Raw genomic sequence first — 72,089 nt, 5'->3', positions numbered from 1 at the left:
TGTCAACAGTGCCTTGTTCACAGTATCTGAAGCAGCTTTTTTTCAGAGGAAGAATGAGATTTTCGAGTGTTTTCTTTGATTGCCCCTCCTTTTTTCATCTCACTTTTGGTACATCCTATCATTTCTGTCTCTCTGCTCTGTCTTTCCTTTCTGTCTGCTCCTCAGTGGACTTGCTAGCAGGCTGACCTGCAGAAAAATCGTAATGAAAAATGGTTCCTTTCTCTGCTTAACAGGACACAGTCCCCCCAGCTGGATTCATTTCACCACAGCAAGATTTGTGTCACAGTCAGGCAAGCAGTACTACTTCAGGAGAAAGAGAGAAGTTTTCAAAACTGGCTTTTCAAAGCACTCTGCTTCACTGACTTGTTGAAAGTCTCCAGGCTTCATAAGAAACCAAACTCTCTAGGTCATTTGTCTCTAACCTAGGTATAAAAACATCCTATTAATTTTCATTCATTCCTCAGATAATGAAATATAAAAATTAGTATCATGCTCCAGAGGTTCTAATGTTTACCGTGTTTGAAGGATTACTTGCTCAAAGGGTGGATGAAGAAGAGCAGACTTCTGCTGCAGGAAGAGTAAGGGATTAAATGTGTCTCACTTCTTCCACTTGGAACTTTTAAAAATCTTTTGGATAAAAGACTGTTTACAGAGCTTCTCCTCATTTTTTTCAGTTCATACACAATTAACAAGTCAGAATGTTTCTCTCCTCCCAGCAAACTGTAAGGAACCAATGTGGGTTAGATGTCCGAGGATCTGACTCTGTTACAGGTGCTTACTGAACGTAGGGGTTAAACTCTAAGGACAACCGCAGTGAGAGAACTGAAGAAATTAAAATGTTCTGAACATTTGACATTACGAAAATTGTTCCTAACAGCAAAACCAATTAGATAGTAGAGCAGATATTCAGGGAAGTTCATGGGAGTGCTAAGTGGAAACAGTAGAAACAATTATGCAAGGTCTGAGGACAGACTAAATGATGATGAGTTTCCTTATAAGTGATGATGACACAACGAGCTTTTGCTGTGGCTCAGCATGTGGCTGGGCATAGCAATGGCTAAGCAGAGGTGGTGTCTCCAACACCCTTGAAGTGACAGCAAGGTGCGTGACTTTGCTGAGCCACAGGCTTCTACAGCAGTGTCATTGTTCCCAAAATTTCTGTGAAGTAGTCTACATATTTAACTGAATAAATACCGATTGAGGGTCTAGTTTTCAACAACACTTTGTTTTAAGTCCAAACTCCATGATTTTATGTTGTTAGCTTTGTATTGGGTTTGCATGGCAAGGGGGGGCGGGGGGGAGCTACAGGGGTGGCTTCTGTGAGAAGCTGCTAGAAGCTTCCCCTGTGTCTGACAGAGCCAATGCCAGCCGGCTCCAAGACAGACCCGCTGCTGGCCAAGGCCAAGCCCATCAGCACCTCTGGGTTAACATATTTAAGAAGGGAAAGAAACAGTTAGAGAGAGCTTTTGCAGCCAGAGGGAGGAGTGAGAAGATGTGAAAAACTCTGCAGACACCAAGGTCAGTGCAGAAGGAGGGGCAGGAGGTGCTCCAGGCGCCGGAGCAGAGGTCCCCCTGCAGCCTGTGGTGAAGACCATGGTGAGGCAGGCTGTCCCCCTGCAGCCCATGGGGGAAGGATGAGGGGGTGTAGAGATTCCACCTGCAGCCCGTGGAGGACTCCACACTGGAGCAGGTGGAGGCACCTGAAGAAGGCTGTGACCCCGTGGGAAGCCCAGGCTGGAGCAAGCTCCTGGCAGGACCTGTGGACCCGTGGAGAGAGGAGCCCATGCCAGGGCAGGTTTGCTGACAGGACTTGTGACCCCGTGGGGGACCCACGCTGGAGCAGTTTGCTCCTGAAGGTCTGCACCCAGTGGGAGAGACCACACTGGAGCAGTTCATGAAGGACTGTCTCCCATGAGAGGGACCCCATGTTGGAGCAGGGGAACGATGAGAGGAGTCCTCCCCCTGAGGATGAAGAAGGGGCAGAAACACCGTGTGATGAACTGACCATAACCCCCACTCCCCGTCCCCCTGTGCCGCTGAGGGGGGAGGAGGTTGAAGCTGGGAGTGAAGTTGAGCCCGGGAAGATGGGAGGGGTGGGGGGAGGTGTTTTAAGATTTGGTTTTATTTCTCATTCCTCTACTCTGTTTTGCTTGGTAATAAATTAGATGAATTCCCGCTCTAAGTTCGGTCTGTTTTGCTCGTGACGATAATTAGTGAGTGATCTCTCCCTGTCCTTATCTCGACCCACAAGCTTTTTGCTAAACCTTTTCTCCCCTGTCTAGAGAAGGAGGGGGAGTGACAGAGCGGCTCTGGTGGGCACCTGGCCCCCAGCCAGGGTCAACCCACCACAGCTTATAGCTAAAAAGAGCTAGGCTCCTTAATAGGACTACAACAGTATTGTGGGTTTTCTGCTCTAAAATTGCATTCCTTTTTTGTTCTCAAAATTAACGGTGTTAAGAAAATTGCAGCATGTGTTAAGAAAACTGCAGCATGAACTGAAAGCACAGACAACAGGAGAATATGAGTTTGGTACTCTAAGTTATCATCTTGATGCAATCATAAGGCAAAATATGATTAAATGATTAAGAGGATAAAATGTCAGTATCTGCCAATGATTTGAATGTCAGGGCACTTGTCCTTTCCAGATGCTTTCTAGGAGCAGCTGGACACAAACATCCACAAACAAAAGCAGACAGTTATAATTTTATGAAGGACTAGCAAGGCTTGCGCTGCTTCTCAAGAGCAGGTTACAAAAGCTGGGGGAGAGGACAACAAAAAAAGCCCAACAAAAAAGCCTTCAGCAGCCAGGATTCGTTGCTTCCAAGTGCTTTCATATTGCTTCATCTTGAAACACAAAGAAGGATGCAACTTGCTACAGATTCTTTCGAATTCTGGGAATCCTTTTTTCCAGCTACTTAATTCTCACCAGCAAAGCAAGCTGGAAAACCTCTTCCCTCCAGAGAAATGTTCAACTTAGATACCACTCCAGAACAGGATATAAGTTATTAAATCCATTGAAGTAACTTAGCTAAATAACTTATGATCAAGGTTTATGTTCTTTTGAGGCTTTTTTTTTTTTTTTTAAATCAGCCTCATCTGTGCACTAAGTTATTTATATTACAGTCTGGCCTGCAAGACTCAAACTGAAACTGTGGACACAATGGACTGAGGGTTTAATGTCTAGTTTCCTTCTAACTTGAAAACTTGTCTTTATCTTGAAAAGAATAAAATAAATCCAAACCTGTAATAAAACAACCAAAATAACATTAAAAGTTTCTTTTCATTTATTTCAGTGAAACAAATCTTGCTTTACCACTACAATAAGCAAGGGGAAAATTAGAATAGCTGTCAAGAGTCTAAGTACCATTTAATTTAAAATAAAAACTTCTCCTTTTCCAGTTTATTTTAAACTAATGCTGTTTCACTGGCACAAAAGAAATAATGTTTCAGATCTTCTACCTGCAAAAGTGGCTGTTCAGCTATCAAAAGAAGCATAAAATACTGTGCAGTTGCACAGCACCATTTACCTGAGCATCTCATGGCACATCTTGGTGATTCACCATTTTACTGAAGCAGAAATCAAGGCACATGGAGAGGAAGGTCTGAATTTTTGAAAGCAGTCTGTACTTGGGAGTGTTTCCATGATAAGGGGGTTATCTTTCAAGAAGGTTAATTTCCCATCTCTGAAAGTTTAGGTTCAACTGGCATAATGTTTGCTGCATTGGACAACATTTGTTTTATTAACCAGCCTCCTCACTCCAAGACTTCCCGAGGTACTCACAAACCTCCTCTTTGAAGAATTATATTTAGGAGCTTAATATTTTAAGATCAAATAAAACTAAGGAAGAAGCATTTCATCTCAAGTGTCTGCTTCATACAGAGTAAATTAGAAAAGCAATATGAAATAGCAGTGCAAAGGGATGAACATCAAACCACACTGACATGTGAACATCTGTCTGTGACACCTACCTCCACGCTGGACCAGTACAGATTTCTGCAACAGGAATGAAATCACAGCTCCTTATCATGTGTACCCTACTGTATAAATTGAGGCTGTTAGAGGTAGAGCATAAAATTACATACTTATACAGAGAGCTTTTGAGGAGCAGCAAGTTCTTTTATTTACTCCTAAAGCTGCCTTAGAAAAGGGTTGCAACAGGCTGGTGGGGCAAATACCAGGCTGTACAAGGGCTGGGGTCGAAGCAAGTGCAGAAGGGTAAGTCATAGAGCTGAAAGGTCTGACTGTCAGCTTCTCAACTGGTTTGCAGTCACTGAATGAGAGAAAAACTGAAAAATTATTTGGCTAACATGGCTGGCAAGCAATTCATTCATTTCAGAATCCAAAAGTCACACTGCAATCTGACAGTCCCTATTCTGCCTGATAAAATCCAGCCAAATCTTACCGACTACTTCTTGTTCTGCTCAGGGCGAAGGCTATGCTGTCAGAGATATGACAGAAATACTGTTCAAGAATAATTGGTTCATCTAAGAGGTACATTTCTAGCAATAAACTCAGTTAAAGTTTTAAAAGTTCAAGCTTCATTTATGGAGCTACTTAACCAGTTGTTTGGATTATAGTTGACACATCTGCTGCCATTTGCATGAAGTTAAAAACAAACCCTGTTTCCTTTGGGGGTGTTTGGGGGGGGGGTGCACATCATATTGCAACAGCAATTTCTGCTTTGTTTACTAGAGATATACAAGAGAAGATTTTGTTAATAAAACGGCATGCATTTGTTTCTACATCAGCACTTCATTTAATAACCCTCCCTTTTCCTGCAGTACATGTAAGCCTGACAATAAGCCCTTTGACACAGGGGCACTATAGCCCCCTCTGGCACTACCTGCCTGTGCCAGCCAAAGGAAATGGAGCAAGTGAAGCTCATAACACAAGGATGTAACTGGTAAAGTAGTCTCTCCCTCTCCCTGCCTGTGGTAAGGAGATTAAAATCCCAGTGACCAAATCTAATTCAGACTAGGAACATAAGGGGTTTGCCTTTAAACACAGGAGGTTCACAATCCCATCACTCAGCCATGTGCTTTGTGACCTCTTACTCAGTAGACCATGCAATCAGCCATTCCACATTTCTAAGATCAGGTCAAATCTAAAGCCCACAGAAGAAGATGGAAAAATTCCAATGCCTTTGAACCAGGCCATCGTTTCTAACTGATGCTGCCCCTTAAATACAGTTATCATCACAGGGCATCTGCTGGATAGTGTGTGTTATAGAATCATAGAATCCTTTAGGTTCAAAAAAGCCTTTTAGATCATCAAGTCCAACCGTTACCTAGCACTGCCAAGTCCATCGCTAAACCATGTCCCTAAGTGACATATCTACAGTCTTTTAAATACCTCCAGGGATGGTGACTTAACCAAAAGTCATCATAGCCAAAAGTAATCCTTGGGCAGAGGGGGAGAGGGGCACCACACTGTGCTGGCACATCTCCTGTCATTACAGAAACAAGGGATGCCTGACAGCTGAAAGAAATCAATGCCAATTTGCTCATAACTGCTTGGCAGAACAGCAATTACTTCACTGATTAAATCGTGAGTTAACTAGCAAAGGTAAAATTCAAAAGTTAAAGGAAACTTCCTAGTGTTGCTATGTAAAATTTTCTCTGTTCCGTTTTCAAGCTGTTATGTGATCTGGTGAAGTCCTGCTTTGTTCTCTCAGAGTCTGTTGCCATGGAAGTGACTGCAATATCACAAGTTAAGCACTATAGCCTCGATTTCCTAAACAAATAAGCATTTTTTTCCCCTCTGCAAAGGGCCACAAGTGGTACCTGTGCCGCTCTCAGATATGCATTGCACTTGCCAAATGCTTTTAAGCACTGAGCTCAGCTCTAAGCAATCGGGTCACCTAACAGGAAGGACCAGCTAGAAGGTGCTGCCTTGTGTGTGGACAGAAGGAGGATGTTCTGGACTTCACAGTATTTCCCAATCAGGTCAGGCCACTCCTCACTTCTGCTGTTTACTAGCAAACAGGCCTATTGAAAACATGAGGAAAAGGGGAAATAGGAGATCTTCAACTCAGGCAAAGCCTAAAGTCAGACGTCCAGCTGGACAACACAGCCCCATGAACAAAAAGGATGAAACAACAGAAGGCTCAATATTCAGCTGCCAAACCGCTTCTGCCTGTTAGGGAGCAGGATGATACCTTGTTTTTTTGGAGAAGGTGGCTAACATCGCTTGATGTGCTTTTCAGAAACACTCTTTGCATTCAGGAGAGCACAGATACTGCTGCTGTGCCTGCTGCTTGCAAGGACAGAGAGGGAGAGGAGGACACCTTGCTTCCCTGCTCCCTAAAACGCAAGACAACGTGAGGCACACCAGCCCACAGTCCGCAAGGGGTAGACCTGAGCGGTGTTTGTTTTCCCAGCCTGATGCGTTCAGAGCAAGTGAACAGAAGAGAGAGCAGCCTCACACTGCAGAGTCTCCCTCAGAGTCTGTTTTCAAAGAGCAAATATAGCGGTGCTCACTTTTTCAGCAGAGGCAGATCCTTTCTCAGAATAAAAGCTTAACTCGGAAAAAAATCTGTTTGCATGTTGTTTTTCACAACATATGCATTGCTACTGAACAAAGTTTATGGTGACAGAAACATTCCTGACATTTTAAAGCAGTTGCTATGTTTTCCCATTTATTTATTTATGTATTATTCCCCACAGGAAGGAAACTGTGAAGAAGAGAGGAATTTCATCTTCTTCCTTATAGGTTTCTTATAAAAACTTCTGCAGCATTTCACAGATTTATACAGAAGTCCTGTACCCTGTGCAGCTCTTCCAATCTCATTCTAGAGCTGCTGCAATTAAGAAGGGATTTTTTTTTCCCCATTCCTCCATTTTCTAATTTCTAATTGGAAGTTATCGAGATGTGAGCAAGTACAGCTCTTTTCACAAGAAGGAGACTTAAGGTTTGCCCCTTGACTGTTGATCCTTCCAGCCTTTTGGCTAAAATATTTTTGAGTAGATATAAGTTCTGGGTTGCTTGTGCTTTTGGTGAGCTTACAAAAATTGAATTTTAAAAAAATTAGGCCACGACTCATGATCTCCAGCCCTAACCACCTTGGCTACAACTGGACAAGCAAAGCAAGGTCAGGTGCAGTCAGTCAGACCAGCAGACCAGGGGGCTGTTGCTGGGAGCTGCACTGGTGAGTGGCACTGGAGCAGCGGTGTTTCTGAAACGTCCTGGGAGCATCACACTGCAGAGGAGGGACACATAAATCTGGATAATCCTCACATTAACCCTTCAGGTTTGAGGGCAAAACGGCTAATTTTAGTGTCTTGGACAAACTGTATGACCTATACAAGCAGTGTCATCTCAGATATAAGCTGTGTTCTTCACTTAACAGGCAATTTCATACCATGCCACAGCACACCAGTAAATAGAGGCTGTGTTCTGTCAAAAAGTTGCAGTTTTCCATACACATGAAGCAATTTCCATCAATACGTTTTGATTTGGAGACCCTTTCTGTGTCAGAGGCTTGTATTAGTATCTGGTATGAAATGACTGCCACCACAGCACCACCAGTAGAGCAAGGTTACTAAGTTCCTCACCAGAAGTATCTAATAGGTAATTCCATAACATTGGACTTAGTGTTTAAAGGGAAAAGATCATCCTCCTTCCAAATACACTAAAACAATAATATGTCATGACAATAATGTTCTAAGTGAAATAATTTCATTAATAACAGACATCATCTCCTCTGTTGCAAGTGCCCTTTAGACTTCCTTTCCTACTAAGCATGCAAAAGGCTGGAGCACAGATTATATTGCAATTGAAGCTCTGTGCTAAGACTTTGAGACAGGAGGCCCAATATATTACAATATCAGAGGAACACGAGCTATTGTTCCGATCACTATGTAATTTCCAGATACATGAACAGCTTTCAGAATCAGAGTCCCACTGCACAGCAGCTGAATCCAGCCCTGGATTTGCAGCAGACACATACACTGCTGATTAAACAAGGTGCAGGTTTTACTTAATGAGTAACATGCAATCTTACTGAATCTTTGAAGTGAAACCTTTGGCTATTCCAGATGAAAACAATGACCCTACCGAAGGAGTCCTTCACCTTTCTGATAAGGTAAGGTGGTAAAAGTACTTAGCTCGTGTGTTAACCAAGAGTTTCATAACAAACAGAAGATAGTCATTCTTAGGCAAAACTCTATGTCTTTCTTAATTCCTAGACACCAATTTTATCCAGGAAAGAGTTTCAGATATTACATTTAAGAAAACTGACCAGTAATCTTTAGCTCATTTATCTGTTGCCAGAAGCGTGCTCAGCCCAGTGATCTATGACCACTAAACCCATTCTGCCCCCTTGAACTTCAGAGTGCTATAAAAGCAATTATAGCAGAAATGGGTTCAAATTATGTCAGAACATGATCAAACTTTAAATTCCTGATATATCCAATAAATATTTTTTGTGCTATTTAAGGCAAAGAAAAAACCCCAAAACACCAACATACACCCCCCCACTATTTTATCTTCATTTAGGTATCTATTAATCACTATTAGACCACACAAATTGCTAGCAGTAAGCCATTACGGTCTAAATTCTGGCCTCAAAACCAACCAGTACACACACAAAAATATCTGTGAAAATTTAAATCAATGAAAACTGATGCAACCACTCCATTCTTGCTGTACAAGTACACGCGCATAAAAGCTCTACATGCAGAACCAGACCATCTATTTTGTAATTATAATACTAGTTAATTAGAAAAAGATAGATGAAGGCTCAGATTTTTCCATTCAGAATTCAGCTGCCTGTTTCAAAAGCCCTGGGATCCAGTTCTGTCGCTTCATGCACGTGGTAAGATAAATGCGATATAGCTGCAGGGTTCCATCCTCCCACTCCCTTGCAGCTACCTCGGAGCTTCTGGAGGGCAGCCAAAGGGGCGGCTCCTGCCTTAGTTCACAGAGAGCCCCAAAGAGTGGTTCTGGGAGAGAAAGCTGAAGACGGGTAACCTTCCAAGACAGCCCAGCATCACAGAGGTGTGCATACCCTCACCAGCAGTGGCAGGGCCCTGTGTTGCCACCCTTGCTTTTCCAGGCAAGGACTCTGGCAACCACTCAGAAGTGCAAGGACTCTAACTGTCTATTGAGGAAAAGAGGATGGTCCATATTGCCCCTCCTCTTCCACATTTCTTTTTCCTGTTTTTCACTAAAGAGAAGGGTTGGGACCATTGGGGGGCCTGGGACATCCCTGTCAATTGCAGTCTGAAGATACAGAGTGAGAGAAGACGGCCACAGCTGGATCTTGGTGCTCTCTAGGTATCTTCTGCTGTGGACAGCCTTTAGGGGTGTTTGTAGCAGGATATGAAACAGAGCACTCCTGAGCGTGCCCTCACACAGGTTATTAGCTGAGCTGTGTTCAGGCATGCAGAGACAGAACACACACTGCCTAAATTGGAGCCAGTCCTGCCTCTCAGGCTATCAGCAGTGTGGTCTTTGACTCTGACAAGGCACATGGCTGCTTGCATGCTTTGGCTTCCCCTTTTGACAGCTATAATAAAAAACCTTCCCCAATATCACTATAATGTGTTAAGACATCAGTGTTTGCAGCTATCTGCTTTGCTCCTCTGCCAGGATTTTATTACTCAGCAGCAGGAATGACAGACCCAGACAAGAACCTGCATCTCAGCTACTCTAGTGCAAAATCTGATCTATTACATCCTTGGTTGTAAAAGAGAGCACAGCAGTGTGAACTTAATGAACAGCTGAGGCACAGGTATATGTGAATGAAAGGCAGGGTAGAGAGGGACAGTAATATCTCAAATCATGCCAGTATGCTTCAGTGAAAGATATCTGTTAAACAGCTAAATTGATCACTCTACTACCCTTACGTATCTGTATTTATCCAGAATAAACAGGATACACAGAATTATAATTCAAACATTCCATCAGAAGATCTTTAACTTATCCACCTTCCAAAAATATTTTTATGAAAAAATTTGTTGGGTTTGTTTATGTTGCAAAGATTATTTTTGCAGTTTTAATTAACTAAAGAAAATTGCATATTTATTTTATGTTACTTCTACAGAACTAGTTAAAAGAGTATTAAGACAGACTCAAAATGGGTTTCCCAGTCTTCCACTGGACACCCACATTGCCATTTGGAAAGAAGAAAATGTATGATCATTCAGTAAACTGTCTTCTATTATGGCTATAATGAAAGCTATATAAAACAGTATAAAACTAAGTTCAGCTATAGTAATTCAAGAACATACCAGGTCCGGGGGTTATACAGAAATCCAGCCAATCTGGAGCAGGGAACCTGTGTTCAAACAAGAGGCATATAAAAAGTTGTTGTGAAGATAAGGAAGCCACTTCATTTGTGGGACATCAACAGCAGATGATTTGCTCTTGGGCTCAATCACTGTCGTAAGTCTCCTTTCCACCCACACAGGTAGGAAGACTAAGAAAGACACTGTCCCACATTGTGGAAGTGAGAGACTACTTACTCAGGGAACCACCCCTTGGCAAGACCTCATTTCTTTTTTGTTTCCCCCCCCCCCCCCCCCCTTCACTTCAATAATTTTTAAGCCTTTAGAAATCTGCGTTCTGAAGAAACAGCTCTTTTCTCCTTGATTTTACATTAAGTTTTGATAGGGAATGGACTAATCTGAGAGCAGAACCTTTATTAGCAAAATGAAGATCAGGTTCCTTTACTAGAAGATATTAGACATCACAAGATTTTTTGGCATTTGAGCAGATTAAAAGCATTATTTTAATTTTTTTTTTTTTTCTCACTAGCCAACCTATTTTAACTGTTGCAATAAATTAATCTTCCATAAGTCTGTTTTGGCCTACAACGGTAAGCAGTGTCCCTGCCTTTATTTTGACCCAAAAGCTTCTCTATCTTATTTTCTCCCCCTGTCTTGTTAAGGAGAAGAAGGAGGAGGAGCGAGAGAGCAGCTGAGTAGGTGTCTGGCAGCTGGTTAAGGTCAACCCACCACAGAATGCAACAGAAAAAACCACCAACAGGAAAAGGAGTTCCTGCCTCCCCTTGCATGGGTTTGCTCATCCTCTTGTTCAATGTAAGGATTAGATTATTGCTACGCTTGCCCCCACAATCATCACCACCTGCTGTGACTTACTGCTATTGTTTTGCCAGCAGTGACCAGTACCCAACATTCAGGCTGCTTCTTGCATCTCTGATTATCTTAGAGTTAGCGTCTCACGGTCATTCCTTGTTTTTAGCATCTCTAGTTTCCCCTGCTTGAGCCCAGTTTACATTGAAATAATTACAGAGCTCTCCAATGCCTGGACACTGCCTAATAATTCAGCTGATTTAGATTTGCATATTAATTATTTATGAGTCACCCAGAAAGAAGGGAGGAGCCAATTACTTCACTAAGTCTTCCCTTGACAGATGGAGTGACTTATCTTCCTTTGCTGCCAACATAAAAATACTACTTTTGGACTACTCCTGTTGTAATTTTGTTTCATTACAAGACATTGCTGGGTTTCTACATGATTTGTGAAATAAGTAATTTTACAAGCAGAGAAACCAACAGACCAGGACACAAAGCAAACCAGTATCCTGTCAGGAGGCTCAGATTCTAGCTCCATCTCAGTTCTCCCCTCCAAGAAATAATCATAGCTGAATTTTGTGAAGATATATCTAAATTTATGTCTTTAGGACTTTTTTGTTTAGGTTTGAGGTTTCTCTGGTTGCAATCTTGATTTTTCACAGTTAAATTGATTTTTTCAAGTTGTGCACATAGTATTTTGATAGTTTCTGATATTCTTTTCTTGATAGTTTAATTTATTTATATATTTGAAAGAAAAAAAACCCCAGCCTTCTACTTTTCTACTTGATGCTCTTTCCTATCATCCCTTCCATATTTATTAATTTTTTTTTCTACTTTGTAGAGAAATGAGCTAGCACTCATGGAAATCAGTACTTCTGATAACTTCAATGAGCTCTGGGGGAAGTCTTAAAGGCTCACACCTTCCAGATAGAGCTCATATTCTGGCTGGAGCAGCTCCCAAAGCAGGCATGCTTTAACAGGTATACCTGTGATTAAGCTGAATTGTGAAATCAGAAGTACAAAGAACTGGAAGGCCCCTGACAGATTTCTAACTTTATTCAGAAAGGTGAACAAACACAGGTAGGTGCAAAATCCTGCTAGAATCCCTCGAGGTCCAGCCCTATTTAAAATGAAGGGAATCCAGCCCTGCTGAAATCAGTGATCAGCTGTCTTTGTCCCCAGCCACAGGGCAGCGTGGTGTGCAGCTGCAGGGGTTCCAGATGGCATGGGGACTCCAGCAGCACACATGGTCCCCTGAGGTGGTGTACCGGATGTCCATGTCCAGGTGTTGGCAGCAGGGGTGGCCTCTGTGAGTGTCTGCCAGCCAGCCAAAGTCAACCCACCACATGTGGACGGAGAGCAGTCGATCCTCTTCTAAGAGGGACTGGCTATTGTCCCCAAAGTCCAGTCCACCTGGTCCCCAGGATAGCTAGGGCTGTAGGCAGTTCCTTTCCTTTTCTACTGTCTTTCCCAGCACAGATCTCACAAGGATAACCCTACCACATCAAGGGCTACAACATGTGGCTTGAATTTTCCATCACAGGGATATCCCAACTCACCATAGAAACAGACTATAGGCCCTCACAGGCCCTACTTGCCGAAGCATTCATGGTATCATTGTTGTGAGAAAAAGTAGACAGAAAAAACTTTTCTCCCTTAAAAAAGACCTTCCCCTTCACCCTGGAATGTGTGCTGTCAAACACAGCAGACAGTTTGGTCTGGCCCTTTTCAGAGGACTTCAGTTTTACTGAATCAGTGAAAAGCTAATCCAACAAACATTTCTTCCAACACCCCTTCCAATTTGAGCTCTTCTGAAACATGCTTATCTCTTCCCCATGGTACAGCCTATATGAGACTGTTTCCTCCTCCTCTTCTCCAGAGTCCAGCCCAGGCAAGGAAGAGAGGGTACAAGTATCCCCCAGTGGGACACTGTGAGCTCTAGGAGAGTCCACAGGCTCAAGAGGAGGCTAGACAAATCCATGGACTACAGCTATACCCAGAGTTACTAAATACAAAGACACCACTTCTGGCTGAGGAAGTCCCTGAGCTTAATGGTGGAGAATGGGAGAACATCTGCAGGAAGTACTCTGCTCACTACACTCATACCACTGCTGGAGACAGGATCCTGAGCTGGGTGGCCTTATAAAGCTCTTATTACATATCATCACTGTTGAACAAAATCTGTTCCAAATTTTTTTGGAATCTAGATAAAATTAAAAAGAAAGCCATCTTCTAAAACACTAAGTCCTTTGTAAAAGCCTTCCTCTCTTCTAGCTATCAGTTTCATGACTATTCTGTCAATTTTCAATTGTCACATTCAGTAACTTGCTTTGAAAGGAGAATAAATAAAACAAGTCCAGTTGTCTCTCCTAGCAACTAATTTTTGCAAAGAAAATGTGCCTTTCTAACATAGGATTTTTGTGTAGATCAAATGCCAGCATTCTTTGATGTTTTGAAAAATATTTGGGGAAAAATATTACAGCAGAGGAGTCACCTCTGCTAGTTACATGCCAGCTTTCTTTTTGTTTTCCAGGTCAGGATTGAATGATTCAGGAGGAATAGCTTCAGACAGCATTTAATTTACCTCTCTGACTGCATAATAAAAATGTGACATCCAGGAATGATGGGTAGAAACTACTGTTGGTCTAGTTAAATAGTTGATTCTGTCTTTCCTCTCTATCATTGTCTTATGACATGGATCAAGATCAGAGAGTTAGAATTTTTCCCATGCGGCAAATGTAATTTTGTCAAAATGATATCCTTCTGTTCTTTAACTACTAATAGAACATGCACAGTCATAACAAAACATTACAGAAGAAAGAATGAAAATGTTATTTTTACCATTTTTTTACCATTTTACCATTGCTCTTTTACTATTTCCTAGTTTTTCATAACATTTAGTAAATTACTTCATAATCAGATTGCCCAATAAGATGTAGTGTCTTTATTAATTGCTGAAGAATTCAGCAGCACACATTGAATGTTTTCAGGCTTCTGGAGTCATTGAGATGACCATAAACATGCTCAGTCCAAAACAGTACATTAGCACAGTGCTTCTAATGACTTCATTTTTTTTTCCCCCCTTTTTTGTACAAACTTCGTAACTACTCCAAAGATACCTGGAAAAGGAGGGATGCTAAGAAAATTACCTTATCTCTGTTAAGATGCTGTCTGCACTGACACATTGAATCATGCTAGGTTATGAGCTTGAAAAGTTGCATTCGTTGCCATGATGCCACAAAGAATTTTGTGATCAGTTTGGACAAGGACCTATCTTGCTTAGTAACTCCATCAGCTGTTCATGGCTAAAATAAACACGTAAGTTAGCGTTACTCAACATAAATCTCACAGACATAAGATAACATTAGAGGGAAGCTAAACCTTAATCCACTCACTCTCACTTGTGATACCACATCTGAACAAAGTGATGTATTTTGAAAAAACTTTTCAAGACCATTTAGTTAATGACTTATACTTTATTAGTTCTGTACATTTCTGGATGGTTTTCTCAAAAGAAAAAATTACAAGACACAGTTCAACCTTCTTAAGATGTAGCATCAACGTGATGTGTACTAAAGAGCCTTTAGAGAGACCAGTAGTTACAATATATATTTTCCTATCAAATAAGTTATTTATCCTCCCCATTTATCTCTGTTGTGATATCCTTTCTTTGCCAATAATAGTTAATCTGAAGGCAGTTAGTAAAGGTCTTTCTAATAGCTAGATAGAGTAATAACCTCTAGAGCCTCACCTTAGACCCTTAACACAGACAGCTGTTAACAAATGAAAGTAATAACAAGTAGAATTATTATTGTTGCCAAGCATAAGGATCCTTTTTATATGTAATCTAATTATCTCTTTCTACCATTATATCTTTTTAGGTTACACATATTATGAAGTAGAAAGGTTATAAAAATCATAAATATCAGACCAGGAAAAGCCATAGCAGCATTAAGTCAATCCATGACTATTCTGTCTGAGGAACTGACAGAGCCGGGCCTTTGGGATCATCAAATCTGCTGTTTGTTGTGAGCTGCATGATCATATGGATTCCATAGGCCAGGATCCAAAGTAAAACTATAGATGTTACCAACCCCATCCAGATTCCAGGTGTGAAGAAACCTGTACAGTCACTTGCGTAGGAAAACTGGTCGTTTTCAATGTTGAAGCCTTGAATCTGAAAATGAAGATAGGTAGAAATATGAGTGCAATTAAGTGTGGAGCATAGGCCCTACTTTCAGGATGTATGTAGTGATTACAAAAACCACACCTGTTAATTACCACTCACACTCTGCCCATTAAAAAAGATGGAGAACCAAATCCTCTGCATAACAATTTTCCAGGTACCCTTTTCACCCAGGAAATTAAAGATGCAGAATTCATTTGTTTGGTAAGAAGTAGGTTTCCCACTTCAGAAATTTATGTTACTCTTAGAAGTGAAGTCACAAAGGGGACGTGTGATCAGTATTGCTCAGTGACCACTTAAAACTCAAAGCACTTGAAAGCATAAGAGTTAAGGCCCATCACCAATCATGAGATTTGTTGAAATACCCTGAGATTGCTAGCTAATAACTCTTTGACAAGCAGAACTCCTGAAACCTACTTTAAAATTCATCTAATGAAGATGACCTTTTTGGCTGAGTTTTAGTGAAAGTTCAAGGAGAAAACAGTTGTGAAACCTTTCTTTCCCCTCCTTAGACATCAGATACTCAAAACAGGAGAGAGGGCTTGATTTATTGAGGTGTGGGATCTGTGATGTCTATTAACATATGAAAGCCATATAAGCTTTTCCAGCAGTTAGAAAAATCTGTAATATCTCTCCTTTGACTGGATTCTTGAGGTCTGTCACTGACCGAGCTCCTACCATACTATTTTCCTTAGAAAAATCAACTAATTTGGGGATCTATTCTCTGCCTAGCCACCAATTTTGCAAAAAGTATCAACAAACTGAATGCCTTTGAGACCACTATCCTTCTAAAAATCTTGTTAAAACCAGTCAAAGGATTAGAAAACTATGAAGAAAGAGAAGACAATCCCCCCTCTACACACATACACATAATGACATAAGCACTGATTCCTTCAGAAGGAAGGGAATCTAACCGGTGAAAGAGAATTAAGGAAGGAAAGAATTAATCTGATCTGTGATTTTGAGTCTTTCTTAAATAATTTTATAAAGAAAAATGAAGACTGGGGTTCTTATGTATTTACAGATTCTTTGAAATGAGTATGTAAGGAAAGCATCAAACATCATAAATCCACCAGTAAAAAATCAAGACTTAAAACTGGCTATTTTCTATAAAATTTTATAGAATAAACTAAAAAAGGAATATTTTATTTAAATCACTTCCCTCACCAGGCAATAACCAAGGAAGCAAAAGGTCGTGGATTTCTACTTTTCTATGTTCCCACTCCATGATTATTCTGTGCTTTACGATAAACTAAACGGAAAGCTTTGTGGTAATAAGAGTTTGAACTTCCTAAGAAAGGTGTCGATACAAACATTGAAGAAATTAGTTTGTGGCTTGCATACCATGCTACACTAGTAAGCACTCTGAGTTCATTCGTGGCTCGGCCACGTAAAGTTAACGTGTACATAATATATGTGTTAAGACCAATGTCTATACCTTCGAGAATGCTGATTAATAAAAATATTATCATACGCAGAACGAAGAGCTATTTAGGTACTATGGAGGTAAAGACAATTTTAGCAATTTCAGCTTTTCTGGGCCTCTTAGAAGAATCTTTCCACATCAGATCATGGCAGCTAAATTGCAAAAACTGCCTGCTTTCACTATAGGCAGTCAGACTTCTGATTAAAGCAGGATTAGTGAAAATAAGCTTACTGTTGGTTGGATAACTGTTTGCACAGTTTTAGAGAACACAGGTGATTACCAAAGCCTTTGCTTGTTAAGCCACTGCTTTGACAACAGATGAGAATGTGAATAGGAGTTATAAAATGTCGTCTGAAAGACTTATTTACAATAAAAACAGAAAGCAGGTGATGATTTATGTCATTTTTGTTAAAAAAAAAAAAGGATTGAAATTTTGGAAAACAATACACCATTCTTACCACATTTACAAGAACTCTCTGAAGCACTTAACAGGTATATTTGGTTTAGAAAGGCTTTACCGCTTCTGATTTAGAGCCGGAAATACTGAATTTTATTATGTCAATCCTATTGTGGCTTTTTTGAAGCAGGATTATGCTTATTGAACCTTCACGGTGAAAGCTTTAATTGTACATTATTAAAATGCTATGTCTACTTTTAGGTGGGAGATGAAGTATATGCAGGGTTCTTTTATTGCTTTTCTGAAGCTTTATCATTTCTGTGGGCGTGTAGGATCCCAGGTGGGAGATAAAATTCTGACTCCTAGCAGCATTTCTACATATAGGAAAGTTAAAAATACTTACATGTGATTCTCTAATTTTTATGAATGTAAAAGTCTTTTGGATACAGGCCTGTGTACTGCAGAAGTTTTAATTTTATTGTTTGGACCAGTGTCATTTGTCTTGGTTATAGTAGTCTGCATTTACTGTTAATTTTAAAAATATTTTTGAATGGAGTTTTCTCATCATTTGACCTTTGACAAACCCTTCAAGTAAAATCTTCTGTTTTCATGGCTAAGTGTACACTGAACATCTAATTTTTGAACTTAGAAATATTTTAGCCACAAAGAATCCTAATAATCTTGATTTTAAAGTTTTTGGCAGTTTTTTCTTAAGAACAAAGGTGCTTCTAAACCATTATGACACATACTAAAGAAAAGCAGTTTTTTTGGTGGCAGCTTCCTCTAACTTCAGACAATTCTGAGATTCTCAAAAGGAAAAAAGATATCATGGTAGAACAACCATTCCTATAACAACGACAACTAAACCAACAAAAAAACCCCACCAAAACCAGAGCAGTTTTGGTGCTGTGTACAGCTATGAGTGTAGGGCACACCTAGACAGCATCCCACAGAGGTTCTTTAGGCGGTAGTGACTGAGCTAGCTCCAGAACCAAAGGAAGAGGCTGTATCAGTTCAGCCTTGCCTGGGAACAAGCTATGCAAGGCTTCACTGTGCAGGTGCCGTGTCCATCTAACCATATCTACAGTGATACAGTTTTCAGGACCCAACACTGCAAAGTGCAATTGTACCAGCTAGATTGGCGTTGGATCCTTGTTTCTGGTTCATTGCATAACATTGACATTGCCCTTTCCCAGGAGGAACTGGAAGTTCTGTTGTCTGAGCAGTGGAAGCACCTGCTGCTCCAAATCAATAAGGAAGGTGGGAAACCTACTACTTCTACTCTTGATCAAGACCCCAGTGAAAGGATGCCTAGTAAGGATGAAGCAAGGCCTCTCTCTAAGCTCTGAGAAGGCAGTAGTATCAATTTACATAGAAACTCAAGGAAAAGATATGTTGTAAGTGGATGCTTCATATTTTCATAGCCTGTGTACTCTCATAGCCTAGTGATGCCAAAGTCTAACTTCAAAGAGTTGACTAGGCAAAGTACAGTTGTGTGGACTCAGGTATTTTCAGGCCTTTCCATAAAAAATACCATCAGGAGGAACTTTCACAGCATTGGTGTGTGTTGCTACGTTCCTTCTCAAAAAACTGTGAGACTTGATCCTGGAATTTGTGGAAAATAAGTCTCAGCACCAACGTTGTTCCTTTGAGATTTCCATCGTTTAAGCATAAATCTCAAATCTGGACTCAGACTATTGAGATTTGGTTTATTACTGAAATCATTAATACATTTATATCAGCATTTGTACCCAGTTATAATGGGGTTAGCTCATCTATGACAAACAGCGTCCAGTTTGGAATTATTGCTATCATTTCCATGATTGCTCTAATCAAAGAGATCCCTTAGTACAATATGGTTTTAAGATATAAATGCTGACGTGTTTCTCCTAAGTCAAGATCATGCTCAATATAATAAAGATGCAGTCCTCTACACCTCACATATGTAGTCTGTACTACTGCACTAAATACACAGAAAATCTATGCCTCATTCAAAAAACCCCAAATGGCTGCTTTCCTTCTGGGCCATGTGGGACCTAGTATTGCTCTGATTGAAGTCCATGGCAAACCTTCCATTAAATCTAATTGCACCCGCCTTTGTTTCTATCTGTAGGAACACAGACGGTCTATGTCACTGAAAACAGTAACCACACTAAGCTGTACTTTCCTAGGTAAACAAAGTGCAAAGAAATCAAATAAAAACAAAGTAAGCAGCATGAAGCCACCCACCTAAGAGGCCCATGTTTCCAATAGCAGCCCAATTCATTAAACAGGCATGGGGACTTAGTCATTCTTTGCCTGATTAAGCGCATTTGGCTTTATTGGTTTTTCTTTTCCATGGACAACTTCATAGTTTTTTTGTTTTTCAAAGCTGTGCTTTCATGTTCTTATTGTTCAGCAACTGCCGTCTTTTTTACCCCTTTATTGAATAGCTCACCTAGGGGGAACAGCTTTTCTTTTACATTTTCCCTCAGGCTGAAATGAAAGTAAGGGCATTATGAATGTGTGTCGTTCAGCACCTACAATAGCAACTAATAGTTCTTGGAATTATCTCTGAAATGGCAATGTGTACTCACTTGCAACCTGGAAATGAAAACATCCCAGTTTTTTGCCTCATTGTTGGATGGAATCAGCCTTGCAGGATAGAGATTGCTTGTTCCCACCAGCTGACAATGAAATGAATACTCTGCAGGAGCAGAGATGACAGAAACATTAAATTTAGCCAACTTTCCTTCATCTTGTACAATCTCAACCGAATCTAAAGTGGACCAATTTCTGGCCGAGCTTCCATAGAACTTGTTGCTCATTAAAAACCTAGAAAGACAAGAGACGGGGAAAAATAGTCAAAATGATGGAAGGAAAAAGTTAATATTCATATGATAAAGTACCAGTGGCAGATAAAAGTTCACTATTGCTAGCTGCAAACGTCACAGTTGGTATCTTAGCTTGGTCTCCCACGTCATTAGGATTGGTCATAAGTGAAGGAACTCTGTGAATATGTTTTTTACTACTTAGAGTTTCATCTCACAAGCACAGCTTTCCGTAGCTGTGGCAGGCAAGGAGCAAATACGATTTCATTCTTCAAGGGCCTCTGCCTGTGCAGTATTTCATCAGTTACCAACAGTTTATAATCAGTGGAGCAGAACCTGAGAGACTGTCAGTCAGCCTGCAGTGGCTCTCAATAAACATTTCTTGGGATTTTTTTAAAATTGCTTTTATGATAGGTATGGGCATGATAACCATTCTGATTTATCATTGCAATTCTTCCTTGGCTCAGATGCCTAAGTGGCAATTTCCTTTGCAAATGTCTGAATTTGCTGTAGAGAGTTTTTTCTCACTTGAGAGTGGGGAGGGTCATCAGCCCTAGCTTCCCAATTTGTAGTGGGTTAGGTACAAATACATACTTTCTCATTTTGAAAAGGTCTGTGTATATGCAGTATTGCAGCAGTTTCCAGTAGTTTATAATCATGGGACTTACATATATGTTACTACCACAGCAGGCTGAACACCTCCCAAATGTTCTGAAACAGAAATAATTGAGAACATCCAGAAGTACATCCTAATTCTTTACAGATCAGGACTATGTCCTAGTCTTTACCACTTTTTACCCAGTTACTTTTAGGTATTCAAGTTATCTCACAAGGAAATGATAAACTTTTCTCCTTATTGTATGTTGCTTAGTACTTTAACCCTACTTGGTCTATGTATGTATTGCTCTATATAGTTTGCTGAAGATTTTTTTTGCTTATTGATAACCACAAAGGATTTAGAAGAAGAATCTTTTTAGCAGTGAGACTTACTACAAAATGAAATATTCTAATATTTCAGTGGGTAACACTCTATGTGGATTTTAAAATTTGGAGTAATACCTATATGCAATTATAATAGGTTTGAAAAAGTAAGCATTCATCTATAAATGTGGCACAATATAGAATATTTTATGTTCTATAGGTGTGATAGGTATATATAGAGAGAATATTTTCTGTTGTAGAATATTGCTTGTTTGTTCAAATCGGTTGCTTTCAGTAGTATGTCATCCACACAACACAGAGTCTAAACTCAATGCAAACAATGTTCCTCAGGAGTAACACACAAAAGTTGACAGGGTAGGTTACTACAGTAATTGAGCCTTTTCCTTTTTTTTTTTTTTTTTTAAATAATCTGTGTCTTTTGATTCATGTAACTTCATAACCCTTAAGAGTTTCGAAATGCTCAGAAAGAATCTCAGAACTCAAAGTATCATTCAAATGAGAAAAGGATGTTTTGTCGTATGGCATTCCTTACATTTTGAGCCTAAACAGCTCTTTCTATACAACATTCAGCTGCAAGCATCAGTGAAAAAGAAAAAAAATATTTGAATTTAATCTAGCACACATTCGCAAATATTTATGGAAAATATTATATTGTTATAGTGATAAAGTTACAAAATTAAAACATGTATTATCCTAGATATTAATTGCTAGAAGAAATGAATCTTTTCCTGATATACAGCACAATCTGAACAGAATTTCCATGGTGTCTCAGTAGCAATGCTATAGTACTAGTTGAAGGCCAGTTATAAGCACAGAGAAGTTTACTTAAACATTTGTGCCAACCACAGATGCTGGGTGTGCTCTGTACTTTTGCTGAGAAGATAAGAAAAGTGATAAACAAGGAAATTCTTTGGAGACTTACCATATGAACAAACAAGTTTTATAAGGCTATGTATGTGAGTACAGTCTAAAGTGACCTCCAAGAGAACACTGTCTCTTCACATTGTACCAAAGACCAATATTTTTTGTTACTTACAGATTTATGAGAATTAAGATTGTTGAGCATGGTTAACTTAATAATACAGGCTTTTATCCTCAGCATTTTTCCAAACAACTGATAGTGAATAACCTCCAACAAGCACTTAACTGATACAACTATAATTCATTAAATTACAAAAAAGACATTCAAACAACAAAAATCAATAGAATTACTTCATTTAGTTTAATATTTTCTCAGATAAGTAGATGGCAAATGGAATGAGCATAATATAGCAAATGAATGACAAGGGGAGGGGAGATAAAGATTTTATCTGCAGAACTGAAAGTACCTTGGGTATATAGGACATGCTGCGTTCGTATTAAGCATTAGAGCAAATACAGGAAGCAAACTTTCACACAGACATTATGTACTTTATGTATTGTGGCACAAACAATTCCTGGTCATAGGCCAGCCTCACTTTGTGCCACATAACCATAAGAACTATAAATGCTACCACCTGTTACTGATCATCTCATGTGGTTATGCATTGCAAGGAGAGACTTCTGAAAAGGAAACTAGCTGGAATTACCACTGTTTCAAAGATTCAAAGAGAAACACAACTGTTAGGTAAAAGTCTTTAAAACGTGTTTTTGGGGTCCGTTCTATTCTGTACACGCTATGAGCAACAACAGTAAAGTACTTATCAATGTAAGTGGGGAAAATACTAATGCTCTGCACTTCCATCCACTTTGGCACCTTTTCCCAGAGGAGATGAGGTGCTTGAACAGCCGGATGTCATCGGCTCCTGAGAGAGCTGAGATAATGCTTCTTCCAGCAAAAACTACTGCCCACTGCTCCTACCCTTGCTGCAGCAATAGTTCACGTTTCTAAAGCTAGCACAACGAGAAACACTCTACAGCCTCTCCCTAACGCCTCATCTCTCGGTGGCAAGTGCAGGAGGGTGAATGGGACTGCTGCTCTTGCTAGGGAGAGGGAGATGGCAGCTGCTTGCATTGGATGAAGCTATTGCAGCTGCTGGTAGGAGGTGGGATATGACTAGCTGCTTACCATGAGGTAGTAGACTAGTGGTGTAAAGGCAGGCTCTGGATCCAGCTCATGCTGCCGAAGTTAGAGCCTCTTTTATTCATGAATAAATTGAGCTATTTGAATGTGGTCCTCTCTGGTGTCACTATCTGTCTTCAAGGGATGCTCTCCCACACTTAAGTAAATGGCCTTACAGCGTAAAAAATGCAGTCATGGCTTTAAGCTCTGTTCCTTCCCACCTCTTTGCCCTGCTTGTGTCCTGTTTGTTGAGGCAGACTGCAATCTTACTGAGGAATCTTGAACAAGAAATGTAATCAGAATGAACCGAACCAGAAGGGGAAAACAGAGGTTGAAATGTATCTCTGTGGGTTTTAGAAGCTCTTGACAATAGACATGCTGAGATAAACAAGGTGAATAAAGTGTTCTTGAATCATGAAAAGATCAATGGATTGTTCTGGTTCTGTTGGGTATATCTTATTATTTGCATTGTATGCCATACAATATTGTATTATGGTAGCTTAAAGAAGCCTAAATTGGCACAATTGTCTCTTAAATCAAGAGATAAACCAATAGAAAACAGCACAAATAACCAGGTGTGTCTTTAGCAGAAAGTTTTCTTTATAAAGGCTTCTGAGGTGTTGTGGGTTGATGCCAGCCTGCAGTCAAGCATCCATGTAGCTGCTTGCTCACACCCCAACCTCAACAGATGTATTGGGTTTGTGTGGGAAGGTTTTGGTAGTGGGGGGGGCTACAGGGGTGGCTTCTGAGAGAAGCTGCTAGAAGCTTCCCCTGTGTCTGATAGAGCCAATGCCAGCCGGCTCCAAGACGGACCCGCTGCTGGCCAAGGCCAAGACAATCAGCGCCTCTGGGATAACATATTTAAGAAGGGAAAGAAACAGTTAGAGAGAGCTTTTGCAGCCAGAGGGAGGAGTGAGAAGATGTGAAAAACTCTGCAGACACCAAGGTCAGTGCAGAAGGAGGGGCAGGAGGTGCTCCAGGCGCCGGAGCAGAGATCCCCCTGCAGCCCGTGGTGAAGACCATGGTGAAGCAGGCTGTCCCCCTGCAGCCCATGGGGGAAGGATGAGGGGGTGTAGAGATTCCACCTGCAGCCCGTGGAGGACCCCACACTGGAGCAGGTGGAGGCACCTGAAGAAGGCTGTGACCCCGTGGGAAGCCCGCGCTGGAGCAAGCTCCTGGCAGGACCTGTGGCCCCGTGGAGAGAGGAGCCCATGCCAGGGCAGGTTTGCTGGCAGAACTGGGGACCCCACACTGGAGCAGTCTGTTCCTGAAGGTCTGCACCCCATGGAAGAGAAGGTCGTGAAGGACTGTCTCCCATGAGAGGGACCCCACGCTGGAGCAGGGGAAGGATGAGAGGAGTCCTCCCCCTGAGGATGAAGAAGCGGCAGAAACACCGTGTGATGAACTGACCGTAACCCCCATTCCCTGTCCCCCTGTGCCACTGAGGGGGGAGGAGGTTGAAGCTGGGAGTGAAGTTGAGCCCAGGAAGATGGGAGGGGTGGGGGGGAGGTGTTTTAAGATTTGATTTTATTTCTCGTTCCTCTACTCTGTTTTCCTTGATAATAAATTAGATGCATTTTCTCTCTAAGTTCGGTCTGTTTTGCTCGTGACGATCATTAGTGAGTGATCTCTCCCTGTCCTTATCTCGACCCACAAGCTTTTTGCTAAACCTTTTCTCCCCTGTCTAGAGAAGGAGGGCAGTAACAGAGCGGCTCTGGTGGGCACCTGGCCCCCAGGCAGGGTCAACCCACCACAGTCTTTTTTGGCGCCCAATGTGGGGCTCGAGAAAATCGAGATAAGGATAGTAATTGGAAGAGGCAACAGGCAAAACATGGCTTGAACATAGGAAGAGAGTGAAATAGTGGTGAAGGGACAAGGGGTGGATTCTGTGTGTAAATTGTCCACTCTTGTTTGGTGTTGTGATGATGTTATTTTGATTTTGGTGTGAGGAATTCTTTTTTCTTTTTCCTTGTTGATGTGATTAGTGTTTGTGAAGTTTTTGTGTTGAATGTGTATTTTAATGATAATTCTTAAGTATGTGATTCACAGAGGCGAAGGGTGGAATGTATTGGGTTTGCATGGCAAGGTTTTGGTGTCGGGGGGGCTACAGGGGTGGCTTCTGTGAGAAGCTTCTGTGGAGCCTGAGTTTCTTATCCCAGCTTCAAGGCCTGTTTATGCATTTTGGTGTTTCGTTATACACCAAAGGAGAAGCATAGGTCAAGAGAAACTTTGAGTATTTTACTACAACAGGCTCAAAGGATGTAAAAAAATATTCTAGAATAAGAGAGAAAACATGAACCATTCACCTTTTGTACTAATGTTCTCCTTTAATTTACAGTCAGTCTGTCTGCAGAGGTGCTTCAAATTTATTCTCTTCAGATGCACCTCAGATTCATAACCACATTAAAGTTTTCTCCGAATAAATAATTAAAATTATAAGATTTTAACAAACAGATGACTAAACATAAATCTGAAAAATCCTCATTAAGTCGATATGCGTGCACTGACATCACATTTGATCTTCTTATGCTGCTGCAGCAATCAAAATCTAAGAGAAATGTTTCAACTCCCAAAGCATTTTGTTTCTATAGTAAGAAAGGTTTGCAATTTACTGTTGTATAGTTGAGCAAAACCTACTTTAAAGAAAACAACCCCTCTAAGATCTATCAGTTAACTCTGTAGCTAGTTTTACAGCACAGTGTCATGTTCCATAGGATTTTCAAGTGCTTTAGGATTCATATTATTTTCTTGGAATTGTAATTTTACTAGAAAACATAGTATTATGTTGAGGATGGTCACATTCAGGACAAATGTAGAAAGCAACAGATTCATTCACACAGAAAGCGATTACAGGACAGCAACTAAGACCTGCAGTAGTATGAGCAAAGACGCAGAATGAGAATCCAGGGCACTGTTTTGGTGGGTCTGTCTGTACGAGAGTGAGACAGGAGCAGTAGACAGAGAAACACCAGGGCAGCACCAGAGAAAGTGATATTTTGTGATTTGGAGTAAAAGACACAACTTGGGCAAAGTCTTAGTTTGAGGACAGTATTTTTGGAGTAGGATCCAAGGAAAATGCTGTGGTGTTCAGGGAAATGTATTCCCCTGTGATAATTTACAGTATTGAAACCAAGAAACGCTTGACTCCATCACGAAGGACAAGTCTCAAGGATCCTATACACAGCTAACTACAATACTCAAAAAAGTAAAAAACCCTATACTAACAGCCATCTCATCTGTACATTATGTTCTTTCACAAAGCTCTAGATGCTTGGGGTGGAGGGGAGATGTTAAATAACAAAGCATGTTTGGTTTCTTGCCACCTACCATGGCCTCTGATGATGACTGCAAGTGTCTCTATACACTCCAAACACAACTCCAAACACATCACTGACTCTCTTCAACACAAGGCCTTCTGGGGGTTCTTTTACCTAAATGTAGAATGTCCTTCTATCTCAGTGTAAATAACCGTATTTATTTATTTGTGCTTATCATCTTTGTGCCATGTGCCTCTTTTACTCTGCTACAAAAATGATGTTCAAGCACTGATTGTCTCCTACATTATTACTTTAAACCTCCTCTCTTTGGTTTCCTTGGATTTCAATGTTCTTTATTCAAGATGTCAAAAGCATTTTAGATGGCAAAACTCGTTTGTCCTTCTGCTGTCCAAGCAAACATCCAGTTCATCCTCTGCTATATTCAAATCTAATTCAGTGCAAGTTCCCTGGCCCAAGTCCTTTCCAAATAAATTTAAGCAACTAACTGAGGTACCTGAATGAACAGAGCAGGCCACATTATCTTTGCCAGAGCTTAAGAAAATAATTTTAACTGCTCTTCCTGCTGCTGAGGAAAGAACTGACATTTGTGGATTAGCAGCTGTATGACAGCCCTCAAACAGCAGCAGATGCTTTTCCCATCCCTAGAATCCACTAGTGAGAGCAACAGCTGCAAGCTCTCCCTTTGACTTTTCATCTCAAGTCTTCCTATTCCCTAACTTTTCTTCCCTCTTCTCATGGTAGGAGAAACGTGGTCTTGTCACCAACCATGGAGCAGAAAAATTATGAGGTTTTGCACCTCTTATTAGCCACAAGCTAGCTCTGACAGAGTACGCTGATAATCCACATTACGACTAAATACAACCCTGGTCATGCAAGCAGACTTCAGTCCCTAGAATTGTTTACAAATCACAGTTAGATTTCCCTCAGACAGGATGGTGGTCTGATCCTATTAGCAAAGCAGGATGTTGCATATACCAGTACCTTACACCACTTTTTCAGAACTTTAGCTGAGCATGTTAATATATTCTCTATAAAGACTGTATTATTTTTCTCCTGCATAGTAACTCCTCAGAACAGAAAGCAACTCCTAATTTCAAAAACATTTTCACTTAACTCCTCTTTTTTTGCTCCTAATTTACAAACAGGCTTTGTACATCACAAAGATCTATTTAAGAATAAATCATAAGTTACCTTATCTCTAGGCTGCTGATTCCATTCACTGGCTTTGTGTATTTTAATGACAGTCTAAGAATAAGAAACAGATTTTTAATGTTAGAGTAGTCAGCTTTAATTAGATCATTGTGACATTTCAATCGGAGGGAATATTCTAAATCAATAGGCAATTACAAAAGTCATATAGCAAAGGTTCAGTACACAGAAAAATATGACAAAATATTTCTAGAGGGTTTTTCTTTACCCAAGAGCAGGTGCTTCAAAGTAAAGCAAAACAGAGATCATGTTTCATTAATGTACCTCCAGCTGAATTACTACCTAGTAACTGGCAATACTCCCTTTCAAGGGAATTTTACAATGAAATGATGATCTCATTAATGCCAGTGGAGATTTCTGTGATTGTGAGATCCAGCACAGGGAAACCTGTTTGGACCAAATATAAACAAACAAGGAAGTAAGGAATTTAAAAGAAAAAAAATTGTGAAAATAAGAGGCTGCATCTGAACAATTTTTGTGGTTTTGACTCAATCTTTTTCTTCTAAGAATATCCAATTTAGTATTTTTTATTTTGGATGCTTGAGAAGAAGAAAATTAAATTAGTATTAACTTGACATTGCACCATTTCTGATTAGTTTTCAGAATCATATGTATTATGATAGGAAATTTCTTGTGCTACTCACGTTGTGTTGATGTCTGAGCAGTCAGAGGATGAAAGATCCACATTCTGCCTTACAAATGTTGCATTTGTCAAATCTATAAAAACCGAACTGTTGGCTTTAAGGCTGAAATTACTAGCATAAAAAAGGATGCATATATTATTTCCAGTGGTCACATTCAGAGGAGGATATGATAAAGTGTCTTCTTCCTCAGTGGCCATTAATTGTCGTCTTAATTTCCCCACTACATCAGTTCTTCGAGAAATCTGGAATAATAGCACATTAACAATTCATCTCCTGTGTAAGAGATAATATCAACTGAACACAGACCTTCACCATTCTGTACCATGAGCATCCATCCTTCTTAAATTCTCAGTCAACCTCAATATTTAATATTGTCTGTCCATTTAATTGGCAGAATGGAGGCTAATGAGGTGGTGTTAATGTAGGTTCCCATGGTCCGGTGTCCACATGTGAAAACAAACACCACTGATCTTAGGCAAATGAATGTAGAACCATGTTGTCAATGCTGCCTTAATATAGTACTAATCATTAGTGCTAACAGGTAAAAGAATTTTATTTTTTTTACAGAAGAATACACTGAAATAAATTAACTTTTTTCTGCTATAGAATCACAAGAAAACTTCAAATTGCCAGTTCAGTAACCACCCCCCTTCGTAACAACAGTAGTTTTTGCACTCTTCATTTTAACAGGCATGAAAGCAGGCTACTTAACTACAGCAGTGTTATATTTAGACTCTTCTGATGGCTTCTGGAAAAAGATTTATGCTCATTTGGCTGATGTGGTGAACTCCTACAAGAGACTTCACTGCATATATACATTTGCTTTTAGGAGTTTTCTAGGAATTCCCTTTAATAGATAATGCTTTTTTTACATATGTGCCCAGGGCATCCTTGGTAAAACAGCTCCATTGATATCAACGGTAAAAGCTAGCTGACCTTATCAGATGATAACTTAATCCTGTTGTTCATATCTTACTCTTCACTTCTTACTCTGTTCATATCTGGGCTATTCCATCTATTTTTAAGACCCATGTCAGCTTTACAACTTTGTATTCTACAAGTGGCCTCTGCCCTTGGATAACTTTTGGATACACAAAATGAGAGGCATCACAGGGGTTACCAGAACTATAATTATGTGGAGCTACTGCCTGGAACCACTTTTAACGAGTTTAAAGACAGACAAGGACCATTTTCCAGTCTGGAACACAGGCTATAATATCTCTTTATAACCTGCCTGTGGAGAGGAGCCCCAGAAGATTTTTGTCACCTTAACCTCTGCTCTCTAAACGCTATGGGCCATCTGTTATTTACAACGCATCTTTGCAGATACCTCATTCTACGAACAAAGCAGAATGGGCTCAGTTAAAAACCTTTGACTAAATGCTCAAATGAAGATTGCAATCTTCCTCTCCCATACATGCATACTTTATGAATTTCTTTTTAATTCAGAGTAGTGCCTTTTCAAATACATCAGAACATGCATTATTTTAAATGAATACCATTTTATTTAAAAGAAGAGTGTAAAACAAAAGAAAATATCCAACTTTTGATATAAAACTTTTAATCTTCCCTTAGGCTCTCCTGAAATGTAATCATTTTATTTCAAACTGAGAGGAAGAGCTGAAGTCTAAATTATATCCTGTCTAACAATTGACTTCACTATGTGGGCCCAGCACATCATCTAAAGAGGGCTTTAAAAACCACCTGCTAATAGCTGAAAACAAGGTTACGTTGGAGACTGTGATTGGGCTAACTTGGGGGATTAGGTTTAAGTATCTTAAAAAGAAAGCTATTAGAATATAATCATGAGACTACAGCTTTATTTCTCTTGCTCTGCTGCCAGTACTTTGTCTTGAGGTTCTTGCATAAAGATTCCCTTTCGTCTCTGAAAAAGCACATGAACTGAAAGAGCATTTGCCTGTAAAGAAGGGATGTCAGGGACTAAGAAATCCACCAGTTTCCCATCATTAAACTTGTTTTAACAAATTTACCCATGGTGAAGAAGGGAGGCAATACAGCTTGCTAAATAGATTTCTAAAAGTGGAATTTGTCTCGGTCATATTTGTGGCTGAATATACAGGCAGTCACGGACTGTGCAGCCCAGCGAGTCCTTACTTGCACAGCCATAGGCAGGCAGGACGACTACACCAAATGGGACCCTCAAAACATCAGTTCTCTGGAGAAATGGCCCCCAAACCATTACCAGCCTGTACATTCATCCCTTCAGACTGAAGATGCATTTCTGTAAGTGGGTGAGGTAATTTAGCATGTCTGAAATCAGAAAGCATTACCTCACAGAGATCAAGAAAATTTAGTCTTGAGGCTGGAAGAAGGATGTCTGAAACATCCCAACCTGGGACCCAGTGGAGACCTGAAGACGGCAGTCGGTCCTTCCTGGAGCTGAGCTGCAGTGGGAAGCTGAGCTCTCCCCCAGTACATCCCTGCCCCTCTGCTTCAGGCACGTTTTCTTATTCTTTTGTTGCTGCACAAATATGAGCTTACTGAATTAAAATAATTCTTCCCATGCCATATATTTCATGCTAAACTATAAATGACAAGATACTTCCTTGAGAAATTGATTATATTTACACTGAATTCTTGTAAATCAAATTAGATTATATGGGAACAATCCATAGTGGCAGTGTTGTCAACCATTAAACCATATTTTATTCTGTTGTTTAGTGCCCTCTTCACCTTTACCTAATCTGAACCATGCAATGTGTGAGTCACTGTCTTGTTCCTCTGGATTTATCAATTCCATTTTTGATCTCAGATATGCAGTGAACTATTGTAAGACCTGATTAAGTAAGATACAGAAAAGAAAGAGTGCAATTTGTATTGTCCTAGACAAGAACTGAACACTGTAATTACTAACTGAACCTTCAATAGAAGTAGCCTGGACAAAATTCTTCCCTTTGATCTGTTTTGCAAGCCTCCTAATTCAGAATCATCTCTCTTGGAAAGGAGAAAGCTGATCTGGCAACATTTTGATGCACCAACATACTGATCTTTTTTCAAAGCAAACAGACCTTAGATCCAAATTATTCATTTGTTTTGTTGTTGTTGTGTTTTTGTTGGCTGTTCCAAAATAGAATGGCTAGAGACAAGAAAAAAGATTTGGGGCCATTTTATATATTTGAAATTACAAACAAATATAAATTGAATGGTTGCAAACACATACAAGAAAAATACAAAATACTGGGAAAATAAAATTTTCATTGGCTGAAATTATGAATGGTAATAAACCATAGAAACAGACTACATTTCACACATTCCAACGTGGGATTTTTGGATATCAGTTCAACAGATGGTTATGCCTTCTTTTTCAGTCTTGTACTTCTTGACTTTTTTATTGCTATGTTTAGGTGTGCACATCAATAAGAATAAGAAAACTGTCCCGGTGGTGCTCATTGCTCCTTTTAATTTCTTATGATATGGATCTATGACCACATCCTCTCTGTAGAGCTGTTGATCTTACTGTAGCAGCTAGAGGAAGGTCTCTCTACTTTCAAGGAGGGAGACAAGGAGGAGGAAGGGTACACTCCCTTTCTCTTTTTAGGTTGGATCTTAGCCTAGTCCCTGCCTCCACACTGGGCTACAGTGTGTTCTCTGTATATACCCTACTTAGATGGCAAATGGTAATTTTTCCAGATTTAGTCATAACACAATTAAACCAGTTGTTGGAATCACAAAACTACCTTAAAATTGTACCTTCTAGTAAAATAAAAAAGTGCAATATAATAACCAGATATTTCTTATTAATATTAAACTTCATAAATGCAGAAAAGAGCCTGAAAATATTTAGGGAATTGATGTCCGAGACAAAAGCTCAAAATACACTGTGAAAGGGGAGGTCAAAAAATCCTTTTGGTCACCTATGAATTTGAAGGGCTGAATGATGTGGTAATTACCATCAATAATGCTTTTGACAGGATACCAAGTTGACTGTACACTTACATTTTCTCAATTCACTTTAACAGAGATCATTACATTCTTTTTTCACAAAATATAATTTAAAAAATGATGCTAGAAGGCTGTTGTGTGCCGAATGCAGGGTTGCTGCTCCCAGCAGAATGACAAATCATGCTGCTTGCTGGGGTTTGGCTGTGGGACGTCAGAAACCGCTCAGCATTCATATCCCAGCCAAATATCAGCACATTTCAAATCCTTTTTCTGAAATTACCATTTCAGTTTCCTTCCCATGCAAACAGGTCAGTTTTCCTCCATGTTTTCTAACTAACGTAGCATCATGGCCTCACTATGGACAGCATCACCACAACACCTGCTAATACATCAGTTTTTCTGAAAGATATTGTACCACAAATCTGTGATGCAGGCAATGGCTGTTTGTATCTCACTGCCAAAGGTTAAAAATTTGAAAGGCATTAGAATTTGGTATAACCACAAAGATGTTCTTTGCAGTGTCAAGTTTATAAAATCACATGTATAGCAAGCAGAAAGAATATACCCGATTACATTTATTTCATTCATCTGCCGGTGCAAGACTGTAGCATAACAGTGCTTTGAGCTGTCAATATCTAGAACATTAAGCAAAGAGTTATCAATTATCTCTATTTTTGAGAGTATTAACTGTTTACATTTTTATGATTTCTAGTGTTTTGTGGATTTTGGATTTTTCTTCCCCTCTAAGCTATCTTAAAATATAATTTCAATTTTGGTCCTAGATTTGGTGAATCTTGCACTTCATATAAACCTCAGGCAGTCTCTCTCTGTTTTATTGAGGAGACTGGATCCGTCCTGGATCCATCCTCTGATACACCAGAAGGTTGTGCTGCCATCCAGAGGGACCTCCACAGGCTGAAGACGTGGGCTGACAGGGACCTCATGAAGTTCAACAAGGGGAAGTGCAAAGTCCTCTCCTTGGGGAGGAACAACCCGAGGCACCAGTACACACTGGGGGCCAACTGGCTGGAAAGCAGCTTTGCAGAAAAGGACCTGGGGATCCTGGAGGACACTAAATTGAACATGAGCCAGCAATGTGGAAAAGAAGGCTAATGGTATCCTGGGCTGCATTAGATGAAATATTGCCAGCAGGTCAAGCGTGGGTAATCCTCCCCCTCTACTCAGCACTGGTGAGGCCATACCTGGAATGCTGGGTCCAGTGCTGGGTTCCTCAGTACAAGAGAGACATACTGGAAAGAGTCCAACAAAGGGCCACAAGGATGAGGAAGGGTCTGGAGCATCTCTCCTATATGGAAAGGTTGAGAGAGCTCAGACTGTTTAGCCTGGAGAAGAGAAGGCTCAGGAGGGGGATCTCATGAATGTGTTTAGTCACCAGAAGGGAGATTGTAAAGAAGATGGAGCCAGGGTCTTTTCAGTGGTGCTCAGTGACAGGGCCAGAGGCACACAGGACATTCCATCTGAACATCAAGAAACACTTTTTCTACTGTGAGGGTGACCGAGCACTGGCACAGGTTGCCCACAGAAGTTGTGGAGTCTCCATCCCTGGAGAAGTTCAAAATACAACTGGACATCGTACTGGACAACTGGCTCTAGGTTGTCTCCTCTGCTTGGGCAGGGAGGTTGGAATGGATGACCTCCAGAGGTCACTTCCAACCTCAATTATTCTGTGATTCTGTGCGATTCTGTCCCAAATCATCTACAGATCTAGACCTCAGCGTGACCTGAGTAGGATGCAGAATGAGGAAGGCTTCTTCATCACAATGGTCAAAGCCTAGATTCCTAGTTTTCAAAAGATATAGAAGCCCAATCTTGTTAGGATGTAATTTCCTGCCTACTAAGTGCCCTACACATATTTTACGTACTACTTTTTCCAAGTCCTACTGTTTGAATTTACTTATCAGTACAAAACGTGAACCATGAGATACTGTCTGTCCATCATGTACAAAGATATGAAATTAGACATAGTACTGAAAAATCACACTGGTTTGGAGCAGCACAAAATTTCAATAAGTTCAAATTCAAATGCAAGCTTTGATGCAGCTACTACAGTCTGTTGCAAAGAATCTTACCTACCTGCAACTAATTTTGACTTTAATTCTGTATAACTAAAACTGACAGAGACAAAATTTCTGCTCTGCTGAAACTGAACCCAGAAGATGTCTAAACTTTTTCCACCAGGAATGTTTGCAGGGTGACCTAGTTATAATCAGAACCCCCCAAACATTCCCCATAGAGACGCTTAGCTTATCAGGAATTACCAGAAACTCATCTGAATACACCTGTCTTGTTCATGTACCTATTTCATTAAGGTGGTAGGTTATCACAACTTCAAGGCAGTTTTTCAAATTTAAAATTTCTGTTCCTACTAAATCACCTGAAATTTTATAATTTGCATATGATACAGTAAAACTTACATATCTAAAGACTGCACAAGTCCCAAGTAATTGCACTTGCAGGTGTTATCAGAAGCAGAATTCAATATCTGAAATTGTTCTTTCCTTCCACATTAATTCTCTTCAATGCAAACAGCATGAGGTAAAGCTATAATACAGCTTTCAAGGGAAACAAAGCACGTAAAAATGTGTGTTGAGTAGATTCAGGAAAAATTAGAAACCTTATTTAGAAAAATCAATTTTTGTATGTATGTATAAACCCCGGTAAGGTCTTTGATTGTGAGAGCCAAGCCCTTACATTTTTTGCTCAGACATATTTCCTGTCAAAATTAATTAATTTTTTTTCTAAGTAGAAACTTTAAACTGATCACAATCACCTGTCTACGTAGCAAAAGCAAGCAGGTATGTAATGCATTTCTCTTCAGTGAAACACAAAATAGAAAATTTGTTCTAAGTTATAAGAAATGTGCTTTAAAATAAAGATCATCTAATTCAAAATCCAGGCATAACTGAACTGTGACAATACTTGGCATAAGTATGGACTTGGATACCTGTATTGCTCACATACGTATGTGCATTCACACATACACATAGAGAAAGAGTAGAGTGGAAATGTACTCAGGTGGAGAATTTCTCAGAAATCTCATTCTTTTCCCTGCTGACTGCATGGATCTACAGGTAGATCCAGATGGAGAACGCAGATCTGAGGGCATTTACAAGAGGACCGAGAGAAGGAGCTTATAGTGGTCATACTTGAAAGCACACACAAAGAGAAATGTTTTCAAAGCAGGATTACGTTTGCATTGCTGAAACTGGAATGGACTCCTCACCAAAAAAGGAAATTAAACTTCCAGAAAACGGTCTCCTTCTTAACACTATACTTTCTCCTTTTCATTTCCACTTCAGCAGCCAGCAGGGAATCGTTAGGCCACTGGTTGCTATCACACTAGAGTGAATTCTATGCTATTTCACACATTTGTAAAGCAACTGTAAGCCTAACCAAGACTTCAGAATAAATGTCAGCAGCATGACATTTTGGCCAGAGGAATCCTTCGCCTCTTTTTTCCTTCTTTATTAATATTCTGATAAAGCAGGGGGAAAAGGATGCACAGAAATGAGGTACATTATATCAATAGCAATCATTTATTAACAATGATTACCATCATTTTAGTGCCCTGCAGGATATATGACCAAGCTTACTGGCTCACATCATTATCATTTGATGGCTCCCCTGTCCAGCCATGCATGCTTCTACCAGCAAGCCAAATGGCTCGGGGACTGTGACACTCAGCTCCTACCTGATGTTCTGCATCTTTGAGGGTTTTTCACAAAAGTGAGGCTGGGACACAAATGTTAAAGTCAAAATTTAAGTCTCACTGTAAGAGATAATGATCTCGCTGTAAAAGATAATGTTGTCTTTTGTAATTGATAGTTGTCTTTTATAATTATGGAGAGTATCCAAGTCATGACCAAGCACTTGGGAGATCTTCCGTTAGAAGGGACCATAAAACTGCAATATTTATTATCCTGCTCAGTTTAGTGGCCTGTGTAAACAAAATCTGCAGTGTCAGCTCGTGTGTTTATGTATGGCTAGAAGTGTTTCCTCACAGGCCTGTCCTTTCACAGCATTGGGCCATTTAAGACATGTCTTGACTGTCATTTACAGCAATTGTGACTACTCTGTGCAACTGAATATGGTGCAGAGACAAGCGACTTTTAGCAGGGACCATGCAAGTGATGAAACTCAGAGCAGAGGAGAGTGCTAATCATTCTGCTTGGAAGGCCTTAAAATGAGGCAAGGAATTTTTGCATGTATGGGACATACAAGCACATCCATAAATGCCACAGCAGTCCAAATTTTCTGAAGAAAATGATATTTTCTTGCTCCAAGTTTTAATGGATTTTTATACCAAACTTTTTCAGCTAACATAAGGAAGAGCAGGAATTGGCCTATAAAAGATCTTGATTTTAGAAGTAAAACAGAATACGTATAAGCTGGAGTAGCAGCAGAAGGAGCTGCTACACTTAATTCTCCACCTTAAATTTCACTTAGGACAAGTAACCCAAATACAATTATTCCAATGAAAACAATGTCTTGGTCATCGACCAGTGTTAAAACTCATTTACATTCTTCTAACTAATCAGATTTTTTCATTCTAATATAAAAAAGAGAAAGAAAAAAAACCACATTAAGATCTTGCAATGTAAAACACAATTAATCCTGAAAGGAATCTACCAGATGTATCATTCAAGGAGTATTGGCTGATGCAAATCTCCCCAGCTTTAACATTGGATTTTGGGCCCCGTTTCAGGCAATTCTGCCCTGAAGATAAAAGAAGCTACAGATTTTACATCATTTTTAGACTGCTAAGGGGAATACCCACTCCAACTGGTTGTTTTGCCCACTTTCTTATGTCCATATGTGGAATTCAAGTTGCCATGGGAGATGTGAAAAGGGAGAAGGAGCCTCTGCTGCAACAAGAGGAAACGTATATGTAGTGAGGGTTGGACTGAGGTCAGATACGGGCCTGGTGAGTTACCAAATTGAAAAATGCGTTACAGTGCCGGGAGAGTTGCCAGCACTGTTTGTCCCAGATGTAGGCTAGTCACAGGGAAATTAAAAATCTGAAGACCCGTAAAGTCTCCCTCCCTCCACTTAATATTTTGATCCTGCAGCACTTTGGAGGACTAATTTGCAAAAATGGGGAGTCTGTCTCCTTTTTTTTCCTAACTTGAAGAAAGACGTGTGGACAGGACAATACATGTTACACTTCAAATTTTTATTGATACTTCAAGGAAATTAATTTTTAACTTTAAAAAGTTACACATCATTCCTACAATTCCTCAGGTCTGTCTGTAATAAATTACAGTCTAAATACCAGTATGTTTTTCAGATGGTCAGATTCTCCCTGTAAAAATACTGTGTTCAATGTGAGAACACCATTCTGCGCTTTCGGCATCTCCATCTGTGTGTGACAACTCTTTTGGAGCAAACAGAAAGCCAAAACTTGCACTGCAGAAACTTGTGAGGAGAGTCTGGCTCTGTCTTCCTAGTTTTGCTGAATCAAAAGGCAAAGGCCAACAATTCTAGCAAGCTGGATCTCTTTGACAGGGAAGTTAAAACAAGTGTTTTTTTCACAGAAAATCAATAAAAAAGTCCTTACCTTCTACTCTGCTTTCTTGCACTCAGTATCCACTTAATTTTTCTGACAATAGTGTATGTAAGCTAGAACGTATATATATAAAGGAAACACACATCAGAAAGTCTAGACAAAGCTAATCTTAGAAATAACATCCATGTCTTTTGAAGGAGATTACCATGCTTTCTTTTCTCGATAAACCCTTTTTCCTCTTCCAAGTTTCTCTCAAAATTAGATGTATTTCCGCCAAAGCCTAGTTAACCCTTCCAGTTCACACATCTCAGCCCATGCCATCAACCTCATTTTCATAATGTCCTTCATCTCCTACCAGTCTCTAGCCCATCAACTAAAACAAAACACAACCAAAGCATGCAACCTTTGCCAGCTGTTAGGTGTAACTGCCTACTCTGTGGCTGGTAGTTACTGACCCTTGTCATGATATTTTGGTATTAAACTTTGGAAAACTGAACTTTATAAGGTGAGGGGTTTTAGCAAACAAAGACCAACTTCCCTCCAGCACTCCTGTGGGATTGCTTTAGCAGCTTGGTGCCTATTGCTGCTCCTACGCTATAGCCAAGCTTCAATGCCAGGTAATGGCAAGTCTGGCAGGAGGTTTGGTTCAACCACAATCAGTTGCTCCTGCTGGCACTTCAGATCCTGAGAAAAACTATGGAGCAGTAGCAAGGAATATCATTCAGGTCATAGGGAAATCATGCACTGGGGAGGAGGAAGGAGTTTTCAACAGTGAGGAGGCAAAGTGGGATCCAACACTCGTCTTGCAATAGTTCTGCTCACCGTAAGGCAAGAAAGCCTCCCTACTCTGTTGCAGAATTTTGCAAGTGATTTGGCTGAAAGCCCCAGAGGCAGAGATATATAGCTGTTAGAATACTTGGGGTTTAGCTTCATACTGTTGTGCACTAAAATGTAGAATGATAGTTTTTATGATTCATTAAATATCTATCTGGGAAGTCACTCAATCATTTGGGCTAAAACAGAAATCCCATCACAGAAGAACAGCTGCAATATTTCAATAAAATTGTAAACATTGAGGTTTTAGTGAAATGAAAAGGACAGAACAAGAACACAATATGCCATGTAATATCAAATTTGATGTCAGGCACCACTTTCTGTATGGCTTTTACAGCAACGCTTCCATTAACAAATTAAATAAGAGGCCCGTGGCATTTTGGCAGGAAAAGGATGAGTTTATTGCCCTTTTTTTTGTCTACTAGTGACACTAAAGACATATGTCATACAACATCTCCTATAACAGAGATTCCCATGTGAGGTTGCCGTGAGCTGGTAAGCCTACGTGGATCAGTACAGTGCTATGATACTAGTTTGGATCCCAGAAGAAACAAAGACTTGTCAACCTCATGCTGGTCAAATATGCCTCTTCTCTTACAGCACCCGCAGCTAACAGTCCCGGGGTCCACTGGCGAGTCCCAGAGCCTTCCCACCATTGCCTCTGGTTCTGCTGCAGTTTGGCTGGTGCTAACACAGGTGACCGCACAGGGATCTGACTGTACAGGGCTATTTCCTCAAAAGATATTAGCACCACAAGTTTCTGTAATCAGTGAATTTTCTAATTAGACAGCTGTCTAAAAAGAAAGATATATTAGGTGACTGAAATCTAATTCAATTTAAAGTTGTCAGCTACAAGGGATGGGTTCTCAGAAGGAAATAAGGTCTGTATTTCACAGTACACAAACACTGCCATAACAGTCCGGTTTATTAACACCCTGGCCTAGTTCTTAGCTTTGTCTGTGTTGTGGTTTAACCCCAACCGGCAACTAAAACTACACCCCACACAGCCGCTCGCTCACTTGCTTGAAAATTACACAAAAAATTTATCATCCTCTATCATAATTTTAGAGGCACGTAGGCTGTATTTATGAGTCTAATGGCTGCATATGCACAATAGCTAAGTATGAATAATGATGGCCCCTCTTTTCTGTTTCAAATGGCAGAAAATCATTAGCTGATGGCTTTGAACAGAGTCCAATATGTCAGGGGATCTCAGGCAGGGTAAGAGTTAGAAAGTAGAGAAAAACACAACCACTACATGCATAACTATAACAGATCTAGAACTGTGGAACAAAATGCCTTCTTACCACAAAACACTGAATTTCTAAAATCGAAACATTCTGTGGTACTACATGAAGTGAATGAATTCTTTTCTGTAGTGAAAAGAAAGATAGAAAATGATATGCCACTTGAAACTAAAATGAAATAATACAGGTTTCTTCTAACTAGTTTTAACTATGTTACAGATTGGATGCACTAGAACTTAGGGGTTTGTTATTCTGCCATCAGATCACACACACTTCCCAGGACTGAGGATCTGCATTTTAGTGATTCTTGTCAAATTTTTATGTCATGTTGTTGTGGTTTCACCCGGCCGGCAGCTAAAACAACCGCACAGCTGTTCGCTCATACCCACCCCCCCAGTGGGATGGGGGAGAGAATTGAAAAGGAAAAAAACCATAAAACTTGAAGGTTGAGATAAAGACAGTTTAATAGGACAGCAAAGGAAGATGATGATGATAATAATAATAGTGATAATAATAATAGTAATAATAATAATAATAAAAAACAAAAGAAGCGATGAACAGCAGAATTTCTTGCCACCCAAAGCTGATGCTCAGCAATTTCCTGAGTCGAACCGCCTCCCGGCCAACCCCCTAGTTATATATGAGCATGATGTCATATGGTATGGAATATCCCTTTGGCCAGTTTGGGTCAGCTGTCCTGGCTGTGTCCCCTCACAGCTTCTTGTGCATCCCCCACCTTCTCGTTGGCAGGGCAGTGTGAGAAGCTGAAAAGCCCTTGACTGCTTGGCAACAACTAAAATATCAGTGTGTTATGAACATTATTCTCATCCTAACACAGTGCTATACCAGCTGCTAGAAAGAAAATTAAATCTATCCCAGCTGAAACCAGGGCACGTGTTGGTAAAATGTGTCTTTGTTCCTCTAACAGTTATTCCTTTAGCACAGACAACAGAGGTTGCAAAAGAAATCAAATTGTGCACGATATAAATGTTTTTGCCAGTGCACAGGACATCCCTGTGGTTGCACCAGCTCATTCTTTTACCAGCTTTATTCATTTAATTTCCTACAAAGGGAAGGAAGACAAAAAGTACTGCAGGTAGATATTTAGGACAAGGCTGCTCCGACCACATGCAGGAGCTACATAGCCACACAGCACCGAGCTCCTGGCTCTTCAGCCCTAGGAACATGTTGGGAGGAGACACATACACTGTGATCCCCTGGGTGGATGGGATCATCTCCTGTTTCTAATCCTTTGCTTCCCCAAAACAGGAATGCATGTCCGCCTCTGAAAAAGATCATGCCTATGGGCTTTGGTGTCTGCAGAAGGTGCCAAAGATACAGGTCTCTCTGCTCACCGGTAGCAATGGATGGGGAAAGGACTGAGTTCCCAGAGGCAACTTAATCACAAGGATCTTGAGAATCCAACCTGTTTCACTGCACTGAAAGTAGCGAAAACTGCACCAAGCTTGGGGTGCCACCTACCCGATTTCCAGCCAACACAGTCACTTTTTGTTACGGATTTCCTGGTTGCCAGCAGAACAATGATTTATGAACAGCAGGCATTTTTTTGATGTGGCAATTATTTTCATTTTCAAAACTGGCAATTCTACAACAACCTAATAGGCGAGCATGAGGAGGAAAGTCTGTGAGCTTCACTTAGTGGAGCTTTGTTTAGTCTGTTGGCTGCCTCTTCTGGCTCACGGCCTTTAGTTAACTAAGTTACACATTACCTTTCACACTCCTGTCCCAGAGAAATGCTATGTCAATATCCCAACCTTCCACTGCTAAGACACAAGACCAGCTAAACTGTGTGAGACCAAAGGTCTACCTAGCGCACTGCCAGTGCTGGTGATAGTAATTGGCAGCTAAAAATAAGAAAAGGGTAAATACAAACAATACTTGTCCCAGGATACCCACCTTGATTTCTGTAATCTTTGGGCTAGAAACCTTCTGAGCTGAAGGTTGCATTCAAATGAACGTCTGTAATAGCATCTTCCTTCCTGTTTTTCTTCCATTAGTTCACCAAATCACTGAAATATACGTACTTTTGTCACCCAAAAATAGTTTATTTTGCTTCTTTAAAGGAATTTGGTGCTCCTGAATTCCTGCATTATATTCTGTGAGTAGTGATAATCATGAATAGTGGCCAGAGACAGTGAGCAATTATTTCCTGTTTAGCTCGTCCATGTTATTGGTGATTTTATTTATTATTTCCCTCTTGAATTGCCACTTTTCCTAGCTAAAATATTTTAATCTCATTGCTCTACTGTATCCCTTTGGAGATGGGGTGGCCAGAATCACACACACTATTCCACTGGCAGACTTGCACTCACCAAGGGCTTAGTGAACTAATTGCCGCTTGCTGCTTTGCTGTCTTCCTTTCCCAATGATTGATAACACTCTGCTCACTATTCATCCCGCTGCTGACTGCTGGGATGTTCCAAGAGATCTACCCACATTCTCACCGCAATCCCTCTGCTGAGAAACAGCAGCCACTCACCACAGTGTGATGGGCATATTTAAGGTTTTTCCTTATGTGTGTTACTTTCCTTGAAACTGGATTTCATCTGTCATTTTATCACCCAGCGACATAGTGCTGTGAGTGGTTTCTCTAACTTGTCAGTGCATCAGCAAACTTTGGCACCTTCAGATTCCAGCCCCCTTTCCGCACTAACAATGATTCTGTTGAACAGCACAGGCATCAACATCAATCCTCACAGAATCTCCCTAGTAATTACTTCCCACTGTAAACATCAATCCTTTATTTTTATCCTTTCTTTCCTACCTTTGTTGTTTTTTTTATTTCTGCCTGAAAATAATTTCACTTTTTATATATACATACATGTTATATAAATTATAATTGATAAGTTGTACATCCGAAATCATGACAATTGGTAGTTTGGCTGTTTCTTATTGTAGTTAAAACTTAGGTGAAAATTGTCTGACCTTGGTGATATGACACTATTTGTTTTATTGATTTATTCTGAAATCTCTTCTACTACCACCTCAGTAACACCAAAAGTTTTCGAGGCTCAATGATTACTCCACCACAGAGATGATCAACACACAGACTCATTTGGCTTTGTGTTGTCACTCATTTTTCTGAGTTCCTCTTTTTTATTAGATCAAATGCTCGCTGAAAGAATACCTGTCTAATGTGTTTTTATTAATAGTTTTTATGTCTTTTGCACATTATTCCTCTGAATTTATTTAAGTCTGGCGTATGATTTTGCACTAAAATTGCAAGAATTTATATTCCTTTTAATTTTCTATATGCATACAGGACTCTGCTTTTTGAAGCATGGCTTTATTACTTTTAATAGCCTCACCTCTTTCACTGTCTTGTTTAATTATGGCACAGTTTGGGATGTTTTCACGTGGGGAGAAGGGCAAGGGGAAAGAGGCAATCTTTCAAAAATACTTTTTGACATACAGTTTGAGGTTTTAATATGTTGTGTTTAAACAGTTTGTATTCCATCTACAAACAGTGTCAGTCAACATAATTAGAGGAGCTTACTGGGCAATTCACCAAATCGCAGCTACATGGATCATTTCAATCTTCAGATTAAAGTCATGTCACTCAGATACTATGTTTGGCCTCAGTCTTCAAAGACTCTGTTCCTAGAATAGGACTCTAGAGTCCCCAGAATACTTATCTTTGTCTCCTTGAATCCAAACTTCCTTTAAGATAAACTGACAGTCCTTTACAGATCTACTCTGTCACTCTAATAATTTTTTTACCTTGGCATTTTCCTTCCAGAAAGTTTTTAGCATGCCTACTAACATGCCATATCAATATGTTTGTTTACAGTTACACATGCCATTTATTCTATCCTATTTTAGCCTTATACCTTAATTTTATTCTAAATTATTATGTTTATAACCTCTGCCTGTCTATGACTGTATTTTTAAGAGTATTCATTGCAATTTTTATACATACATTTTACCAATTTCTGGTTTTTTTCCTAAGATAGAATTCATCCCCATCTGTGTCCCTTCTCCACCATTTCTCCCCCACTCCAATTTTCCTGATCCTTAGTTTTAATTGCAAAATAAATACAACTTTCTAATTTGGTGTATATGGAACACTTGTATAGGCTTCATCTATGCCTTAAAAAGCTAGTTAGAAACTGAAAATTTAAAAAATTGTTCTGATCAAATAAGAATAATAGTTTACTTCCACGCTGCCCTTCATTTCCCGGTGAAGTCAATAAGCTTATACATATAAATGTAAATATAAAATGAAAGCTAAAGTTGCAAAAATGTTAAAAGTAAGTGAATCTTAATGCCCTAGTGCAAAGTCTAGCCTTAAAGGTAAAACACTAGTTTTCAGTTATTTGCCTGAATTCCCCACTAACACATGGAATAAATCATACAGAATCGCTAACAAGCATTTCTCACATCCTTAGCATTCAATTTCCAAGCTAATTTGGCTAAATGTTTGTTTGGGTTTTTTTTCCTCTAGAGTGACAACTAACTGGTTTGAACCAGCCTTAAGCAGTTCTTTTGTAATTATTTAAAAAGGCTGTACCTCTATTAAGTAAAAAAAAAAAAAAAACCAAACAAACCAAACCAAAACCACCAAAAACCACCAAACAAACAAAAAACAAAAAACAAACAAACAAAAAAACCCCTGTTAGCTAGGAAATAATTAAGTGCATATTCTTCATCTACAAGTTAAAGTTTATTTTTTATTATAATGGAATTCTATAAGTAGGGAGAGGAGAGGATGAGGAATTCCTGCGATTTCTTCTTTTAGGTTGGAAGCACTATTATACTATGCCAAACTATAATTGCTCCTTCAAATATAAAAAAATTATACAAGAGTAAATGAGTAAGCCAATTCCTCTATTAAAGGGTGCATGAGGATGTTAACCCTACAACCCCAACTCCTGCAAATGGCATTATAAGTTTTTCCCTAACATTTCATTCATGGGAAAGCTCCCAGTAAATAATGTTTGAGTATTAAATTGTTAAAAGCATTCCATTAATCAGAAGCTGTGAAGTCAGTGGGGTGGCTGTTGCAGAGTTTAGTCTCCTCAGAGTGGTGAATTGAATAGTCAACAAAAAAGAGAGGAGCTGGATGTAAGTGGAAGATGCAGCACTGCAAAATGTAATGCATTTTTAAAAATGCATTAGGTAGAAGGCAGAAACAAAGAAAACAAAACCACAAGCACTTGTCAAAGAAGATAAAAACTTTTCATACTCTTTTTAGATGGGATGCACATCAATAGCACCTGAAGATACCCTCAAGAGACACTTTTTAAGGTTAAATGCAACCACTTGTGCTGAGATGCCCATGTTACTTATGGCTGAATAAAGTTCCTATAACTCATATTGCTTGGCTCTGAGTGGGATCGAAGGCTCAACACACTTAAACGTCAACTAAAGCAGACAGACTGTAGAACGAAGCAATCAAAAGCCCACAGTAGCTGAAGGTCTCTGAAAATATGGTGGCAGTAGAGAAGGTTTAAACAGCAGTTCACAATTCATCTGTAAAAAGTGGAGTCAACAAAATTAGTATCAGCTGGGAAGCAGCCATAAATATCCTTTTGGCAATATGGGGTTCCTCAGCATTCAATCTAATTGGGTACAGATAACAATGATAAAACTGTCTTGCAGATGTTTCAGAAGTGAACTTGTAAAAATGTGACATAGACACCATGAGGATCTGAAGGGTGGGAAACATGATTTGAAGCATATCTCTCTTTCAATCACTGTAGCCTTTTTAACCTCTCCAGTTACAACAGCACAGGTAAAATTATGCATTACAACCAGAAGCCAAAAAAACTAACTAGCAGCAAGCACAAGTAGAGGGGTGACCTTGATCATAGTCCCCAAGAACACAAAAGAATCATATATTTATGAGAACTCCTGATGCAAGAGTGGAACAAGGACTTCAGAGGGGTTTGGTTCTCCTGAAGAAAAAATAAGCTATCAAACAAGTTTCAAAGGGAAGAAAGGTCTTGGCAGAAAACTACTTAATTCTTGGGATAAATTTCTGATTTTTAATGGAAAAGAAGATGAGAAATGTTTAGTGAGAGTTCTGTGACTAAATGTATATGTCGAGATCTGACCTAAGCATGAGGACTGCCTTTATGGATGTCAGAGACAAAGGAGATTACAAAAGCTGAGTTTCATGTCATCCTGCAACAGTCCCCTACAAAATAGGTCAGAAGGATCATACCCTAAAAAGTCTTTGATTGTAAAGAGCACCCTGGTTGATGACTTCAGGTGTAGACATTTACACTTCACTTGCCTAGAATTAGGTGATATAAATCACTCTCTCAGCATCAGCCCAACTCAGCCAGACCTCAAAGGCAAAGCATTTTAGAACAAGAGTCACAAGACATGGTAGCTGCCTTGTTGGAGGAAGGCAGCTCCTTTATGACATGATGGGATATTCAGAGGAATCATCAACTGATTAGTAAAACCATTTCATATAGGTCACCAAACATCATCTGTTTCAGGGTCTTTATTCTGTCTTCCAGCTTCAAATGCTGAAACTGGAACAGAACAAGAGCCAGCCTGAATAAATCTCCATCGTGCACTGGGGTAACTAACTGATAACTATGGTAGCCCAAAGGGATCTGTGGCTGCACTGACTAAACTAGAAAGCTCTTTCTCATCAAATCAGGAAACTCAAGTTTTGCATCCTGTCTCATTAATTCACTTTGTAAAGCCAATACCAGTCTGGAATCTTTTCCAATATATGCATTTCTCACATTTATTTTTCTCTGCTTGAGGCAACGGAAGAATGAGTGAATGTAAAAAGACAATGCTATGAAGCCACTGACTGCCCAACAGCAAGGAGGGAGAGCTATCAGGAGAGAAGTATCTTATATCTATCTCCAGTTTTTGGGACCTTCATTGCATAAAGTTAATTTACCTGATCAGAAGGAGCTGTCCTTTTTTTTTTTTTTTAAGGTGTTATGCTTAACGCTCATTTCCTTCATCAATGAGAAAAAACCAACTTAGTTAAGGCAAATCTTTCATACTGAATGATTGCTATTGATTTTCAAATGTACTAAGTAATGTAAACTCTTTTCCCATACGATCAAAGCCTTTTACTTATCATGTGTACTGATCATGGTTATCAATGGGGAGTGACCCTGTAGCTTCTAGATCACGGAATACGGTCTTTATAGCTTACGCAAAGGGAGATAGTCATTTAGCTTAAGGTTATGAAACAGTTCACATTTTCTGCAGTTCAAGCACAGCCAAAGATTTGCAATACATACTAAGAAGAGGTTACATGCAAATGTACAGACCAATGAACCCTCAAAGGTACTTTCCATTTTGCCTTTTCTAGCTCTGTACAGAAGCTGATAACCTTGAATGCACTGAAATAACTTAAAGTTATTGCAGGGGGAAAATATGCTTCAAATGGGTTTATATGGCATTGAATTTACAGAATTAAGAAAAGTTTAAATTGCTTATTTTTAAAAAATGCAGAACATCTTAAAATACATTGTTTTAATTATTTAAAAGTGCTCCAGTTGCTCAAATTAAGTCACTTTAAAAAGCCTGTTGAAATATGCATAGATTTAAAATTCAAAAAACTTTTAAAACTGCTTGAAAAATTCCTTCTCTTGACACCAATTCTTTCATTAATTAAAAATATTTTTCATTCCAATTGTTCTAGATGCAATTTTCAGCTAAAAATGCCCATGCCCCTTTGATTTCAAATAGTAAAGAGCCACAATAACTAAATAATTTTTATTTTTATTTTGGATCTTGGTTAAAAAAAAAAATTAAAAAAAAGGGGATCAAAAGTCCTTTCCTCTCCTTTACTACATAAACATACAGCACAAAGAATATTAATGTGAGCTTGCTTCCTCATGCTGCTTTGTCCTTGTATTCTGTCTGGTCTTCAAAACCCAGTATGTGGAAATTAATTTGTGGATTATTGAAGAAAGTTCTTCTTCAGTAGAACTATCCTTTTTCCTAGGGTCTGAAGGGACGAGCCCAATGGTCTTGTTGGATAGTCAGAGGTTCAAGATCTTACCTCCCTGCAAAAACCCAGATTATTTCTGATCGAACACAGAACAGCTTTGGGGGGCTCATTCACTTTTGGCTTAAAGAACATTTATGAACTGCAGTCAAGTTCCCTCTTACCCTTCTTTTGGATAAGGTAAAGGGACTTCACTCCATACCCATTTAAAACAGGTTTTCTAGGTTTTGTTCTTGTCTTAAGAACAGTTGTGAATATTTCATAATGTTCCCTCCTGAAAACACTCCAGCTTCTCAAGATCCTGTCTGCAGTTCTCACACTAGATCTAGACTATCCTACTACAGGCTTTCCTGTTGCCTAAACCAAGGAAATCATATCTTCTGTATTCTCAAATGGCATTATCTTGAGTTTGAATTAAAGTTCAGATTAAACTAAGAATCACATTAGGAGCTCAGAAGTGTTACCACTGGAACAGATAGATATGTTTCTTTCAAAGCTGCTGATTTTTAGGATATAGCCCATCCATCCCTCATATGCCTCTCTTCTTAGTGGGAACTGTATTCTTTTTTCCTCAAGGCATGACTGTCTTCCATTTAATTGCATTAAAACTAAAATTTGAATATTTCTTGATTACAACCTGTATGCCGTACAAAACAGGTAACTCTGCATAAATAATTATTCTGCATTGCTTCCTACTGCTAACATAATACGATGTGATCTACGAATGATGTTCTGACTATCAGCAAGGGTGAAAACTTTACCTTCCAGTTGTAAATACCAAGTATTGACTAAAAGGAATGAAACTGGGTAATTTAAAAATGGATACATTAGTCGCTTCCAGTTAATTTACAACATTCTGTCTTTACTGACCAATGACACTAGGAAGCTTGATAAGGTCCTGTGTAAAACTTACTATAAAACCATTAGAGATAAATGGGGAAAAAAATCTGAAATCACAGTCTTTAATAATAACAATAATAATAATTTCTAAAGACAATGGCAAATTTATGGTCTCCTAGAACAGTAAAACTTCAATAGTTATGTAATATAGCTATTGTACATGAAAATTCATGTAATCATTTCTGGTCAAAACCTCATATAATACAGATTGCTTGCTTGTGTAACCTTGAAAATCATCTACAGCATTCCTCTGTAAACATTAAGTTGTTAGATGCCAAAAATCTGACAGTTCTAGGCACTGAAGATTACTCACCCTTGAAGGTCTCACTGCAGTATAAATTACTGAAAAATGAATCCCTCGTTCCTGCAGATCCATGGTCAGTCTTCCAATTATTTTGTCTATAAATAGAAACATGTATAATTTAACAAACTCTGTAAGTTGAGAAAGCTAAAATCCTACAGTAGTTGGAGAAGTAATGAGCTAGATGTCTAAGCTTATTTAATTTATTTAAGCAATTTAGGTGCTCATACCATTTATATGTCAATAGATACAAATGTTTAGAGTCTTGAAAAATACACAATTTCACTGAGACAATACAAAAGAAATACGTTACAACAGTTCAAAAAAAGGGGTGATTCTGAAACTGACAAGTAAATACCGTAGAAATTATACCTGAAAGTTGAACTTTGGGCAATTAAAAGCAAGTGCAGAAGAAGTCACTTAAGAGATGAGAGCAAGACGTATATACTGTTAGTCAAGTGATAAGCTAATAAATAACTAAATAATCAAATAATAAAGCTTAAGTAGCATTATTCTGTGAATTACAAAGTACACAGAACCAATCACTGAGAAAAAAATACTCAAAATGTAGTGCTTAGTTTGGGGAACAATATGCATAATATTGGCAGCAATCTTCCTTTTTGCTTCAGTGGATTTAAAGCCTGATTCTGCACCCTCAACAGGATGTGGAAAATTTTGCTGTTGACTACAGTAAGAAGCCAAAGGAGAAATGTGGTGGAATATTTCTGAAAAAAGAAGGAAAAGTCAAGGAAGGAAGAGAGAAACTTCTAAAGATATCCAAAGACACCTCTACAGAAGATCCTCCTTTAGTTCTGAAACTACAGGCAGTTGTGACAAATACTTACAACTGATAAATGTTTTCAAGCCCTACACAGAAATATTAACATCTGCTAATGATAAGGAGCAAAATAGTTGTGAATTAAGAACCATTATTAGTGTTGTTATTAGGACTGATAGAGAAGGAAGCAAGCAAGCAGACTCACATTTACTGTTTCAGTGCCTTTCCACTTCTCGTTCATGCACCAGTCTGGTGAATGGCTATTTTATAGCCTGAATATACAGGCTTCTCAGATTTTGAGGTTATACATTACAGAAATTGTATTTCAATTTCATATACTGGGATTGAAGCTTTTATTATTATCCTTTTTAACCTTTTCTATTTACAGTAATTATGGTCTCCTGGCTGAGTAAAATATTTGGCTTTTGTAAAAATGCAAGCATTGTTTTTTGTGCAGGGTTTTAACCAAATTGATTTCCTCTTATCGGTCAAGAATCACAGCTATGTAAATTTTCCTTCTAAAAAACTATTGCTAAAAGGATCTACTATAAGAAATGGAGTTACTCAGAAAAGACAGCTGCTTATACACTAGTGTAATTATATTGGGTGTGGAGGTCCAAGGCATTACATATCGTAGATTTTGTATTCTACAACCACAGAGTGCAACCCACTGGAAATTCTCAGCAGCCTCAGCTAAAATTTGCAGAAGAAAAAATAATACATAGAAAAATGCATAGATAGTCTTTGTTTTTTCATTCATTAAAGCAACCACTTGCTTTCTGAAATAACATGTTATTTGCGTTTCACTTCAGTAAGGAGCTACGTGTAACTATAGTTACCAGTAACATCTATAACTCCTGCCGTTGGGAAGATTTTAGAGGTAATTCCTTCATTCAGAGAAGCTGCTGTGAACACCCTTGTGACAACAGAGTTGATATAGATCTTTGTTTGCCTGTGATCAAAACTTTACTTATGAAGTATCTGCAAACTCTCCAAGGAAAAGGGCCCAGATTGTCCACCACATTTTAAAGCACCCAAATTAGATGCCTACATGGGAACATTAGTCATCCCAGGCTCTTACTTTAATGGAAGAGGCATCTCCAGATAATATTGATGTTTGAGTGATTTTAGAGTGGTTCTACTGAAATGTTTTGTAGTCTGGTGTTTTGTTTTTTTTTTTTATTTTAGATATCATGGATCATGAAACACTACGTAGATCTATGAATGTGAAACAGTTTGTCTAGGATAACACCTTCCAATTAGCATAACTGTGATCAAACTGTGATCGGTCAAGAATCACAGCTATGTATACCATCTATACCCTGGTGGAAGGATTAAACCTTTCTACCTCACTGAAGACACACCCCTTGAATTTCACCACGGAATGCAGGATTAGTGTTGTTATTAATTTCTAACCTACCTTAATTTCTTTGTGTGATTTTATACAGGGATGGAAGGGATGGAAGAAATGAACTGAGAAGAAATGTTCTGGAAGGATAAAATTGAAAAGAACAGAGAGAAAGAATAGAAAAGAACATGATGAAAGGGGGGAAAATAGGAGAGAAGAGAAAGAGTGGAAAGAGGAACACACTGAGAATCAGAGTGGAAGAAGGAATACATGCAATCACAATTAAAGAGCCTCATCTTATGCAGATGGAGTCATAGGCAGCTTTCCCATTGATTTTGAGCTATGCTGGATCCAGCAGGTAAGACTGACATGACAGAATGCAACCTTCTCCTGAGCAGAGAAACGTTTAGGAAAACCGGCACAAACTGAGTAATAACGTCAAACTCTACCTCATGCAAAAGAAAGGAAGAAGAAATACTGAAAAGAAGCATAAAGAAAACAGTAAATCTGAATGCCTTGAAACTTGAGCAGATTTGGATTCTGAATTCCAGTTTGTATTTTCGTAATGAGCCTCATCATTGAAATAACGTGCTAAACCCCTCTGCTTACTCCAGCTTCTAGATATTTCAGAACAGCACATTTCCCTTGGGCAGAATCTGAGCCCATTTGTTCTGTCTTACAGAGCTTCCTGTCTGCAGTGAGTAAAACAGCAGGAGAAATTTCTCTGACATTTTATTACATCAGATTTTAAAACTCTTTACAGCGGAAAGGAAGGAAGTTGCTGTGACAAACATAAGAGGCTTTGTGAACTTCTGGGCAGCCTACTACAGGTCTGCAGTGTTTTTCTATGGATTTACTGTTGATACTGCAAAAAAAATTTACAAGCAGTGTTTATGGGTTAACAATTCTTTTGTCACGTTGTAGGTACATGACAAAAAGTATTTTTTGTTGCTTACCCAGGTAGGATCTAGCAGCAGTCCTTCCATAACAAACACCAATAACTTATGACCTTGCAAGAAGATCTGACCTTGAAGGGTGTCCTGACAGCAGTATTTGGCAAATGACTGTGGTTGTGCTGCAAACAGTACCTAGACATTTAGACCTGTTGGAGCCCAGATTGCATGACTTGGAAGTCTGTGCTGGGGACACTTATCTACTACTTTTGGAATGTCTCTCTTCTGACTCTCTCCCATCTGCTGCACAGACCTTCAGTGGGATAATTTTAAGGAACTATGGCTCAGCAACTTTCATTTGAATTTAAACTTCCTGCTGATGTTATTTCCAGGTTTTATTCGGTAATGCATTGAGTGGCTGCTTTGGCAAATAAACCAGAAGGTGAGGATTCAGCCCACAGTCCCACTTTTCTACAGCACAGCTGTGACGCAGAATACTAAGCGTAGATTTTGGCCATACAAAGTGGCGCATCTTCCCTGATCCACACACCTTTTCCCTGATAACGGCTAGGTGACACTAACCAGAAAGTTGCTATAGCCTGCTCCTCTGTCATACCACAGGTTCCCCGTTAACTTTGCTGTTCCAAACCAAACTGGCCTGACACAGGGTTTGGGAAGCTTGTTCTTGAGTTTGTGCAGCTGATGAAACAAATGTCCCATAAAGAAAAAGCTAATGTTTAGCCAAGGCCAACATTAAGACAAGGCTTTTCATATCTAGTATGCTCTGGGGACAAGAAAAGAGAACTAAACTCTTCTGCAATTCAGAGATGGAAATCCAGCTGCTTATTTGAGTATAAAAACCACATTCACTTTGGAGCACTGCAAAAACAAAGAGAAAAGGACAAACCACTGATTTCAGTACTAAGGCATTTTCCCCTGATTTTCAAGTCTGCTTCTGATTTTACACTCCCAGCTCTGGGCAGAAACAGTCATATGCACTAAGGACACTGTTTAATTATCAGCCAACTACACTACACTACACGTCCCTGAAAGTGCCACTACATTGATAGTAGACTTTATAACTCAATCTCTAATTTAGAGTAGTAAGCAAAAGCCCTGCAAAAAACCAGATGCTTCTCAGTGCCTCTTTGGTGTACGGCACCTCCTTTTCAGCCAGATGCTAGGCAAGAAAAGTTTTATTATAGTGTTATATGGAGAAATTCAACTTTAACAAGTAGTCTTTAAGAGCTGCAAAACCAATAAAAGACTCTAAAATCAAAGGCTGTGAAGGGCATCAGTATTGTTTTACAAAGATTAGAAAAACATTTCCTATTCGTTCAGACAGCCTCTGGTGAGACCAAGACCTTCGAACTGCTGGATGAGCCTGACGCCTCCAGCTGCCGGTGTGCGAGGTGAGATCCAAGGAGGCAGCCCGAGCTGCGCAGAGACGCAGGGTTCGTACTCTGAACTGCGAGCATCTCGGAGCATGAGCAAAGGCCCATGCCTGAAGCAGAGGTGAATTATCATTGCATTTCAGGTCACAGAGTTATATCCATTTCAGTGAATTTTGAATCAGATATTCAGTACTTCAACACTATGACAAGTGCTTATAAGTACTGTAGATGGGGGAAAAGAAAACGTTCAAATATTACAGCAAAACCCGGGAACTAGAGAATACAATCTGCTCAAGTGAAAACACAGACTTAAATGATGAAATGTTACTTATATCTTGGTCAAATTGCTTACCATTTTCAGCAATTGCTTCCAGTGTGGAAATTTCATTTAAACCACTACAAAAAGAGTGGGAGAAAAAATAATTAAAAATCTTTTCTAGGCAAGAACAATGTGAACCAGAAATGTACAAAGATACTGCCTAGCAAAAGGATTACCATCCGCATCAGTCCCTCCATCATTCTCTCATCTCCTCCTTATGACTCTTTTCTTCTGCAAAGCCATTAATAGTACAAGGACCACATCTTCAGCTGATTCCTCAAACCCATCAAACTTCCTTAGCTGCAGAGAAGCCAGACTACTGACATTATTTTGACAAATGTCTGTGCAGCTGTCTTTTCATTTGGTGTTGGCCCCTTGTCTAACATTTGTACCTGAGCTCCTTAAAATGGGTAGTGTGTCGTTTTTTTGTGTAGTGACGTGATAGCTGCAATTGCTCTTCCTTAGGACCCATCGATATATGCACCGTATACCGACATGTACAACTGCCCAACTAACAGGCTAGGAAGAAGAAAAAGCAGGCGAAGCTGAGCAGAAGGACTCAATACACCCATGCCTTATATTTTCTCAGTATACATTCATCTGAAGGAACAGTCTCTCTCTACCTCTGTTAGATCAGAGACCTGGAAACATGGAGAATGATAGCCCTCCTCTCCCTTCTAGAGTGATGAAAACCAGTCTCTTTATTCATATTAACTGCAGGTTTTTCTGTATGTTTATTTGCTTGCTTATTTATCCTGCCAGTTTTTTTGACCCCTGGAATGCCTTCTAGCAATTAATTCTGCAGGTTAATCATGTGTTGCATAAAATAATTCAACCTTCCTGCTAAAAGTGTGTTGCCATTTAGTTTTATTAGTTGTCCCTTTGTTCTCACATAATGAGGCAGACAAAATAGGAACGCCTGACTGCCTTTCTCAACATAATTCATCTATTACACCTGGTAAGCTCATCAGGGGATTTTATAAAACACCGAATTCACCCTTGCAAGAAAAATAACTTTGCTAATCCTGTAAGCTTCCATTTTGGTTTTTAAATTTCCTGAATACAAGCGACATCTTCAAAAGCTTTAAAAATCATGCACACATGTGGTTCAGTTTTGTTTGTGACGAGCTCTTACCCGACAAGTGGTTGAAGCTGAACTACCAGTAAATTCGGTTTAGATGTATTCACCTCCAGCTGAGAGTCACCGAGATTAGTTACGTTTGTTAACTTCCAATCTCCGGACTCCTGAAGAAAGCTCAGAAGATACCTGGTAGCCTCACAGTCAACAGCTGGCAAAACTAAAGATGAAGGAGAAGACTGAAGAATTTCCTGTAAGAAATTTATGAACAGTTTATTTACTTGCTTAATAATTAAGCACAAACCATGTTTTTAGGTATCCTTAACTTAATATTCAAGGTGAGGAACCACCATGGTAAACACTACGTAAGTTCTCACCAGCCTGACGCAGCAGGCTGCTCCTGGAAAGGGGCAGTGAAGGGACACTTGCGTTGCTCTTATTCCTGCACCTTCTTGGGGCAAGCTTAAGGCACTCAGTGACATCAGATTCTCACTGTCCTTTCCATACGTGTGGTGGAAGAGGAGAGACAGATGACACGGAAGTTCTCAAGCTGAGAAGGTATTGGAGAGACAGGTTATGAACTTTGCCAGAAGCAAAACTCATCAGACGACCATCTAACTAAATGCCCTCAGAGGTGAGAAGGATCAATGTCAGACACTTCAAGTTCCAGCAGCTCTATTCAGTACCGAGTCATAGTTCGCATAATAAATACCCTTCCTTTGTGTACATCCTGGTGGTACCACACACAGTACAGACAAGTGTCTAATTTGTAACTATTAAATAAAGCAAGCTACATGTTTCAGGATCTACAGAGCCTCCAGACACACACTAACAAACTTCATGTCATGTACCTTCTGTCTTTCTACTCAAAATGCAAATTATAAAGCTCAGGGTGAACTGGTTCAGATAATCCAGCATCAGGGTATCTGTCACTTTATTTATAACTCTCACAGCTGAGTTTCTGCTGAAAATACTTGAGTGAGATGCATTTAAATACATTCTCATTCTATGAATTTGAAACCTGCATAGTGGAAAAACTTTCTTTCCAAAGGTTTTTCTTGATAATACAATTAACTTGAAATATTCAGGGAAAGAAAATGCAAGATGGAGACTTGAGGATGATCAAAACTGATATGCCTCAAATTTAATATGAATATCTGAAGATTTTTTTCATTGAGTCCTAATTTACAACTTGTTAACTTTGCTTTCCCATTTTCTGCATTTAAGTCTAGACTGAGTCTGTCACTTGATCCAACATTCAGATATTCAAGTTGTTATAGACTCTCTCTCTCCCCCTCTAACTGATGCAAGTGTTGTAGTGTTGCTAACACTTTTCTCCTCCTACTCTTTTTCCTTTTTGTCTGTTCTCTGACTGCCTACCACTTTTTCTGACCTGCTCTGGTTCTTTCTAATTGCTCACATGTTTTCTTTCCTAGGCAAAGGCTAGTTATTTTCACATTTATATAGATGCTTATAAGGAAGGACTATGCAGTATTGTCTGGTTTGCCACACTGATAGAAAAATAACTGCAGAAATTAAAATAGAGCAGAAAGCAATGATCTGGTTCACAGGTCTTTGAGTAGCATTTTTAGCACCACCTGGAAGGAAAGGATGATACATTTCGTTTTGGTTTGTTTGCATATATGAATTTAGAGCTAAAATTCTGAGCAATAGTCGATTATTTTATTTTCCATATTTTAATCCCTTGCCCCCTAGCAGCAGCCAGAATGACAGCAGCCACTTCTTCCAAGGATATATATTAAGCAGATTACTCATTTATTATAGAATAGTTATAAAATGCATCATTACTGAGTAATATCTGAATTGTGCCTCTGTTCCTAACCAATCCTGCACTGCCATCTGTCTCAGCTTCCAGCCACTGGTATTCAACTGTTTTCCATCTGAAGGGCAGCTGGATACCTACTCATTGGCCTCAGGCAGCCATTCTGATCCCACGCCTCTTGTTTGTCCTTGACATTTGGCCACTGCACGCTTGTCTTTACAATACCCATGTGTTGCTTTACGCATTTTAGGATTTCAACTACCATGCATGTTCAAAACACAAGAACTCCAAAAGAGGGTGGAGAATGAAGAGGGCTTCTGAGAAACACTTGATTTTGCATTCTGCTAAAGGACTAAAGAAAGAGGTACAACCACACAGTAGCTAGGAAAGGGAGAGGGAGAGGGAAGAAAACCCTCTGTTGAGCTGTTGGACTGATAGCAGAACTTCCTACACTAAATGCCAGAATCTATAACCTGTCTACAGGCAGCTTACTCTAAGTACATTTACCTTCTTTAGTGTCCCCTGAAGCACCTCTCCTGAGTGAAATATTACAAGAAACTTCACTCTTGGATTACATATATCACTATTCAAGCTTTTTTGCAGGCAGATGTGGAATAACTGTCCACGTTTCTTGCTATCCTGAAGCCAAGTAGCTGCGCTATGATAAAGCTGGGCTTGGACTTACTTGCCCAGCTCTGGTTTCAGTGTTACGCTAACTGGATTGATATTACACCTAAGCAATTCGAACCTGGAATGGAGTAAATTTAGGTCTATCATTAAAAATCTATTGTTAAAATCTTTGTTAAAGACTCCTGCATCCATCTATAAAAGATCATACTCGTTGTTCTGAACTAGCTTATGTTTGGGATCAAAGCAGATAGACAGTCCTATAATAAAAATATTAGTTGGGAAAAAGGCTCCTGCGTTGGCTCTGAAAATATCTGGGAACCTACACCTGAAGTAGGCAGGCTCTTTCCTGTAAAAGAGATCTTTTAAATCTTCATCTTTTGCCTGTGAGTATGTAATTTAAATATTGAAGTATTTATTTTCTACAGCATCGGTCAATGAGTTACCTATAAAAAAGAAAAATCTATTCAAACAGATTTGCAAGCACATCTGTTTCTACACACAGTGAGAACTGCAAAGAAAAATATCCTTGTTGCATTTTAACTTTCCAATTACTATTAATCTTATAGACTTTTACACTGTACCTGTGTTCTCCAAAATGTATGCATAAAGCTATATATCATGATTTTAATGAAAATTTATCTGATGTACTTTAGCTGATAAAATATGTTGTAGCTACAGAAAGTATTGTTGAACAAACCTCCATACCACTGTACTATATGGTGGCAAACATGACATCATATTTTTTTCCAAGGGTTACAGACACATCTGAGGAACTCTAGAGAAACAAACCTGAAGTCCAAGAATGGGAAGAACTATTCCAAAGAATGAAATACAGACTATAACAGCAAGGAAGGATTATACTGTGAAAAAGCTGACATGGCTTTTGCAAAAAGAAGTTGTGCCTCAGAATTCTGCTGAAAACCTCTGAAGGAGTCAGTAGGCACGTGCACGTACACCAGGGAGCTCTAGCGTGGATCCACAAAAGGCACTCGGCAGAGTCTTGAGGCAACTTTAGCGTGAGAGATGCAGTCTTCACGTGGGGGTAAGCAAAGAGATAGCAAGCAAGGGGTAGAAAAAAGTATCTGTTCCTGCAGTAGGGTCTCTTCTGTTCCACGTGTTTGTAAATTATCTGGTAAAAAGGCATAATCATTGCGCTAATGAAATCTGCTGATTACACTGAATTATTCAAGATAGTAAAGGCAAGAGCTGATGAATTGCAGAAGCAACTTCTGGTACAGCCTCTTGGGCAACAAAGTAACTGATGAGATTCAATGTTAATTGATTTTAGCAGGGCACAGAGTGAGAAAAAAACAACAATACTAATTTTATGTACACAATAATAGATAATAGACAATAGCCTCAGAACTGAGTGTTACCCTTCGCTAATGAAACCTTAAGAGGCACAACAGCTCTTTGATAATGTCAGTTCAGTGGCCGGTAGTGATCAGAATTGAAAAATCAAATATTGGTAGTTTTTTGGAAAGGGCTAGAGAACAAAACATCATCATGTCACTAAATAAATCTATGATGAATGTATCTTATTATGCAGTTCTGCAAATAATATATCCAAAAAATAATATAATAAAACTAAAAGAGGTAAAGAGAAAAGGAACAATCAAAACTAGAGTAGGACCTCTGTATCACGCATGACTAAATAGTACTCCTCAGTCTATGACCACTGAGTGAGGATACGATGGAGACAAAGAACGACAAATGGCAATGACTTACAATAATAGTTATGCAGCTGCACAGCTGGCCACTAATTGGAGTGTGTTACCATACACTCACTTCTAAGGAGCTGAGCATTGTTTAGGGAAAGCCAAAGCTAATATTAAAGAAAAATAGTTTGTAAGGAAGGTAGGTGACTGCTTGACAAAATGTTCCCCAAGTGCTAATTTTTGTATTTTATTATTTAATTTAAAAGTTCTTTGAATGTTTAAGATAAATGATCTACCTATAATATTCCTTTTGTATTAACTGGAAATAGAATTCTTTTATTGCATACAAATCCATTGATCCCAGAAGCTCAAAACAGCTGCTAATGTAGCTGAACAAATCTAATATCTGCAAATGCCTCTGTTGTTTACAAGCCTGTAACGCTTCTACAAATAACACGCCCTTCTTGTAGTACACATGCTGCTACCTGCACATATACATTCTAAATGAGATCTCCAGTTTAGGTTTATGAATAAATTTGCATTTCTGAAGTTCAAAAGGAGGATACTCGAGTGACATGGAACATCTATTTTAGCTTAATGAATCACTTGTATAATATAGAGTGTGAAGGTATAAAAATTTGTGATTATGCAACATCAAAGATTCTAATTTTCCCAGTGAGAAAATTCAGACCTGACCTTCCCTTTGTCCTGTGTTCTGTGAGTATTATGACAGAGTCTTTCATAACATGATTAAGAATGGATTTATTTCCCAAAGTAGCTCAAGTGGAGTGCAACTGATGCGACAGCAAATGAGCAAATTTTTGTAGCCTCTATTATATCCAAGATGGAACTGGATGATTATAAAGATCCTTTCTGGCCCTAAAAGCTACAAGTCTATGCAAAAATACTGACAAAATTCTCCATATGGGCACCTAAGTGAAAAAGAAATATTTAATTTATACATCTCATTTTCTTTCACTCAAGTTACAGCACTTCACCCCCACAAACCACACCAGAAAAGTATTAAAATTGCCAAGTCCAACAGAACAAATCTAGGAAGTACTGGAGTTAAGGTGAGCAATTTGTCAGAAGAAGCTTTCCAGTTTTGAAGAAGCTGTAATGAGAAAAAGTGTCTCAGCTCCAAGACAGAAGGGGAACAGAAGCAAGGTCAGAAAGCAAACAGTTACTGATTTTTGTTCACCTTGTTGAAAACCTGGGTTTAAATCTTAGCTCTGTCAGATACAGACCAAAGATTTACTTAAACGTGATCCTTTGTTTAGCTGAGGACTTCCTCACTAGCCTCGGTAGGTCCCCAATCCACTCAGTATAGCGCCCGATTTCTAAACCTGGCAGTCTCTGGACTCATCTCCAGCCTTTGGCTCTAAGCTCTATCTACAGTGCTGTTGGAGTCCTGATTACAAGGCAAAAGAATAAAGTTTTAAATACTTTAATATCCCTCCTTTTAGACATCCAGGGCCTACTTAAATAAGACCACCACGTCATCGGGAGCTTGCTTGTGTACATTTCACAGAGCTTCTAAAATCAAACCAGCTTTGCAGTCAGGCAGCAACAAAATTTGCTCCAGACACAGCCTCGCATAGATTTTAAACCCAGAGAAGACGAGGCATACCAGAGAAGCAGCAGTACATGTGCCTATAGGCACAACCGCTGATCCTTACACTACAAATGATCATTACTGCCATTCCTTCCTCAGAAAATCCAATGCACATACTCTGAATAGCTGTTTTTGTTCCGCCATCAGTGTCGAAATGCTGTTATATGGCAAAGAGATGAAGATCTCCAGTATCAGTGGCACAAGGGAAATGTGAGGTTCTTAGACAGTATAGATGTAGAGACAGGTAGTACGTGAATATTTATGTATTTAATTACACATACAGCTTGCTGTGTGGTGCTTGGGAATTTGTGCTTCCTCATGAGCTCTGATACCACGTACATTACTAATAGCTCTGTTCATCCTGCTGTGCCTACAAGGATGCCTTTGTGACTTCCACGTGTCAACACTTCCTTGGTCTAATTACAGTTCGATCAACTGTCGTGTAAGTATAACCAGAGATGCCGCACACAAAATTTGTAAACCTCCTGAGTGAGAAGAGAAGTTGAAGTTGCTGACTGGCTCAGGAAGACTCCGTCTCAGATTCTGTGCCTGGAGCAGGTTTCAAATTACTCAAGTAGCATGGCTCTTCTTCAGGTAGACTAAAGCAATCCAGTATCTAGTCATATATTAACTACCTTCAAATATGAAACAGTTAACTGCCTGCATGAGTTGAGAGAGCTTCAATTTCTATGAAAATAAAATAGATGTTCAATTCTGAAAATCAGGAATAAATAATTGATTCCTATAACTTTTCTTCCAATGACTTCAAAACAGAATTTTGGGGTGTCAGTCTGGAAGTTTATACTGTTTTTTACAATACAAAATTGCAGCATGTTTAGGAACAATTTTGTCCGTTACAATGAATTCTTACAACTTGATCTTCAGAAGTAAAATAGCTACAAAATACTTCTGCAAACTCAGTTGATTTCCTTTAACCCATCTGCTTAAGCTGAAATAGTCTCAATAAATAATTTAAATAGGAAAATTGCTGCAATTCAGTTTAATTTTCCCAGTTATTGTTTGTTTGCATCTTTCTTATGTCTTTTTAAATTTTAAATACTGCATGTAAAGAAATAAAAGACAGAAATGCTTACCTGAATGTTTTGAAATGGATTCTTGTTACTGTAGGATTCACTGAGGTATGTGAAATCATCTATGCTAAGCTGAAAAGCAAAGAGAGTAGATTGGTGAGAAGGAACCACAGCATCTCATTTAGGCACAGACTCGCACTCGGCATTGGTGAGAGAAAAGGAATTCATGTTACATACTGTATCTTGCAGGAACACGATGAGGTTTCTGGAATTCTGGGTAAAAACAGGTTGCAAGAGTACAGTCAGCTCCTGTGCGGAGACAACGTGTCCTTCGTGCAAAGCACTGTCTGGATTCCACTGTGATCTACAAAGAAAAATATTTTTTTCTGTGAAACTTGCTGCCAAAGATGACACCTTCTTTCTTTAAATATGCAGCAGCAGGTAATGCTACCATCATCTTTGGATTAAGATCAGGTTTACAGCTCAGTTTACTTTCATTCTACTCAAGAGGCAAAGAACTTACCCATTTATGACCATATCACATTAACTGTGTTACAGCAGGAATGAAATTGGTCCAATCAAGATAACTCTCTCTACTTTCTTCTCTGTGTACAACAGCACAACTGCATCTTTCAAAAAATTTCCTACTGAGTGGAACGAAGACGAATATGTTGAAAACCTTCAGAGAGAATTCCCAAAGGGAATCTCAACTCCCAAAACACTTTCCATTGCCGTCAGGCATCTTAGTGGCCAGAGAGGAGAATTCAGGCTAGACCACAAGTTGTCATAAACCAATATTTTTTCATAAACCTTTTGTTATGTAAAAGTGGATTCTCAGTGTTATCGTAAACAATGTTCTCTCCTAAGGCTTTCATGATGAAGGAACCACTCCGCAGAAGCAGCTCAGAAAAGCCACCTTTCCAGAAGCAGGATCTCTTCTCAACAGAATGGCTCAAGACATCAAGGAAAGATTATGATTCTTTTGCCAATCTGTCATTACGAGGATTGGACAGAGAAGTAACTCATCTATTTAGTTTTGCTACTATACAAAACAGTTATGGGCAAAACAAGAGGTGGCATTATTCTTTCACCTGATTGGGATTTTAACAGTAGGCAACATGGGTCTATAAGGATGAAATTTATTATGAAAATTTTGGTCCTAGGTGTCCTGTCATTCTGTAGAAAACCCACAGCTTGAAGCTTAATCTCCCATCTTCCCCAAACACACACCAGTTGCTAAGGCCTGAGAAATCAGGTATTCCAGACCCTCTAAACAGTTCTAATTACAAAGCACAGAATAGAGAGAATTGCTGTGTGCTGTAGCATCAGCTATTATATGATTGCAATTTGGTGAAGTTGAGATGCTTATTAAATTTTCTAACCCAAAAGCAATTTGAAAGTGACCCTTGCACAGCAAGCTTTCATGAATGAAAACAATCTTTGCAGTCTCCTGAGACAGAGGCAGAGCAGGGGTAATGAACACATAGAGGGGTTTCAATGTTGTTTGTCAGAAAAGGAAAATCTGTATTTCACTTCAAGACTTCCTAGTAATTCCAAAGAAGAATGCCGAGAGTGAATCGAAAGTCTCCAACTGCACCCACAGCTGAGATAAAACCAGTGCAGTCCTGCAGTACTGGATACCTGGCTCCCTTCAGAGTCTGGGGTTGGGGAGAGTGTTAAGCAAACAGTACGTGTGGAAGACTCTTTCAGGACAACGTGCTGCAAATATTAAAATTAAATTCTAGCAGATCTTCTGTCTGCCACTTTTCAAGCTTTAGAAGTAAACTCTGTTGTGCAGGAAAGAATTTTTTTTCTATTTGGTAGAAATTAGCATTTGATATTTTCTTATTTTTGCTCAGCATCTTCTATTCTCTGTTAATTTGTGCTTGGATATCCATATTAATTTATATTTATGAAACCAAACAACTTAGAAATTGTAGCATATATGTATCGACTTTTCAGAAAAGTCAAACTTAAATATATTCTTTAAAAATAAGATATTTGAAACCATAAAAACTCTCAAAGATTCTGAATGATTTTTCAGAAACTGACTTCCATACTGACTTTATGCATTGTGTGGCACACCTAAACACTAATGATATCAAAGGAAAATAAAATAGATTAAATTAAAAGAGATGTTAAAAAATGGCTTGTGTGAAAGAAAATGATAGTGAATATCTTGGTATATTTATTTTAAAAGTTAATGAAATAAATATTTCATGCGTAAATTAGAAAAAATTAGGATTTTGAGAGCTTTTTGGACTTACAATTAAGAAGAAAAGGTAACAGAAAGCACATGAAACAAAACTAATTTATCATCTGCAGCAGCATAATGGCAAAGGCTTTTGTTGTGACCTCAAAACCTCAGAAATTTAATTATCCTATTTTAAAGCATACTTGCTTCTAAGGTATTCCCTGTTCCTTGAAGCAGCTCTTGCTAGATATCTAACCTTGAAAAGCGCATTTTTTGAGACTTTTTAGCTTCCGAGCAGTCTTTAGTAACTCCAGCATCATCATTAGAAAAATAAATCTACATCACTTAGTTATTAATTCTATTACAATGCAGCATTTGCCTAATACTTATATTCACCATATGATACATAGATTTATTTTCCTTCTTTTAAATAGTTTGCTGAGCACTATGCATGGCAGTACGCAAGGTTCACCCTTCATTGAACGGGCTGCTCCTGTCAGCTGGGTGCAACAGTATTCTCACATGGTTCAGACAGGAAATGTCAGCATGTTTTACTGGCTGGTTTACTGTGAACTGCAGAGTGAAACGGAGATACGTGACTGCCGCAGACAGTGCATCGCGGATGAGCTGAAGGTATGCTTTACTGCGTGCAATGAACCCGTCCATCCCTTTGAACTCTTCACCTCAAGCAGGCAGCAAGAGATCAGTAAGGGATGCGGCACAGGATGAAACAGGCAGTGGGCCAACACACGTATTGATTGCTACTATTGATCGCTCACACAAAACTTTATGTCCAAAGAAGCACGGTCTTGCGCAGTCATCTGCACGCCAAGCACATCAGCCTTGTTGCTTGCTACTTTTCCACCGTAGAACCATCCTGGGGTCCTCAGCCATGACAACGACGGGCATCTCTGCTAATGTATGTGCTTTTCTGCTGGCTAAAAAGGAGGATACGTAAAACTCAGCTGCTCTCTCTTTCCTCCAGTAGCCCAAAAATGCACTAAAGAAAGAGAAGAAAGAAAGCTTAGCTTGGTATTTTGCGTCTTTCTTGTCCCTAGCTGCTCTGGCACGACAAGAAGTTTAAGCATACAGATTTTTCTCTGACCAGTGCTCTTTCTAGGTAGAACTGGGATTTGAACATTTATTTTTGATGGAAGCAAAGATTTCAAGATTTCTTGTATCTGGACCTCCCAGAAGGGCAGACGGTAAGATAACAGGACTTCTGTCACTCTGAACTTGTGAGTTTACATTCTTGCTTTGTAGCTGGCTTCTGAACTCTTTCCTACAAGCTATTCTTGTCAGCTGTCTCTTTCAGTCACCTCATAATTAACATATAAAAAATAATATTTTCTCCTGCACAGCAGCAGTAAACAAGGTAATAAAAAAAAATTTGGAAATGACCTTCAAATACCACTTTTACACAAAAAGCTCACATGTCACCGTTACTAGTAGCAGCAGTAGAATGAAAACTCATGATTATAGGTAAAAAATTCAAAAAGCTACTCAAGTATGCTAGCACACCACAGAACTTCAATACAGTTACAACTAAAATAATTTTCTGTTTCCATTGTGCCCTTTTTATGTTCCTCTTTCTTTCAGCAGATTTTTCAGCAAATCTCTTGCTGAAATATATTAAGAAATACTGCAAATGTACTATTTGGCATTAATGCCTTCTCAGAGTCACTTATGATCTGGATTTACCAGAAAACAATTAATTTCCAATATAAGCATAGCATAAATGAAGGTAGTAATATATTTTCAATTACTAGAGGCATAAATTAGTCCTAAAAACAAACACATGAGGAGCATTCACGAAAGCTAATTTTGATGAATTTATTTCCTCAGGCTCCCTCTCTAATCTATGGAGGGAAAGAAATTCTTTTGAATATTGGTTCAAAATGGCTAAATCAAGTTTCTTCTGTGAATCATGTACAAGAGGAACCTTTGCATCTCTACTGCTTTGAAAAGAAACCAGGAGATATTAGTTTAAAGGCTAAATTATGACAAAGGTTAATTTTTCCAGGCCAAAGTTTTTTGGAGAATGTCCACTGATATATTAGTAATAGTTTGTGAAAAGCAGGACACTGTGACCTACTGAGTCATTCCCACTTCATCTTTTTCCTGAGTTCAATGGAGAAAAACTGTTGTTTGGTCGAAAATACTTACTTTTCTCAAAGTACAGATCTGCATTTCTGTTTCTACAGAAAACAAGTATTTGACTTACTGATGTCCCTGTAAGGATTTATACCACACTTTCTTTATGCTTTGCACACTGCATGTGTTTCTCAGTTGCAGGTTTCATCTGTATCTGACATCTAACATTACCTTTAATAGCATGATTACAGTACAATAATAATGCGTAAAAAAAAAAAAAGACTTTAAAGTGTTACATTCTTCTAATATAGCTGTTCTGAGATATGGCTTTATAAACACTGGCTAGTTCTAAAGAAGAGTAAAATGTATTATCCTTCAACTATTCGATATGATATCCTAACAGATAACCTGGGAGAGGGTGATGGAATAGATGGTGAATCTCAGCTTCTGTTGATCACTGAAGTTTTAAACTGGTGGGACATGGTTCCACAAAGTGAATAGAAATGCATTGATAACTGCTGCATTTCTTTGGTTACCCTTCCTAAAACTCTTAATAGTAGCTTCCAGATTTCATAAAGCTGTAGATCACACGCTGCAAACCTTGCATCACTGCAAAGTACCAAGATGTAAAGCACAGAGTTAAGGGTTAGCAACCAGAAGTTGCTGTTACTGTTACTGTTTCTTTATTTTATAAAATAGCATAAATTTTTTTTCTAGTTGCTTCATTTACTTTCATCAGAATTTATTTCTGCCCCACAAGAACTTCACCTTTCACAAATGCAAAGGTCGTGGTAGGAGGAACACTTCTTCCAGAAAATGTTCTATTCTCGGAAAGATTAAACTGGTTTAATCAGTCCAGTATCCTGATTTTCTTGCTCTAGATTTGTATAAACCTGAACAAGCTGCAGTAGAGCAAGTTGCTAATTGCATCTTGGTGGAAAGTTTGCTTTTATGACCGCCCAGGATTAACTGATAAGATTTTGCTTTTATTGACAACAGGTGTGTTGTTTATAGAAACTAGGAAGTAGGACAAAGGAAGAACTGATCTTTTCTTAGTCTCTTAGGATCACTTTCGTCCTAAGAACAACTCTTTCCAACATCTACTTTGCTTTTAAATACAGAGGTTAGTACTCATACGTGTGCCTGTCTTATATAGAGGTGAATCAATTAAGTATTTTGAATATAAAAAAAAGCCTTGATGTAGAGACATCCATGTATTTCTTTCAGGGGAAAAAAATAAGTCAAAGTAACTGAATCAAACTTCATCAAAATTTGAACATTTCTATATGCTGTGGCTCCCCAAGGACCAGAAGTTCAGCTTCTGGAAATGCTTAAGATATGGATGGACATACATCAAAGCTGGTATTAATTACTGCTGGGAAAAGAATACTATGTTCAGAATACGTATGAAGGAAACACAATCGATACCTCCTGCACATCTGTTTTCCATGGTCCTCACATTACGGCTCAACGTATGAAAAAACAGAAAAGTAACATGCTTGTCTATATGGCACTATACATGGAGAAAGATCTTGTGAAGAACTTAATCTAACTCCCGATGTTCACAAATCCTCCTATTGAATCCTCCTATTGAATCCTCCTATTGCTGTCTTTAAATTACCACATTAAGAAGCAACAGAAAAAAAGGGGGGGAAAAAAAAAAAGAAAAAAAAAGACTAATAAGATTTAGCTCTCGGATTTAAATCTTAATAATTTTGCCTAAAGAGAAAAGGTTTACACTGGGATAAATGAGAGCAGAATTTAGTCTAATTCTCTTCCTAGTGACAGCTAGATAATTCACAGTGTCTCAAATGTGTTGAAGAGTGGCTCAAAGCCTCATGAAAGGTAGAGTGAATCCAGCGCAACTAGTTGAAAGGATAATTACCTCCCAAGAAGCCATTGGTTTGATTCCTTTCTCACTTTACAGAAGAGTAAATCACAAGTAACACTCTGGGAATTAACAAAGCAATAAAGATACACAACAGTCAAATCCCATGAATTCAGACCTGATAAGAGCTGATGACCAAAGGAGTTCAGAAGCAAAACTCGCCCTGTCCAGGCACACACAGCTTGGTCATGCCAGCAAAGGGATCCTGTGCACCAAGGATATTCATCGTACAGGAAAGCATTTTATGCTTATGAAGTCACCCAGCTGGTTTATGACAAATTCCAAATACTGTAGGTGTTATAGCTTATTTGTATTAGCGCAACGAATAAATACCCAGCTGAGATCAGGCCTGTTGAACTAGGTATAATACCTGTGTGCTTGCAGAGGGTACGAGATGAACTCTCCACGAAATGGTTTACAATTTAGATAAACCAGGTTAAGAGTGGCGAGGATTTGGGAACTGGGAGGAGAGAGTCGAGTGATTTACACAGGCCAGAGCACGCCTTAAGCAAATCTAGAGTACAGCGGATCTGTTGTCACCTTCCCATCCAGAACAGGACTTTGCCTTTAGCCCTTCCAATCAGTCCTGCAACCCCAAAAGCCCTTCAGGATTCTTTTCTTACAAACCTCTGACATCAGCTTACTATATTTTTGGGCAGTACTTCCTAGACAAAACCAATGTGTACGCCCTGCAGAGACAGCCTTGTGAATAAGGAGCACATAGTCCTCTGACAACCTTCTGTATCCAGTATCCCACCTAACGCTACTACTTTGCCCAAGCTGATGTATCTCTGAAAATCCCTAGTAAGTATATAAAATCCTTAAAGTCTGCATGAATAAAATTTCTGGTTGGAAAAAAAGAGGTCTATATCTATATCAGGTTCAAAGTCTTATAAGTACATGCAAGCCCCTGAATTTCACGTGTCTCTGGATCTGACAAGACTCTGCAGTTGTTTCTAACAACTGATGCCAATACATATAGCAGTGTATTCTATTTTAAAAAATTGCATTAAAAAGAACATTAAAGTGAAAAATCAGGATTCAGGAGTTAGGAAATGCAAGGATTAAGGCTACCCACACAGTTTTTGGTTATCTCCTTTTTGTGAGAATGCCTTAGGTGATGCCTTTAAGTCATGACATCTCAAACAGTGGAGCTCGAAGTTGTCTTAGGGTGAATAGAGCATATCTACTTCAGATTTGAAGAATATGGGTTTTATTTACTTCTTACTGCCCAGCTTAGAACACTAAAATTATAAATAAAAATCAGTAAATTCTTCTGCTAGGCCGTTTGATTGCCAAGATGCAAATTTATTTATTGGGTAATTTTACTTCTCAGAGATTATTTACCACAACTGATGATATACAATATTTTCTGCACACACAGGCAGAGCAGTAGCATAAGCAGAGATACTCTTTATTAGATTTCTTACCTCTGAGTTGACCAAAGCAGCACGGGTACATGGTCCACTGACAGAGACGTTTTGACCAGCACGGCGAGGGCGCACAGCAGCGGGGCTCCAGCAGCAGAGCGGGGCTGCATCATGACTCCAGGCAAGTGCGTACGTAACTGGCCAGCTGCAAAGGAAAGTCTGAGCGTATGCACAGCTGCACTTTCTGCTTCAGTTGCAGCTATCCGGATTCAGCCAGGCTGCGGGGTGAGGTTGCTCTCTAATGACAGGGGGGAATTTTTCAAAACATAGACTTCTTTAGCTTGAAGTTGGGAGTGATACACATTCTTAATAACTTACAGTTTTATGATGTAAGCAGCTCGTAAAACTCTGCGCATTATAAGCATAGTCAGATTCCTCTAACATTCTAGTACAAGGGAGAGTCAGGAAGTCCAAACTCCTGCCCTACTGTTTTCTAACTCCCTGATAACTGCAGAATGATAACAGACTTGCTCAACTGCAAAATGGAGTTTACAGAAAAGTTTTCTGCACCGCATAAAATGTATTCTGCAGAACTTCTATCTTCTTCCCCTGCTACATATCATCATGTCCCTCAGCTTAGCTCTTTCACATGTATTGAGAGCTGGTGTCACACATTTGGGTGTTGACAGGTTTGAAATCTGCAGTAAATCTATCCATTGCAGATTCCAGCAAGAAGGAAGAGAGTGAGAAAATCATACATTTGGAGTCTATCCACTGAACCATGGAATTGTTCAGCTATCTTTTGCATGGAGCAATGCTGTCCCAAAAATAAAAATTACCAAGAGTCAGGAACAAATTATAATCACTTCAGAACCTGACATGACTTCAGTATTTCACAAGTCTCATGAAAGATCAAAATAGTCATAGAGAATTTCTTCATGCTGGGAAGCAAATTCCTCCAGCATACTTTTTAGTTGCTGCCAAGCACCGAGCTGTTTCTACACCTTGTGACTACATCAGGCAGCAGCAGTCACTCAGCACGTGGTTGGCACAAGGCACAGATGCCTCTTCACAATCAGAACAAGATGTTAGAGATAATACACCAAAAAATTTATGAGCTATGTTAAAATAAGTTGTGATAAGGGAAAAATAGGGGACCACAATGAAAATTGTAAGAGAAGATATAAACAGATGTTAGAAGATACGTACTTCTGAATCTGAGCACACATAGCTTGATTAATGAAATCCATTTGCCTTAACACACAGCATACTGTTACAGTGCTGTTGTCTAAGATAAGGCAATTTGTTCATCACTTCAATCTGAAATCAGATTTCTGAGACAAAAATAATAATTTTGAGGGAAGCAATAAACCAAATTATCTACATGTTTCTCTTCTTCTCCATGGTACCTGTACATAACACTAACAAAAACAACCCTTTGATGGCACTTTTCTGTCCTCTCTTCAGAAATATTTTATAAATCCTTCATTTCCTTTTTCACAAGCCAGTGTTTGTTCATCTGTTTAAGGGAGCGTATAGGTAAGACAGCAATTCAGAGCACAAAGATGGGTAGAACTGGAACACCTTGGAGAGAATTTGGTATGAATTGGAATAGTTTGGTCAACACAAGCAAAATACTTCATAATTCTGGAAGTGGTTGACTTTTCCATGGTATCTTCCCGAACGTGAGAGATCTGGTTTCTCACATAACTGACCAGAATAGTCTTGCCCGATTTTTTGTGTATCTTCTGCCCGCAAAGCCAATCAACTGTAACTGTTCCTGTCTCCTTCTTACAATTAACCTTCATATAAGAAATGAAGACAAATTGAAGGTCAGCATTATATAAATCAAGAGCGTACAACGTGGTTGCCCACAGGATACTAAAGGAATCACAGAATTTCCAGCAAACCTTTCAATTTTGCAGAACCTACTAGATTTGCATTGCAGTTGGCAGTCTAGAGAAATAGTGCATTAGTACTTGTACACTTTCTGTTATTCCACTAAGCCCATGCCTTCGCAGATTGTGACTCCTTCCATACTTTAGCTTGCACAATGCAGAGATCCTTGCTACACGAAACAGAGCAGGAAAGCAGCATATCTTACTGTTCTTCTAACATGGACCAATGAAGAGTATGTTAAAGCAGGTCTCGTCTCCCCCGTGATATGACCCACACTGCCAGGACTTCCACATCAGAATAAGCCCTCGACAACCTGATCTGAATATATGGAAATCAAGACCAACAAATATATAGCATTGTACACAGGTGTGTTGTAACCTGATAGGTACCTCACCACAAAAGCCAATGATTCATTACTAAATATTTGACAATTCCTTACTTTTTTAATGGGTGACTGGTGCTATTACCACCAGTAATAGCGTTTTCATAAGGCTAAAACATTCACACCATTTCAAAAACTCCACTGCTGGCATGTGAAACAACTTCTATAAGTCCACACTCAAAGGCTGACACCCTGGATGATTCCTGGCTTCTTGTCTCTGAAACGGTTGACACTTAGATTAATGAAAACAAAAGAGAACTTAATACAAGGGAGATAATTATGTAAGAAAGGTATATTGTCCCTGTCTCTTTCCAGCTGGTAATATCTCAAAAACTGATTATCCCTTGGCTTGAGCTGGATCTTTTGGAGGGCGTTTGCACGCACTAACCAAATCACACACAAGCGAGATGGAGCACAGCTGGTCAGTATACAATCCATATTCTACCTTATAGAAACAATCTTAAAATTTCTGAAACAAAACCGGATTGTTTTCTCTCAGATTACCATATTACTTTTAACTGAAAATAAAATTAATTTTTCTTTTTAATATTTCTCCACAAACCACAGTTTGGGAACAACTGAAGTGAAGGAAGCTTTGAAAAAAAGGAATGAGAAGAACCCATTGACTGGGATTTTAATTTGCCTCCCTCAGTAAATTCAGCTCAGAAATGCATCTGCATATATTTGCTCCTTTTTCTTTTTTTTCTTCACTCCTAAAAATAAAGATTTCCTGCCAAACGATACGAAAAAAATAAACCTACTGCAAAGAGAAATTTTTCAAAAAGACTCCTTTCTTTCATTTAATTAAAATGGGATGAGATCACAGCGGTTCTTTTATCTGTGAGCAGGAACCTAAAACCACTTTTGATTGATGTCTGTCAGTATACACAAAAGCACACACAGTTTATTGTTGCATTTTCCATAGCGCTTTTTCCTTGAAAACCCATAGGTGATCTTGAGTCCAGGCTTAGAACTGCTTGCACTTAAATATTTTTTTGAACCAAACACAAATTCAAAATACTGAAATTCAGACTACTGTGAAATCATTATAAAACCGTAATGATTAAAACAATGCCTGCGTTACCGTATATCTCCA

General features: G+C 39.1%; 1 protein-coding gene across 1 annotated transcript; it reads right to left on the bottom strand.

Annotated features, from left to right (window-relative positions):
- Positions 1 to 14,496: 14,496 nt before the first annotated feature.
- On the bottom strand, positions 14,497 to 69,111 carry ATP6AP1 (ATPase H+ transporting accessory protein 1). The gene is made up of 10 exons (XM_010299402.2): positions 68,773 to 69,111; positions 61,404 to 61,530; positions 61,230 to 61,298; positions 54,507 to 54,700; positions 53,405 to 53,448; positions 48,652 to 48,737; positions 27,974 to 28,215; positions 27,312 to 27,365; positions 19,626 to 19,863; positions 14,497 to 15,217 (listed from the first exon to the last, which is right to left on the bottom strand). The coding sequence occupies exons 1-10, from the start codon at positions 68,883 to 68,885 to the stop codon at positions 15,008 to 15,010; spliced, it is 1,377 nt and encodes a 458-aa protein (XP_010297704.1). The 5' UTR covers positions 68,886 to 69,111; the 3' UTR covers positions 14,497 to 15,007.
- Between the last annotated feature and the right edge of the window lie 2,978 nt (positions 69,112 to 72,089).

The sequence above is a fragment of the Balearica regulorum genome, chromosome 1, assembly GCF_011004875.1.
Source record: "Balearica regulorum gibbericeps isolate bBalReg1 chromosome 1, bBalReg1.pri, whole genome shotgun sequence".
NCBI lineage: Eukaryota > Metazoa > Chordata > Aves > Gruiformes > Gruidae > Balearica > Balearica regulorum.
The sequence above is the reverse complement of the archived record's forward strand: the minus strand, read 5'-3'. Positions and strand labels throughout refer to the sequence as shown.

Coding starts and splice junctions, on each gene's coding strand:
- ATP6AP1 (XM_010299402.2), bottom strand. CDS start 68,885: ATGATGCAGCCCCGCTCTGCTGCTGGAGCCCCGCTGCTGTGCGCCCTC. Junction 48,738..53,404: donor GGAAGCAATTGCTGAAAATG/GTAAGCAATTTG, acceptor TTCTATTTATAG/ACAAAATAATTGGAAGACTG. Junction 28,216..48,651: donor CTGCAGTGAGACCTTCAAGG/GTGAGTAATCTT, acceptor CTATTATTCCAG/ATTTCTCGAAGAACTGATGT.